Genomic DNA, 63646 nt, shown 5'->3' on the forward strand with positions numbered 1-63646 from the left:
CGCCCAGGCTGGAGTGCAGTGGTGTGATCATGGCTCAATGCAGCCTCGACCTCCTGGGCTCAAGCAATCCTCCCACCTCAGCCTCCTGAGTAGCTAGGGCTATAGGCACGCACCACCACACATGGCTTTTTTTTACTTTTTTATAGAGACGAGGACTCACTATGTGGCCTATTCCAGTCTTGAACTCCTGGCCTCAAGCCATCCTCCCACCTTGGCTCCCAAACCGCTGGGATTACAGGGGTAAGCCACTGCACATGGCCCAGGCCTATATTAAGAGTACAAGAACAGACCGGGCGCAGTGGCTCACACCTGTAATCCCAGCACTTTGGGAGGCCAAGGTGGGTAGATTACCTGAGGTCAGGAGTTGGAGACCAGCCTGGCCAACATGGTGAAGCCCCATCTCTACTAAAAATACAAAAACTAGCCAGGCGTGGTGGCACGCACCTGTAGCTCCAGCTACTCAAGGCTAAGGCAGGAGAATCTCTTGAACCTGGGAGGCGGAGGTTGCAGTGAGCCAAGATTGTGCCACTGCACTCCAGCCTGGGTGACACAGCAAGATTCTGTCTCAAAAAAAAAAAAAAAAAAAGTACAAGAACACTTCCTTCTCTCCATGTGAAATTTTATTGGGTGATTCAAAGCAAATCTGGAGATTCAGGAACTGAGGCTCAGAGAGGAAAAGTGACCACCCCAAGGCCACATGCCAGATCTGGGGCAGAGTGCGGGAATCCAGACCAGGCTGGTGTGACCTCAAAACCCAGCCTCTCCCTCCCTCATGATGCTGGTAGCCTCCCAGGTGGGTGACTTGCCCAAGGTCACACTGCAGCTTGGAGCAACTCAAGGCCTGTCCCAGGAGGAGGGAGCAGCCCCTGTGTGGGACTCTGGGGAGTGAAAAGCAGACAAGCCAGCAGGAGTGGCCACTTTCTGGAAAGTGTAAGAAAGATTCACTAAGATTTGGGCTGAAGTTCGCAGAGATGGATTGGGACAATCCTCCCAACTGTCCATTTGCCAGGAACTTGGCAGGAAATGGAGGTGGTTTGGTTTGTGTAAACCTTTGTGGCTGGGGATCCCAAAGGCATCCCTCACCTTTAATGATTTGCTAGAAAGACTCACAGAACTCAGTAATGTTATTATACTCATGGTTTACTGCAGTAAACAGATACAGATTAAAATCTGCAAAGGGCCAGCCACAGTGGCTTATGCCTATAATCCCAACACTTTAAGTGAGAGATGCACTCCTCCTTTGATACCCCCAACCTTCAATTATGCCTGTCCCACACTCAGGTGCCTTGTGGGACTGGGACTCTGCTGAGGCAGGAGGATCACTTGAAGCCAGAAGTTCGAGATCAGCCTGGGCAACATGGCCAGACCCTGTCTCTACAAAAAATTGTAAAAATTAGCCAGGCGTGGTGATGCACACCTGTAGTCCCAGCTACTTGGGAAGCTGAAGTCGGAGGATCACTCAGATCTAGGAGTTCAAGGTTGCAGTGAGCTAGAATTGCACAACTGCACTCCAGATGGGGCAACAGAGTAAACCCCCCCCTTTTTTTTTTTTGAGACAGCATCTAGCTCTGTCACCCAGGCTGGGATGCAGTGGTGTGATCACAGCTCACTGCAATTTCTGCCTCCTGGGCTCAAGTGATCCTCCCTCCTTGGCCTCCCAAAGCAACGGGATTACAGGTGTAAGCCACCACACCTGGCCCCCATTAAAAAAAAAAAAAATCTGCAAAGGTAAAAGGCAGATAGAGCAGCATCTAGGAGACACCAGGCATGAGCTTCCAGCTGTTCCCTCCCAGTGGAGTTGTACAGACATAGACAATGCTGAATTCTCACAGCCACAATGTGTAACAACAGGTGCAGAGTGTTGCTAACCAAGGAGCTGACCCAAACCTGGGTTGTTTTTGTTTGTTTGGTTTTTGTTTTTGTTTTTTTGAAACGGGGTCTCTCTCTGTCACACAGGCTGGAGTGCAGTGGTGCAATCTCGGCTCACTGAAACCTCTGCCTCCAGGGTTCAAGCAATTCTCTGCCTCAGCCTCCTGAGGAGCTGGGATTATAGGCACCCACCACCATGCCCCGCTAATTTTTTGTATTTTTAGTAGAGATGGGGTTTCACCATCTTGGCCAGGCTGGTCTTGAACTCCTGACCTCGTGATCCACCTGCCTCGGCCTCCCAAAGTGCTGGGAGGTGTTCTGGGTTCTTATTGGAGGTTGGCCACTGTATTACAATAGTTCCCGCTTCTTCATGAGGTTTCAGTTACCTGCTGTCAACAGCAGTCCAAAAATACTAAATGAAAAATTTGAGAAATAAACACTTTGGGCTGGGCATGGTGGTTCACGCCTGTAATACCAGCACTTTGGGAGGCCGAGGCAGGAGGATCACGAGGTCAGGAGATTGAGACCATCCTGGCTAACATGGTGAAACCCCATCTCTACTAAAAATACAAAAAAAATAGCTGGGTGTGGTGGCAGGCGCCTGTAGTCCCAGCTACTCAGGAGGCTGAGACAGGAGAATGGCGTGAACCCGGGAGGCAGAGCTTGCAGTGAGCCAAAATCACACCACTGCACTCCAGCCTGGGCAACAGAGTGAGACTCCATCTCAAAAAAAAAAAGAAAGAAAAAGAGAGAGAGAAAAAAATAAACAATTAGTAAGTTTTTTGTGGGTACATAGTAGGTGTATATATTTATGAATTACATGTCATATTTTGATACAGGCATGTACACATCAGGGTAAAATGGGTATCCATCCCCTCAAGCATTTATCTTTTGTTTTACAAACAATCTGATTATGCTCTGTAAGTTATTTTCAAATGTACAATTAAATTATTTTTGACTACAGTCACCCTGTTGTGCTAGCAATTCATACGTTTTTGGTTTTGGGTTTTGAGACAGTCTCACTCCGTCACCCAGGCTGGAGTGCAGTGGCACAATCTTGGCTCACTGCAACCTCCACCTCCTGCGTTCAAGCAATTGTCCTGCCTCAGCCTCCCGAGCAGCTGGGACTACAGGTGCCCGCCACCACACCCAGCTAATTTTTTTGCATTTTTAGTAGAGATGGGGTTTCACCATGTTGGTCAGGCTGGTCTCAAACTCCTGACCTCAAGTGATTTGCCCACCTCAGCCTCCCAAAGTGCTGGGATTACAGGCATGAGCCACTGCGCCCAGCCACAACTCATACGTTTTAAATTGCGTGCCATTCTGAGTAGTGTGATGAAATCTTGCACCATTCCACTCCATCCCAGCTGGGATGTCAATCCTCCCTTTGTTTGGCACATCTGCACTGTAAATACCCCACCCATCAGTCCCTTACTAGCCATGGCAGTTATGAGATCGACAAAACACAGTATAGCTAGGGTTCTGCACTGAAACCCATGGTTTCAGGAATCTACCGGGCATCTTGGAACATGTTCCCTGCAGATAATGGAGGATCACTAGTGTCCTGGGACTACCATAACAAAATACCACAGCCTGGGAGGCTTAAACAACAGAAATTTATTTTCTCATAGTTCTGGAGGCTGGAAGTTCAAGGTCAAGTTACGTTCGTAGGGTTGTTCCGTGGCTTCTCTCCAGGCCTTGTAAGTGGCTGGCTGTTCCCTGAGACTTCACATTGTCTTCCTTCTATGCGTGCACACATCTGTATCCAAATTTCCTCTTCTCGTAAGGCACTAGTCCTACTGGATTAGGACTCACCCTAAAGACGTCATTTTAACGTAATTACCTCTGTCTCTAGCTCCGGGGTATTTCTCCGCCAACTCACTATGACTGCCACAGAAGTGCTGAGCTCTGCCCAAACCTGACCGGTCCCTCCACCTGCATTTGGTCTTTCAACGAATGGGTCTGTATGTGCCTGCGGGTGGTTAACCCACCAGGTACCAAAAGCACAGCGTATCAGGCCTGCAGCCAACGAGAAAGAAAATTGGAGGAAGAAAAATACATACATGTGGGGCTGGGTGTGGCGGCTCATGCCTGTAATCCCAGCACTTTGGGAGGCCAAGGTCGGGGGATCACTTGAGGTCAGGAGTTCAAGACCAGCCTGGCCAATATAGTGAAACCCTGTCTCTACTACAAATACAAAAATTAGCTGGGCGTGGTGGCACAGGCCTGTAAGATCGCACCACTGCACTCCAGCCTGGGCGACAGAGAGAGACCCTGAAAAAAAAAATAGAAAAAAAAAAAGAAAGGGAAGGGAAAGGGAAAGGGAAGGGAAGGGAAGGGAAGGGAAAGGGAAAGGGGAAGGGGAAGGGGAAAGGGAAAGGGAAAGGGAAAGGGAAGGAAAGGAAGGGAAGAAAGAAAGAAGGAAAGAAGAAAGAAAGAAGGAAAGAAAGAAAGAGAAAGAAAGGGGAAGGAAGGAAGTAGAGAGAGAGAAAGAAAGAAGGAAGGAGAGAAAGAAAGAAAGAAAAGGAAGGAAGGAGAAAGAAAGGAAGGAGGGAAGGAAGGAAGGAAGGAAGGAAGGAAGGAAGGAAGGAAGGAAGGAAGGAAGGAAGGAAGAAAATACATACATGGCCAGGAGCAGTGGCTCACACCTGTAATCCCAGCACTTTGGGAGACCAAAGAGGAAGAGAAGACTCTATCTCCAAATACAGTCGCATTCTAAGGGACCGGGAGTTAAGACTTCAACATAGGAATTTGGCAAGGGACTGAAGGGGACATAATTTGGCCCATGGGTGTCCAATCTTTTCATTTCCCTGGACCACATTGGAAGAAGAATTGTCTTGGGCCACACATAAAATACACTAACACTAACAGATAGCTGATGAGCTAAAAATCGCAAAAAAAAATCTCATAGTGTTTGAAAGTTTACGAATTTGTGTTGGGTCACATTCAAAGCCTTCCTGGGCCACATGCAGCCTGTGGGTGGCGGGTTAAACAAGCTTGATTTAGCCCATAACAGCCACATAGTATGGCTGACCATTTGTGTGACTGACCTTAGCTACTCAGCCTCAAGCCCCTCGAGAGGTCAAACTGATACAGTGAGGCCCAAGGCCTCCACCATAAAACACGTTTTTGGCATAAACTCTCTGGCGTGACCTCCAGTTATACAAAGAGACTCTCATCACACAGGATACTCCACCAGCTTGAAGGCAACTCTTCAGGAGCCAGACAAGGGCTAGACTTTACTTTGGAATGTGCAGGAGAGCCCAGAAGCATGGGAGGAAGGAGGCAGGAGCTAAGCCTGATGTGGGATCTCTGTCAAAGCCCTGCCCACCCAGCCACCTGTCCTCACCTGATCAGCCACCTCTCTGCAGGCTGCTCCTGCTTCCTCTGGTACACCCAGCCTGCAGAGTCTAGGGGGTCCACACCAGCACACCAGGTCTGGGAGCTGGACATCAGATAAGCTTTGTTTAAGAGACAGGGCCTCAGCTGGGCACGGTGGCTCACACCTGTAATCCCAGCACTTTGGGAGGCCAAGGAGGGCAGATAACTTAAGGTCAGGAGTTCTACTAAAAAATACAAAATCTAGCCAGGCATGGTGGTGGGCGCCTGTAATCTCAGCTACTCAGGAGGCTGAGGCAGGAGAATCGCTTGAATCTGGGAGGCGGAGGTTTCAGTGAGCCGAGATTGCGCCACTGCACTTCAGCCTGGGCAACAAGAGTGAAAACCCTGTCTCAAGAAAAAAAAAAAAGAGAGAGAGAGACGGGGAGAGACAGGGTCTCGCTCTGTTGCCCAGGCTAGAGGCAGTGGTGTACTCATAGCTCACTGAAGCCTCAAACTCCTGGGCTCAAGTGATCCTCCTGCCTCAGTCTCCGGAATAGCTGAGACTACAGGTGTGAACCACCATGTCCAGCTTGGAGAGCTCTTGGCATGGCTGCAGTGGCCAGTTGCTGAGTCTATCCCTGAGGCTGTGCAGGGGCCTAGCCAGCAGGAAAGCTCCACAGCCTTGCAGCTGATAAACAGAGACCACTCTGGAGGTGGCATGGAGCAACTATGGACCCCTCCTGCACCTCAGTTTCAGCTCTATAGCTGTCTGGCCAGATTTTTCCAAGGGTCAATGGGAGGCTCTGGTCAAGCAATGCTGTACCACTGACTGTCACCCAGGTGAGACTGTGCCCTGTCTCAGGAAGCTGCTTTATGCTAACAGAATTCATAACCATTTCATTATATACAATCATCCCCTCTCCCTCCAGCTCCTGAATGCTACTGTGATGGATATCTCTGGGCAGCCACCCCTTTGCTGGTTCCTCTGAGGTCTGACTTCCAGCCAGGGAGGCCTAGGCAGGCTGAGGTATTCACCTTCTTCTCCTGGAAGATGCCAGATAGACGCAAGCCTCAGGTGTGGAAACAAATGGGAATGACCACAGCGGGTGGAGGAAGCTTGGGTCCTGCTCCCCAAAACCTTCTCTATCTCCCATCCCCCAGGAACTGAGCACCCCAGGGAGCTGGTAGAATGGAGATGTAGCCCCACAGAACCACGCCCCATGCCCATAGCCTTGAAAACAGCCTAATTTATTATTCCCTTTGCACATGAAACAGAGGCCTAGACAGAATGTCTGTGTTTGGAGTACACCAGAAGCCAACCTTGAGACAAGGATTCAAGTATTTAGGAAATAAACAGGAAATACTGTAAGTGGGGTGGATATGTGGGAGAGGGAAGGGAAGGAAGTCAGCAAAGAGTGTATTGATAAGCAGGTTTCTACAGTGGACAGCTGGAGCTCAATCCCGTGGGTGAACACTAGGGGTCAGTGTAGAACATGAACCTCAATCATCCAACACAAGGGTGAGGGAGCTGGGGTATTTATCCATCAACTCCCCTTGACTACCACAGAGGTGCTGAGCTCTGCCCAAACCTGACAGGAAATGGTCTTTTGGTCTTTCAACTAATTGGTCTATATGTGTCTGGGGCTGGTTAATCCACCAGGTACCAAAAGCACAGCACATCAGACCTGCAGCCAATGAGAACATTTAGGGGAAAGAAAACACACACGTGGCCAGGTGCAGTGGCTCACACCTGTAATCCCAGCACTTTGAGAGGCCAAGGAAGAAGGATCGCTTGAGGTCAGGAGTTTGAGACCAGCCTGGGCAACATAGCAAGATCCTGTCTCTACAAAAAAAATTTAAAAGCTAGCTGGGTACGGCAGTGCATGCCTATAGGCCTAGCCACTCAGGAGGCTGAGGCAAGAGGATTGCTTGAACCCAGAAGTTCAAGTCTGCAGTGAGCTATGATCACACCAATGCACACCAGCTTGGGTGACAGAGGGAGATTATGTCTCTAAAAATAATAAGGCCAAGCACGGTGGCTCACACCTGTAATCCCAGCCACTTGGGAGGCCAAAGTGGGAAGATCACTTGAGCCCAGAAGTTTGAGAACAGTCTAGGCAACATGATGAGACCCTATCTCCACAAAAAAATAGAAAAATCAGCCTGTGGCATGGTGGCACATGCCTGCAGTTCCAGTTGCTTGGGAGGCTGAGGCAGGAACATCACTTGAGCCTAGGAGGTTGAGGGTGCAGTGAGTTGTGGTAGTGCCACTGCACTACAGCCTGAGCAACAGAGCAAGAAAAATAAATAAAATAATAATAATAAAGTAAATAAAAATAACATGAAAATAATTTTTAAAAAATTTGAGACAGAGTCTTACTCAGTCACCCAGGCTGGAGTGCAGTGGCACGATCTTGGCTCACTCCAACCTCTACCCTCTGGGTTCAAGCGATTCCCCTGCCTCAGCCTCCCAAGTAGCTGGGATTACAGGTGCCTGCTACCATGCCTAGCTAATTTTTATATTTTTAGTAGAAACGGGGTTTCACCATCTTGGCCAGGCTAGTCTTGAACTCCTGACCTCGTGATCCACCCGCCTCGGCCTCCCAAAGTGCTGGGATTACAGGCATGAGCCACAGTGCCTGGCCATGAAAATAAATTTTTTTAAAAGAAAAGAAAATGGGCCAGGCACGGTGGCTGACCCCTGTAATCTCAGCTCTTTGGGAGGCCAAGGTGGATGGATCACAAGGTCAGGAAATCGAGACCATCCTGGCCAACATGGTGAAACCTCATCTCTACTAAAAATATAAAAATTAGCTGCACGTGGTGGTGTGTGCCTGTAATCCCAGCTACTCAGGAGGCTGAGGCAGCAGCATCGCTTAAACCAGGGAGTCACAGGTTGCAGTAAGCCAAGATCGTGCCACTGCACTCCAGCCTGGGCAACAAAGCAAGACTATGTCTCTATAAAAGAAAAGAAAAGAAAAGAAAATGTACACATACAGGCTCTAAAATCTGTACAGCAACTAGCAAAATCCACAGGAATAAGCATACAAACATCATTATGAAACTTAGAATTCATAACCATTTCATTACATACAATTTGCAGATAATCTGTTCTCACTTATGGAAATTTCTGATTGCTAAGAAAGAATCAGAGCCAATGGTGAATTAAATAGGCTACATGCAGGCAAATAAAGACAACAGGAAAAGTACAAAAACTCAAAAAGATTTACAAAAAATAATAATAATAAATATTTATGTGGTATGTGGGTGTCATATGGGTGGGGCTAAGGGTTGCTCTCACTCCCATGTCAGACCCCAGCTCCTCTGAGACTCTGAAATACCCCATTGGGACCTTAGTCCTGCAGCCTCTACCCTCAACTTGTAAACAGGTATTGTCTTGACCCCTGACTTCTTTCCCCATTGTCAATAGCTGCCTCAAAGACATCCGCGCAGGGATCTCATAGGGAGGAGGGTGCACTCCACCCTTTTACAGACTGATGCCCCCCAAACACACACATCCAAGAAAAGTGAACAGCACCTAGGAGAACTGTATATCAACAGTTGTATGATGAGTATACCAATATATGCATAATGAGAGTCCCAGAAGGAGAGAAGTGAAAGGAGCAGAAAGAATATTTGATGAGGCCGGGTATGGTGGTTCATGCCTATAATCCCAGCACTTTGGGAGGCCAAGGTGGGCAGATCACTTAAGGTCAGAAACTTGAGACCGGCCTGGCCAACATGACGAAAACCCATCTCTACTAAAAATACAAAAATTAGCCGGGCATAGTGACAGACACCTGTAACCCCACCTACTTGAGAGGTTGAGGCAGGAGAATCACTTGAACCCAGAAAGCAGAGGTTGCAGTGAGCCAAGACCACGCCTCTGCACTCCAGCCTGGGCAACAGAGTGAGACTCCATCTCAAAAAATAATAATAATAATATTTGATGAAATAATGGCCAAAAATCTTCCCAGAAGCCCAGAATTGATGAAAGACATGAATCTACATATCCACAAAGCTCAACAAACTCCAAGTACGATAAACACAGAGAACCACACGAAGACACATTAAAACCAAACACACACAGCCTCCTCGTCCAGACCTCTTGGACACCCCCTCCTATACAGACCTCCATCACCTGACACCTGATCTCCTACCTTAATATTCAGCAGTGAACAACATAGACAAGCATCACTTGATCACTTGGTGGAGACCCAGTCTGGACAAGGAGGCAGATAAACTAGAACAAACCACTGGGACTGTTAAATTCAAGTTGTGGCAAGTGTTAGAAGAAAGGAAACTGAGTGATGTGATACTGACTAGACAGAGGTGGTGGACAGAAAGGGTCTCCCTAGAAGGTGCCATCGGACCTAAAGGATGAGAGAGAGGTGGCCTCAGAAGAACCAGGGCTTCCCAGGCAGAAGGAACCGTGTGTGCAAAGGACCTGAGGCAGAAATAGCTTGATATGAAGGAGAACCAGAAAGGAGGCCATGGTGAGTGAATGGGACAGCCAAAGAGATGAGGCTGGAAGTCTTGTGAGACCATGCTGGGAATCTGAATTTTATTCTAGGTGAGGTGAGCAGTCATAGGAACACTATTCAGCAGGATGGTGCCATAATCTGATTTCAGTTTTAAGTCCACTGTGGGTAATATATGGAGAATGAAATGTAGGGCTAAGACAGGTTATATTTTCCCAGATGGCCACAATATCTCCCACCCTACATCCACTTGTACAATGTCACCTTGACATGCCTCCCATGTAGAGAGGTATAATCTGTGCCCCCTTTCCTTGAATCTGGTGGCAGAAGTGACACAGCATGACACTCAAGGCTGGGTCAGAAGAGATGCAACTTCTTCCTTGTTCACTTTTAGAGGGCTGGGTGGCTGTCTAAGAAGCCTGACTACCCCAAGACCACCATGCTGGAAGGAAACCCGAACCACACGGAGAGGCCTGTGTAGCTACCCTGGTCCACAGCCCCAGCAACAGCTGACATCAATTGCAAGACCTCTGAGTGAAGACACCTCCAGATGATTCAGGACCCTGCCATTTTTTAGTCACCCCCTAGCCTAAGTCTCCCCTGTCCAAACTGAACCACAGCATCTGTGAGCATCATGTAAACCAAAAGGTATCTCAGATAAGTCTCAATAAATTTAGAAAGCTTATTTTGCCAAGGTTAAGGACATGCCTGTGACACAGACTTAGAAGCTCCTGACAACATAAACTAGGGTAGTCAGGGCCACTACCTTGATTCACGTCTGTAATCCTAGCTACTTGGTAGGCCAAGGCGGGCAGATCACTTGAGACCAGGAGGGTTTTTTGTTTTGTTTTGTTTTGTTTTTTTGTTTTTTTGAGACGGAATTTCACTCTTGTTGCCCAGGCTGGAATGCAATGACACAATATTGGCTCCCTGCAACCTCCGCCTCCCGGGTTCAAGAGATTCTCCTGCCTCAGCCTCCCGAGTAGCTGGGATTATAGGCATGCACCACCACCCCCAGCTAATTTTGTGTTTTTAGTAGAGAAGGGGTTTCCCCATGCTGGTCAGGCTGGTCTCGAACTCCCAACCTCAGGTGATCCGCCCGCCTTGGCCTCCCACAGTGCTGGGATTAGAGGCGTGAGCCACCGCACCCAGCCGAGCCCAGGAGTTTGAGACCAGTCTGGGCAACATGATGAGACTCTATCTCTACAAAAAGTAGGGAAATTAGCCAGGTATGGTGACACATGCCTGTAGTCCCACTTGCTCGGGAGGCTGAGGCAGGAGCATCACTTGAGCCCAAGAGGATGAGACTGCAGTGAGCTGTGGTGGTACCACTGCACTCCAGCTTGGTCTAGTTTTATATATTTTAGGGAGACATGAGACAGCAATCAATATATGTAAGATGCACATGGGTTTGGTCTGGGAAGGCAGGACAACTCAAAAGTAGGGAGAAGGCTTCCAGGTTATAGGTAGATAGGAGAGAAACAATTGCATTCTTTCGAGTTTCTGACTAGCCTTTCTGAATATGCAATTTACAGAGATAGTCACTTATGCCTTAGTCTGGCTTAGTGAAACAAATAGGTAAGGAAGCGATCAGATATGTGTTTGTCTCATGTGAGCAGAGGGACAATTTTGAGTTCTGCCTGTCCTTCATCCATAAGGAATTTCCTTGTAGGCAAATTGTGGGGGAGGTATGTAGCTTTTTTTTTTCTTTTCTTTTCTTCTTCTTTTTTTTAGATGGCATCTTGCTCTGATGACCAGGCTAGAGTGCAGTGGCACAATTTTGATTCACTGCAACCTCCACCTCCCGTGTTCAAGCAATTTTCCTGCCTCAGCCTCCCAAATAGCTGGGATTACCAGTGCCCACCCACCATGCCTGGCCAATTTTTTTTTTCTTTTTCATATTTTTAGTAGAGATGGAGTTTCACCATGTTGGCCAGCCTGGTTTCGAACTCCTGACCTCAAGTGATCCATCGCCTCAGCCTCCCAAAGTGCTAGGATTACAGGAGTGAGCCACCGCGCCCAGCTAGCTTTTTTAACCTTGTAGCTATCTTACTTAGGAATAGAATGGGAGGCAGGTTTGTCCTACACAGTTACCAGTTTGACTTCTTCCTTTTGGCTCAGTGATTTGGAGGTCTCAAGATTTATTTTCCTTTCACAATCACGACATGGTTGTTTTACATCATTACGTTTGGGGATGGTTTGTCAAACAGCAGTAGTAATTGGAATTTGGAGGTGAGAGAATTGAGTGGGGAAAGAGTGGCATGGGGAGACCAAGGAAGAAGCTTGGGGTGGGGTGGGTAGTGGGGACGGTCATTGAAACGAATGACACTACGGCTTGCACCAGGTTGAAGCAGTACCTGGCAAGGAGAGAGGGGATACGTGGAGGCTGCGATTTGGAGACAGACCCAAGAGAACTTCCTGGATGCCATCACCCAGAGTCCCATCCAGGGAGGGTGGGTGAGGTGGAAGACAAGGGATCGGGCCTGCGCCACGATCGTCGCGTCCCATCGAAGCTGGAGCGGATCCGGGCACCCGGAGCCCCCATTCCAACCCCTCCCGGCCCCAGGCAACTACATCTCCCAGCATCGCCCGCTCGGGCCGCGGGAAAGGGGAAAAAAAAAAAAAAAAAGTTTGGGCCAAGCATTCCCGGAATGTACTTCCTGCTGGCGCGGGGCGGGGGGCGGGCGGGGAGGCCCGGGCGGGGCGGGGAGGGCGCGGGGCGGCGCGGCCGGAGCCCGGGGCGCGCACTCGGCTCGGCCCGGCCCGGGCCGCAGCATGGCCGAGCCGCTACTCAGGAAAACCTTCTCCCGCCTGCGGGGCCGGGAGAAACTTCCCCGGAAAAAGTCGGACGCCAAGGAGCGCGGTAAGCGGAGATCGGTGGGGAAGAGGGGGCGCCAAGCCCCACCCGGCCTGGGAGCGGGGTCCCAGGGCCCCGAGGACAGACGGTAGGGGGGATCAGGGGGAGCCCCCCGCACCCCGCTGCAGACTGGGGTGCCTCCAGCCAGGGGAGGGTAGGGGTCCTGGAAGGAAGGGGCTGGGAGGGAGGGGGGCGCGGACCGTTATGTGCAGCTGGCCGGGGATGCCAGCGCTGCGGGCTCCTTGGGAGGCCCGGGAGGGGGCCTCGCCCACGACAGGAAATGGGGCCGCGACTGAGGGCCTGGAGGGTGGAGGGGAGGAGGGGCTGGGAGGCCGGGACACTGGGGCCCAGTCGGGCTGGGCAAGGGGCATCGGGAGCCCTGGAGGCGCAGGATGGGAGATGGGAGGCGTACTCCTGCAAAGGAAAGAGAGGGGCGGCCCGTCAATCAGAGTAGCTGCCCCCTCCGCCTCCCACCTACTAACAGTGACGGCAACTGCGCCTGCCTTAGCCCCAGGAAACTGTCCCTTTTATACAGATGGGGAAACTGAGGCACGGAGCAATTGGGTCATGTGCCCAGGGCCAGTGACTTAAACAGCTCTTTGGACTATGCTACAAACAGAGACCCTAGAGGGTGGACATCGGAGGTGGCCAGAGGAGGAGTTCAGCAGGGTAGCAAGTAAAAACCTTAGAGAAACAGCTGCGTGGGATAGGGGGACCCAGGAAGGAAGGAGTTAAAGGAGGAAGACCAGACCATTCCATGGACGTACCCCTTCCCCCCAGGCCTTCCCAAAGATTCCCAATGTTCCCAGGGAAGGGAGAAGGGACAGAGATGCCCAAACACAAACACACACAGGAAACAGCCCAGGACATGAGAGACAGGAGAGGAGGGAGGGAAGGGGAAGTCCCAAGGCATTGAGCGTGGGGGGTCTGGCCTGGGCTGAGGGACAAGGGCCCATCCCAGGATGGCGACAGAGTTTGGAAGACAGGAGGGAGGGTAAAAGGGGCAGGGGACTGGGAGTGACTGTGCTGCAGGGAATAGAGAACCCAGCTCCTCACTCCTGAGCACGTAGTGCCTGCTGTGGGCTGTATACTTTTCCAAAAGGCTCCTGGAAGCCTCCCTGGACATGGAAATCACATCCCCCCATTTCACAGGAGGATACTGAGCCTCAGAGAGGGAAGCGACTTGCCCAAGGCCACACAGGTGCAAAGCTCCATGCCACGGTTATTGAGAGGGGAGAGGAAGTGGAGACTGGAACGCAGTACCTACGGGCCCCAGGAAGCCTGACTTAGAACCCTGAGGCTGCAGGGATGGAGTCCCCTTTTGGGATGCCAGGGACTGAGTAGGGGGTGCTCTAAGCTGATAACCGAGATCACTAGCCTGTGGCTGCCTATTCCAAACAAAACAGCAGGATCCAAGGAACCATGACTTATCAGGGGCCGGCCAGGGCCGTACACAGCATCCCACCCACTGATCAATTGCACAGGGCTGCTCTGCAGGCAGTGAGGGGCTGGGTGGGTCTCACTCCCCTTGCTCTCCGCCAGGCCGCCCAGCCCAGCGCCCAGAGCCCAGCCCTCCAGAGCCAGAGCCCCAGGCTCCCGAAGGGTCCCAGGCCGGAGCAGAGGGGCCCTCCAGCCCCGAGGCATCAAGGAGCCCTGCACGGGGAGCCTACCTGCAAAGCCTGGAGCCCAGTAGCCGCCGATGGGTGCTGGGTGGGGCCAAGCCAGCTGAGGACACCTCTTTAGGGCCTGGGGTACCTGGCACTGGGGAGCCCGCCGGCGAGATCTGGTACAACCCCATCCCTGAGGAAGACCCCAGACCTCCAGCACCTGAGCCCCCGGGGCCACAGCCTGGCTCAGCTGAGTCAGAGGGCCTGGCCCCCCAAGGTAAGAACAAGCTTCACATCCCCTTCCCCAAGGTGAGCACCAGCCCCACATCCCTTCCCTTCAGGGTAGCACCAGCCTCACACTCCCTCCTCCCAGAGGAGCACCAACCTCACACTCCTTCCCTTCAGGGGAGCACCAGCCTCACATCCCCACCCCGTCAGGGGAGCATCAGCCTCACACCCTCCTCCCCCCCAGGGGAACACCAGCCTCACACTCCTTCCCTTCAGGGGAGCACCAGCCTCACCCCCCTCCCCTAAGCCCAGGTTCCTGGACCCTGAAATCTGCTCTCCACACAGGTGCAGCCCCCGCCAGCCCCCCAACCAAAGCCTCCCGCACCAAGTCCCCGGGCCCCGCCAGGCGCCTCTCCATAAAGATGAAGAAGCTGCCGGAACTGCGGCGCCGCCTGAGCCTGCGAGGCCCCCGGGCTGGCAGGGAGCGCGAGAGGGCTGCCCCTGCGGGCTCCGTCATCAGCCGCTACCACCTGGACAGCAGCGTGGGGGGCCCCGGGCCGGCAGCAGGGCCTGGGGGCACCCGGAGCCTGAGGGCCGGTTACCTCAGCGACGGGGACTCACCGGAGCGCCCAGCTGGGCCCCCGTCACCCACCTCCTTCCGGCCCTACGAGGTGGGTCCCACAGCCCGGGCACCCCCGGCCGCACTCTGGGGCCGCCTCAGCCTGCACCTGTACGGTCTCGGGGGGCTGCGGCCAGCGCCTGGGGCCACCCCCAGGGACCTCTGCTGCCTACTGCAAGTGGATGGGGAGGCCAGGGCCCGAACAGGGCCACTGCGAGGGGGGCCGGACTTCCTGCGGCTGGACCACACCTTCCACCTGGAGCTGGAGGCCGCCAGGCTCCTGCGCGCCCTGGTGCTTGCGTGGGACCCTGGCGTGAGAAGGCACCGGCCCTGTGCCCAGGGCACCGTGCTGCTGCCCACGGTCTTCCGAGGTAGGACATGCGGCTGCAGGGGAGGAGGGGCAGGGACCCCCAAACCCCACCGCCACCCCCCGCAGAGTGCCTAGGGGGCTGGGCTCCGGGCGGAAGGTGTGGCCTGGAGCAGGGAGGCCAGGGTACACGAAGCTTCAGAGCACACCCGGCTCAGGCCCCTTTGTGTCCTCAGGGTGCCAGGCCCAACAGCTGGCCGTGCGCCTGGAGCCTCAGGGGCTGCTGTATGCCAAGCTGACCCTGTCGGAGCAGCAGGAAGCCCCTGCCACAGCTGAGCCCCGCGTCTTCGGGCTGCCCCTGCCACTGCTGGTGGAGCGGGAGCGGCCCCCCGGCCAGGTGCCCCTCATCATCCAGAAGTGCGTTGGGCAGATCGAGCGCCGAGGGCTGCGGGTGAGCACCCACCCCACCCCAACCCTCTGGCCCCCAGACCTCAGACCACTCTTCAGGACACCCTATGTACAGATGCCAGACCCCTACCCCCAGGCCTGAGCCACTCCTAGCTCCAATCCCAACCTAGACAAGGGCAGAAGGTGCCCCCTTGACTGTAGCACCCTGGGCAGAACCCATGGGTCATCCATTGATTTAAAAACAGGATCCGAGCCCTCCTGGGGCTCAGAGTCTGATGGGGGAAAAGATACGACTCTAGTCATTCACAAATGTAAAACTATAACTGGGACTGGAGTTGGGGTGGGGTGTACCTAGGGTCTGGGAGAGCTTAAAACAAAACCTGGGGGTAGTCATGGAAAGCCTCCTCAAAGAAGTGTCAGTTTCCTAAGTCAAAGGAGATGGCAGCCAAGACAAGTAGTCCAAGCAGAGGGTTTACAAGGCCAGGTTGTCAAGGTAGTTCCAACCTCCCAGCCCACAATGCCCATTGCTGCCTGGCCCAGAATTCCAGTGCTCACCCCACTGGGCCCTGATTAGTCTGTGGCCCCAGCAAGAAGACATTCACTCTCTCTTCCCACCCCTAGGTAGTGGGACTGTACCGTCTTTGTGGCTCAGCGGCAGTGAAGAAAGAGCTTCGGGATGCCTTTGAGCAGGACAGTGCAGCGGTCTGCCTATCTGAGGACCTGTACCCCGATATCAATGTCATCACTGGTCAGCATGGCCCCCTCTCCCCTGCCTGCTCACCCCCATTCAATGCCTCACTTCAAGGCCTTGGGGCTCCTCTGGGACCTCAGTCCTCCTATCTGACCTTGCTTTCACCCACCTCCTCTTCCCCCTTAGCTGTGCCCTCCTTGGCCTTAGAAGCCAGTGGTGCCCTGACCAGAGGGGGCCCTGTGTTCACAGGCATCCTCAAGGATTATCTTCGAGAGTTGCCCACCCCACTCATCACCCAGCCCCTGTATAAGGTAGTACTGGAGGCCATGGCCCGGGACCCCCCAAACAGAGTTCCCCCCACCACTGAGGGCACCCGAGGGCTCCTCAGCTGCCTGCCAGATGTGGAAAGGGTGAGTTGGGCCTGGTGGGAGTGATGGGACTTGAGAGTGGGCTGATACCAATAGAATGTTTCACCCATGCCTGGGCCTGAGATGGGCATGAGCTGGCAGCATCATCATATCCCCAAGAAATAGGTGCTATTAGCATCCCACTTCATAGATTTGGAAACTGAGGCCCAAAGCAGGTGACAGTTGCCCAAGGTCACACAGCCAGGATGTGTCAAAAATGCAGGCTGAACGCTGATCTTTCAACCTACAAGGGAGGTTCCTGGCTGAGGGAACCTAGACAAGTCCCATCCCTCTCTGTGCTTCAATACCTTCATCTGTAAAATGAGATTCATGGCAGCTCTGCTTTTCCAAAGCTTAGTTGCCTTTGGCTTCAGTCTTCCCTCCAACAAAATAGACTCATAATACTAACATCTAATGATTAATAGTCTTAACCCGACCACATCCCAGCTATGAGACTGTGAACCTGCTTCCCTACTCTAGCCACCTTAGTCTCTTGCAGGTAGGTGCCACAGGGGCCTGACTTTGTCTGACTTACATCCTCTCAACCCTCTCCCAGGCCACGCTGACACTTCTCCTGGACCACCTGCGCCTCGTCTCCTCCTTCCATGCCTACAACCGCATGACCCCACAGAACTTGGCCGTGTGCTTCGGGCCTGTGCTGCTGCCGGCACGCCAGGCGCCCACAAGGCCTCGTGCCCGCAGCTCCGGCCCAGGCCTTGCCAGTGCAGTGGACTTCAAGCACCACATCGAGGTGCTGCACTACCTGCTGCAGTCTTGGCCAGGTGAGTTCATGCCCAGGGCCTGCACCACCAATCTGAGCCAGGCTGCTACAGTGATGCCACCTTAAGGGACCAATCAGTGTCTTGGGCTTGAAGCTACGCCCCCTCATGGAGTAAACTGGTACCTGGTTGCCTCAGCAACCAGTTCAGATCCAACCAATCTGTCTGTTTTGTCTTTTTTTTATTTTCATTTTTTTGTAAAGACAGGGTTTCTCTATATTGCCCAAGCTGGTCTCAAACGCATGATCTCAAGCCATCCTGCCGCCTCAGCCTCCCAAAGTACTGGGATTATAAACCAAATCACCTTGCCCCACGGAGCTGATTCATCTTTTTATTTTATTTTTTTTTTTGAGATGGAGTCTTGCTCTGTAGCCCAGGCTGGGGTGTGGTGGCATGATCTCAGCTCACTGCAACCTCTGTCTCCCAGGTTCAAGGGATTCTCCCACCTCAGCCTCCCAAGTAGCTGGGATTATAGGCACGCACCACCAGTCCTGGTTAATTTTTATATTTTAAGTAGAGCAGGGTTTCACTGTGTTGGCCAGGCTGGTCTTGAACTCCTGACCTCAAGTGATCCACCCATTTCAGGCCTCTCAAAGTGCTGGGATTACAGGCATGCACTACCAATCCTAGCTAATTTTTGTATTTTTAGTGGAGATGGGGCTTCACGGTGTTGGCCAGGCTGGTCTTGAACTCCTGACCTCAAGTGATCCGCCTGCCTCAGGCCTCCCAAAGTGCTGGGATTACAGGCATGATCCAGGGCACCTGCCCCTACCCATCTTTGATGCAGTCAGAGGCCCTGCCTCTTGACATGCCAATCAGAGGCCTAGTTGCCTAAGCAACCAGTCCTAGCTCTGCCAGTGAAACCCTGAAACGGTCGAAGGCCTCTTTCCACAGGCCAATCAGGAGCCTAGTTCCCTAAGCAGCCAATCAGAGGTCGGCTGTCGCCTCTTTCTATGACCTACCCTGTCTCCCTTCAGATCCCCGCCTGCCCCGACAATCTCCAGATGTCGCGCCTTACTTGCGACCCAAACGACAGCCACCTCTGCACTTGCCGCTGGCAGACCCCGAAGTGGTGACTCGGCCCCGCGGTCGAGGAGGCCCCGAGAGCCCCCCGAGCAACCGCTACGCCGGCGACTGGAGCGTTTGCGGGCGGGACTTCCTGCCCTGTGGGCGGGATTTCCTGTCCGGGCCAGACTACGACCACGTGACGGGCAGTGACAGCGAGGACGAGGACGAGGAGGTCGGGGAGCCGAGGGTCGCCGGTGACTTCGAAGACGACTTCGATGCGCCCTTCAACCCGCACCTGAATCTCAAAGACTTCGACGCCCTCATCCTGGATCTGGAGAGAGAGCTCTCCAAGCAAATCAACGTGTGCCTCTGAGCCAGAGGACGGGGTGGGACCCCGGTTAGTAAGGACCGGGCGCCCAGTGGCTAAGGTGGTGCCCTGGTGACCAAGGAGAGCCAGACCTGTTGCTCAGGCCGAGCTCCTGGTTGCCAGCGAGTTACCACGGGACCAGTCGCGTGTATGGCTGAGACTCATTCCCAGTTTCCAGGGCCCAGTATTTGGACACTAGTTGCGAAGTCTGGGGACTGGGGATTTTAGGGACCAGCGGTTGTGACCATCTTTCCTGAGCACCAAGGGCTTCCCCTTTTGTTGCCAAAAAGGCAGTTCTCGCGCTTGCTAGGCTGGCCTCTCTTGCCTCCCCTTGGCCGGGGCAACACCAGTTACTGTGAGCATCACCCTGGTGTGGTGAGTCACCTCTAGTCGGCCCTCTTGCTGCTGCCAACCAAATCAGTATTAGCTTTGAGCACTGCACTGTTTCTCCCTCCCTTGGACGACACAAAGACTAGCATGAGGCACTGTTTGTGGGGGGCAGCCCCTATCCTGGGTTCCAGCATGGACACAGGGGTAGCCTGGGGCTTATAGAGAAACAGCTGGTTTCCCCTACCCTTTTCCGGGGAAGACCCCACGATTGGCCTCTAGTCAGCAAATGGAGATAACAGAGTCTGGCCTTTCCAATCCCCATCTCCTTGCCCCCTCCCCTGCCCCCCCCCCGAAAAAAATTGAGCACTTAAACCCCTCCCTTTTGGAGGGGGCCCCCCGAAGCGTCAGGCTGGGGGCAGTCTGGTACGGAACATATTTATTGCCTCCATGCATGTGTGTGTGTGTCTGTGAGGACTGGTGTGCGTGGACACGTCTGAAGCAGGCGTGTGGGGCTCTTTCAGGGACCACAGAGGAGGGAGCAGTTTGCAGTGCCCAGCCACCCTGAAATCCCCAATAATGGTGCCTCAGTGGGCCCCAGAGTTCCAATGGGAGAGTACGGTTCCCTCCTGTCTCCCTCTTCTTTTCCGCACCTCCATCTTTGTGGATAATAAATAAATATGCACAGGTTCTGAGACTGAATACTTGGGCCTACATGGGCCAGAGGTGGTTTATTCAGTCTCCATAAGAGAGGGGACAAACGGCACAGTTGGGTCCGTGAAGAGGAGGGTCCAAGAGCTCACAAGAGAGCCTCTCTGAGATGTGACCCCTCCATCCCCTCCTCAGGGAGGTTGTGGAGTCATTGGGCCTCATGGGATAGGCCCAGGGCAAGCAATGATGAGACTCCAAACCAGCTGGACACAGTCCAGGGGCAGGAAGGCAGCCAAGCGTCCTGACCCACAAGGCCCTATACAGCAATGGAGCCATCGCGGAAGTCCGTCCTCCCAATGAGGATGTTGACCACAACCGGGTGGCCGTCTCGGCACTGCTGCTGGGCATCGTGCAAAACCTTGACCACCTGATCCTCGTTCTCCCGTGAGAGCAGCAAGCCCCGGGCCCCCAGACCCATGGCTGCCTTGTGATAATCTAAAAGAAGAGATTAAGTCGGATAGTGGCAAGGACTCAGCCCACCGCACATGCAGCCAGCCCAGGAGAGGAACACAAGCCCAGCTGGGACTGAAACAGCCTCCTGTCCTCCCAACCTCGCTGAGGCCCCCTCACCAGTGTAGGCCAGGCCACAGGCCACGTTGCTGCCCAGAGAGGGCACCTGCTCCCGAGAAATCTGTGTCCAGCCAGCATCATTCCCTACCAAGGCCATCACTGGGATCTACAGGAAGAAGATGAAGGCAGGCCGCAGCCTTCAGCCCCATGGCTTGGCCAGCCAGAGGACAGAGACAGGGATAGGGCCTCTGCCAGAGAGGAGGCTCCCTCCCCACCTCAGCCCACCCCTGGTGACATCTCCCAGAACCCCAGGCCCTAAGCTTCCCTCAGGCCAGCCCAGTCACCTTGTGTCTGACGAATGTATCAAATTCGATGAGGCTGTAGCCAAAAGCTCCGTCCCCAAACAGGCACCAGACCTAGTCGGGAGGGGACCCAGGATGGTTAGGGTGGATCAGGGCCTAGAGAGCAGCAAGTCTCCCAACTCCAGTGCCTCACCTCAGCATCTGGCCGGCACAGCTTGGCCCCAAGTGCAAATCCTGCACCAACTCCCAGAGTCCCAAAGGCCCCTAAGAGGACCAAGAGCAGGTGGGTGTGAAGGCGTCCTGATGGATGGTGCCCACTGCCCCAGGCGGGGGCCCTTCCTTACCAGGATCGAGCCAGCGCAGGGGGCCGCGGGGCTGTACCAGATGGGCAGCAGTGCCCACGAAGTCCCCGCCATCCGCCACCAGAATTGAGTTGTCAGGTAGCGTTTCCTCCACCAGCTGCAGCACCTGCACTGGGTTCAGGTGCTGGGCCACAGGCATCGCTGCCTTCTCCCTGCGACAGGACAGCGAAGGTCACCAGGGTTGGCAGCAGGGTCTGCCAGGAACCCCCTTCCCACATCCACTCCACCCAGGCCACACCGAAAGGTCTGCTCCTTCTGCCGGTCGGCTTCCCGCAGCTCCTCCACCCAGTCTGGGGCCCAGGTCTGGCCCTGAAGGCCCTCCACTAACTTCAGCACGAAGGAACCCACATCTCCTGGGGAAGGAAGAGGACACAGCTGTGGGGAGCTGGCTTCCTCCTGTTCTTCCAGCATCAGAGGCCTCAAAACAGCAGGAAGCCAGCAGCAGCATCCGAGCAGGCAGACGGGAAGCAGGCCAGGGGTGCTCCTAGAAAAAAAACAGGTGAAACACCCCAGAACCTGCCAGAACCAGGGGAGGGCAGCCCAGGTGAAAAGGGAAGACAAGGCCCAAGAAACAAGGGTTAAGGAGCACAAGGCAGGTGACAAACCCAAGCTGGCCTCGTCCCCTCCCTCTACCTCCTTCTGCCTGGGAAACACTCAATGAAAAGAGCTACATCCACCAAGCACATCTCTCAAATCCAGGCACGTGGAAGCGCACAGCGAACGTTACTGAAGTGAACTAACAAACAGCCCCGTGATGTATTTTTCACCACCCCATTTTTCAAATGATCAAATGGAGGCTCTGAGAAGGTGAGGCTCTCCCGCTGTTCATCTCCAGTTCAGGCCTCCTCGCTTCTGTCCTGGCCATTTTTAGCAGCCCCCCTGGCCTCCACCCAGCCCCCTTCCGGCCTGCCGTCCATGGCTGCTGAGTGGACCTTCGCAACACAGATGCAACGGTGCTACTTCTCTGCTTAATACAAGAGTGTCCTGTCGCCTAGGCTGCAGGGGAGTCAACATCCTCAGAATGATGAACCAAGTTCAAGTCCAAGGGGACTAAAATAAGGGGAGGGGAGAGATACGGCAGGAAGACAGGCTAAGGGGCCAACGAGTGTGCTCTCTGTCCTGAGGGCAGTGGGCAGTGTGGGAGGGAACGTGATCACATGCACGTTTTCAAGCCTCCCTCTCTGTCCACCCCACCATTTGTTCCTACAGAAGCATGTATCAGGCCGGGCGCAGTAGCTCTGGTCTGTAATCCCAGCACTTTTGAGAGGCCGAGGCAGGAGGATCACTTGAGGCCAGGAGTTCCACACCAACCTGAACAACACAGTGAGATGCTGATTCCACAAAAAAAAATTAACAAATTAGCCTGGCATGGTGGTGCACACTTGTAGTCCCAGCTACTCAGGAGGCTGAGGTGGGAGGATTGCTTTGAGCCTGGGAGTTTGAGGGTGCAGTGAGCTGTGATTGCACTACTGCATTCCAGCCTGGGTGACAGAGCGAGACCTCATCTCTAAAAAATAAAAATAAAAAAAATTTAAAGAAAGAAGCATTCATCAGTTTGAGGGCCAACTATTTGTCTCTGGTTGACTGGCTACCCCTAGGGCAAGGTCTGGGCCTCAGTCACTGTACCAGGCTCAAGCCAGCTGCAGCAGAAACCAGGCGGAGAGGGACTGGGAGGAGCACATATGTGTACGGGGGGATTAAGGGGCTCACCCTGCACAGCCTCCTGGGGCTTCCAGAAGATGTCTGAGTTGAGCAACATCTCTTCCCGATTACGATTGACGATGATGATCTTGCTGCTGTGGCTGAGGACACGGCCATAGGATAGGCGGAAGTCGCACACAGTTCCTGGTGTGGGGGACAGGAATGCAGTAGGCAGAGGCCCCATGTCGTCTACCTTACTTGATCCACTGTGGTGGACTGGATGCAAATGAGTCCCTGTTCCTCACCGAGTCTCCCTGCACCTGTGCCACCTACAGTGACCTTGCAGCTCCCCACACCCCTTGAATCTGGACTGGCCTCATGACATGCTTTGCCCAACAGGATAGGGCAGAGGCAGGTTATATTTTCCCAGATGGCCATAATATCTCCCACCCTACATCCATTTGTAAAGGTCACCTTGACATGCCTCCCATGGAGAGAGGTGCAGCCTAGGTCCCCTTTCCTTGAAAGTGACACACCATGACACCCAACAAGGAAGATATGCAGTTTCTTCCTTGTTCACTTTTAGAGGCCTGGGTGGGGCCAAGGAATGTGCTCTCTGTCTAAGAAGTCTGACTACCCTGAGGCCATCATGCTGGGAGGAAACCCGAGCCACACATAGAGACCTGTGTAGTTGCCCTAGTCCACAGCCCCTCCAACAGCTGGCGTCAATTGCAAGACCTCTGAGTGAAGACACCACCAGATGATTCAGGACCCCCATCCCCTATTCCTGCAGACTCTACTTCAAGAAGCCACACAGCCTCCACTCACTTTCTTGAATAACCGCACTCTCCTAGCCCCATGGTTTTCTCATCCTTCACCAAGTCGGCCAGCCCAGGCTAGCCTACTGGAGGATGAGAAACAAGGGGGCCATGGAGACAGGGGTGAAGAACTCTATGACCCCAGCTGAGGCCATCCCAGACAAGCTGCAGGGCCAGCCAATCCCCATACAGGTGAGCAAGCCCAGCCTGGATCAGCACAGCTGCCTTCCTGCCTAACCCAAGTGCAGACTCATGAATGAGCCCAGCCAAAACCACAGCTACCACCTACCTTATAGGTGGGTCTTGAGAAATCAGAAATGCATTTTTAGCCATTGAGTTTGGGGATGGTTGTTACAGGGCAGTAGCTATCTGATACACCTATTATGCGTCTGGTTGGGTTCAAAGCGCTTTATGTGAAAATGTGTATCAAGTACAATAGGTGCCCACTAGACGTTCCTCCTCCTTCTTGTGAAGCTGGGTAACAGGGTGAAGGGGTTCCTGGGAGAAGGAGGGAAAGGAAGAGGCTCAGGCCCACCTGCTAGGACAATGACATCCGCCTTCTTCAGGGCCGCACTGCGGTTCTCCCGGATGTGGAGGGGGTGGTTGCGGCCTAACAGCCCCCGTGCCATCCCTCCAAGGAAGCAGGGAACACCCAAGGTCTCCACGGCAGCCCTGGGAGTTGAGGCAGAGCAGAGGTCAGTGTGGCCGGGGCCTCCTGCCTCCCCAAGAGCACCCGAGGACCGGGGACTGGGAACGTGAAAACAAGGGCAGGGCTGGGGCTTCTCACCGAAGCTTGTCGGCGGACGTTGGGGTGAGCAGGGCCTGACTCCCCAGCACCATCAGAGGCCTCTTGGCCCGGCTCAGGATCTCCACACAGCGCTGAACCTGGAGCAAGAGGTGGGGATCAAAGGGCTGTCTTTTTATTTATTTATTTTTTTGAGACACAGTTTCACTCTGTTGCCCAGGATAGAGTGTAATGACATGATCTCAGCTCACTGCAGCCTCCACCTCCCAGGTTCAAACGATTCTCCCGCCTCAGCCTCCAGAGTAGCTGGGATTACAGGCGCGTGCCACCATGCCTGGCTAACTTTTGTATTTTCAGTAGAGACAGGGTTTCACCATGTTGGCCAGGCTAGTCTTGAACTCCTGGCCTCAAGTGATCCGCCTGCCTCGGCCTCCCTAAGTGTTGGGATTGCTGCTGTGAGCCACCGCGTCCAGCCAAAGGGCCGCCCTTGAGTCACCATGAGCACCCAAGATTAAGGCCCCAGTACTGACTAAGGGAGAGGGTCAGGGGGCCCTACAAGGTAGGGTCCTCAGACACAAAAGAGAGGCAATTCACCTGCTGCGGGGAAGCCTGGGGGATGTCTAGGGGCAGTGGTCCCTCGGGCTGAGGCTCCCAGGCTCCTGCAAAGAGGTTGGCCAGGTAATTCTCTAAATACCTGCAAAAGGGAGGGGAAAAAACCAAGTTGCCAGAATTAACTAACTACAAGGATTCCAGGATCTGAGCGAGGAAAGGGGCCGGGAGAAAAGCCAGGAGCAAAGTGGCATGGGGACAGGGTGGATGAGTGACACCTCAGGGACAGACGAACCCTAGTGGCCAGGTCTTCAACTGCCTGTTTGCCTTCGGTAGCCTCTGGGGTCCACCCCAACTCCACGTAGCCCCCCAGAAGCAAGGAACGCAGGCTCAGCATGCCAGGATTAAGCCTGTGGGTCCAACAGATGTGAGCTCAAGTCCTGGCTCTGTCACTTCCTAGCTGTGCAACTTAGGGCAAGTGACTTCACCCTTCTGAGCTTCCACCTCTGTCAATGTAAATATGAACCTCCCTCCCCAGGTTCAAGGATCTGTCCATTTAGGACATGAGGCGCTTTGCATGGGAGTTCTGAACACTGTCCTCTCCTGCTTCAAACAGGGTCTTCTCGGTCTCCTTGCTCACTGGGCCCCAGGGCCCCAACTTTCCTGAAGGACCTGTGCAGGGCCCTGGAGACACAAAGATAGATCCTGCCCAGCCCTCCCCTCAGGGGGCGCTCTATCCAGCGAAAGACAGACACATGGGCATTGGCAGGAAACAGTCGGAGCTCAGAGTCAGAAGCCTCTGCTTTCACCGTTAAGGACAGGCCAAGACAGCACAGAGGCAGCCAAGGATGGAACCGTGGGAAGCCCCGCAAGTAAAGAAAAGGCAAGGGAGGCTGAGGCAGGAGGATTGCTCGAGGCCAGGAGTTCAAGGCTGTGGTGAGCTATGATCGTACCACTGCACTCCAGCCTGGGTGATAGAGTGAGGCCCTGTCTCAAAACAAAACAAAACAAAAAAGGCAAGATAAGAGATAGCCTTGTGAGAGGTAGCCCAAGAGAGAGGGGCAAGGAGAACAAGGGGAGGGACTGACTGGGAAGCCAGGGGGCAAAGTGCATTAAGAATGAGGCTATATGACCAAAATGGTGAAACCTCATCTCTACTAAAAATACAAAAATTAGCTGGGTATGGCGGACTGCACCTGTATTCCCAGCTACTCCAGGGGGCTGAGGCAGGAGAATCACTTGAACCCGGGAGGTGGAGGTTGCAGTGAGCCAAGATCGCACTACTGCGCTCCAACCTGGGGGACAAAGCGAGACTCCGTCTCAAAAAAATAAAGAGGCCATAGAACAAAATCACTACTGCCTGAGCTGACCCTCAGGCGCTTCACACACATCCGGAGTACAGGAGCCTGACTACCTTGTCCACTGATGATGCCCCGTGCCTGTCCTGGAACCTGGCACATGGCTGCCGCTCGCTAAATGTATGGAAAGGAAGGGCCAAGGACAGGCAAAGGGAAGGGACTGAGGGGAAGGGAGAGAAGGAGGAAGAAGAGGAAGAGGAGGAGGAGAAGAAAGGAAAGGAAGAAGAAGAAGAGAAGAGGCCAGGCGCAGTGGCTCATGTCTGTAATGTTTGAGAGGCCGAGGAGGGTGGATCACTTGAGGTTAAGAGTTCAAGACCAGCCTGGCCAACATGATGAAACCTCGTCTCTACTAAAAATACAAGTATTAGCCAGGTGTGGTGGCGGGCGCCTGCAGTCCCAGCTACTCAGGAGGCTGAGGCAGGAGAATCACTTGAACCCAGGAGGAGGCGGAGGTTGCAGTGAGCCGAGATCACGCCACTGCACTCAAGCCTAGGCAACAGAACGAAGAATCTGTTTCAAAAAAAAAAAAAAAAAAAGAAAGAAAAGGACAAAGATGTGAGGGAAGGAAAGGAAGAGGAAGGAGAGGGCTCGAGTCTGGGCTCTGCCACTTTTTTTTTTTTTTTGAGACGGAGTCTTGCTCTGTCACCCAGGCTGGAGTGCAGTAGCACGATCTTGGCTCACTGCAAGCTCCGCCTCCTGGGTTCACGCCATTCTCCTGCCTCAGCCTCCCGAGTAGCTGGGACTACAGGCGCCCACCACCACGCCCGGCTAAATTTTTTTTTTGTATTTTTAGTAGAGATGGGGTTTCACCATGTTAGCCAGGATGGTCTTGATCTCCTGACCTCGTGATCTGCCCACCTCGGCCTCCCAATGTGCTGGGATTACAAGTGAGAGCCACCACACCCGGCCTGGGCTCTGCCACTTCTTAGCTGTGTGACTTTGGGCAAGTGACTTCACCTTTCTGAGCTTCCCTCTCTGTAAATGTAAGAATGAACCTCCCTTCCGAGGTTCAAGGATCATCCTTTAGGAGGAGGAAAACGGAGAGGACGACGGGAAAGGTGGTGGGGGAAAGGGAGGAGAAGAGGAAGGAAGAGGGAGGAGGAAGAGGAGGAAGAAGAGATGATGGAGGAGGAGAAGAAAGGGAAAAGGAGGAGGAGGAGGGCTGTCCTGAGCCTCTCCCCTTTGCTGCCTCCACGAGGGCCACCTTGCTTTCCCCACCCACCCAATTCATTCCTGCCTCAGGACCTTTGCACATGCTGTTCCTTCTACCTGGAATGCTCTCCCCCCAGCTGTCTCCTCCCAGTCCACATGTGAATCAAAGGAGGATGGGTGTGGGCTGGAAGCTGCAGGAGAGGACGGGGGATAGAGGAGGGAATGGCAGGGGTGGGGCTATTCACCAGGAGACCACTCGGCCCACGAGGCCCTTGGGTGGCTTGGCTGGCACCATCTCCTTCTGGACCATGAAGTAGGGGTACAGCACGTCAATGGGCAGCTCCACAAACACCGGACCTGCAGGGACAGGGAGGACGCTGAGTCCACAACATGTCCCCAGCCCCTCAGCCCCAGCACTGCTCAGCATCACCATCCTCCACCTACCTGGGGTGCCCGACTGGGCGGCAGCCATCGCGGCCCTCAGGGTGGGCACAATGTCCCGCACCCTCCGCACAGACGCACAGAACTTACAGAGTGGCCGGAAAAGGGATAGCTGATCAACGGCCTGGAGCGCACCCCGGTTCTGGCAAAGACAGAGGTGTGGCAGGGTTATCGCATGAGCCCTTCAAGCCCCCCTAGGCCCCCACTGGCCCCCAAGGACTGGGTACCTGCAGCAGAGTGCTGGCGGCCCCACCCAGAAGCAGGATTGGGGACTGAGCCATCTGAGCATTCTTCACCGCAGTCACCGTGTTGGTGAGGCCAGGGCCTGCTGTCACTGCCGCCACGCCCACCGTCCCTGGAACACAGAGCCCATCACAGCCATGCCCACTCTCCTGGCCATTCTCCCACCTCTGAAAAACCCCTACCCTCACAGACACTCTAGCCCACAGTCCAACCAGTCCCCAGCCCTCTCTGCAATGCCCTCACCGGACAGGCGGGCCATAGCATCAGCAGCAAAGACAGCCGTGACCTCATGGCGTGTGTCCACCACACGGATGCCCAGTTTCTCACAGGCCACCAGCAGCGGGGAAATGTGCCCGCCGACCAGCGTGAAGATGAACCGCACACCATGGGCCCTCAGCACAGCGGCCACGTTCTCTCCGCCATGCCGGACGCTTGCCTTGTCCACCTGGGCCCAAGGACAGGTGGAGCAATAAAGTTAAAGGCCAGGGCAGAGGGCAGCTGGGAAAGGGGGCAATCCCCCTGCCCCAGGTAAGGGGGCAGGAGCAGGGTGAGAGGTCAAGAGAAGCTTGGTCTTGGTTAGGCATATATTATACTACATGCCAGGCTCAAACCAAGGCATAACATCTTATCAGATCCTCTTGTCATTACATCTCTCTTACAGCTGAGGATATCAAGACTTGCCCAAGTAAGACTAAAAGTTCAATAGAACCCACGCTCTTAAGTGCCCCACTGTTACACTGCCTGTCTCCAGGATGGCAGGGCAATCAGGGAGAGAGGAGAGGGTTATATAACCCAGGGGGTTTGGCCAGGGGCACAACGCACGCAGAGCAGATGGCAGGGAGCCATCTGCTGTGACTCCTCCCTGCCCTCCAGTATCCCTGCAGAGCCTGGCAGCTGGGCTCCTGATCCCAGCCTCCCTGATGCCCTCCTGATGGACGCTAAACAGGCCCAGGGCTTAGTTGACAGGCTGCCAGCCACCATGTGCCTGGCACGGGAGTGAGCTGCTGGCACAGACTGTGCCGAGGCCTCCCAACTCTAGCTGCCTCACAGCCCTACACATCCAAGGCTTGCTTTAAATCTCCTAAGTCCTGAAGGTCAGTGGCATCACTCCTGGCTAGCAGAGGAAGCAGTAGAGAAGGGTTTGGGGAGGGAGAGGTCAAGCTTGGTCCCTGCTAGGAGAGAAAGGGTTGAGGAGGGGGTCTGGGGAAGGGGTAAATTTCAAACAGAGCTGCAAGGAGTTTAGGGGGAGGCCTGTGGGGTCAGCTCTCTCCAAACATGTCACCTAGGGCAAACCACCACACAATCTCTCTGAGCCTCAGCTTCCTCTTGCAGAAAATGAAGACAGAAAGAACAGCACCTACTTTCAAGGAAAAGGTAAGGGGTAGGTAAGAAAGTCTACAGTACTGAGCTCAGCAGAGGGCAACTGTTATGAAACCGTCACTGCCACCCCCTCGCTGGAGCCTGCCCTCTGCCCCATTTATCCCATCCAGGTTAGGGAGCACAGAGTGCTGTCCATCTGTTCTGTGAAAAGAGTCACTGGGGAAGGAGGTAGGTGGGGTGCGAGTGCCCCGGCAGCGGCAGCTTCCGTGTTCTCTCTTACTAGTGGCAAAGTCCAGGCCTCCATACACAGCGTGGCAATGGAGACAGGGCCCTGGACAGAACCTCTCACCAGTCCCTCTGGACTAGTCGGGGCTCGCTTTCCCACCCTGCACAATGAGTGAGCTGGAAGCAGCACCACGAGGCCCCTCCCTCTTTGACTGCCCCCAGCCCACCTCCCATTCTGTGCCCCGCACCTTGTGCAGCAGCTGATAGAAGAGCCCCAGGCGGTGAGCGGCGCCCAGCAAGGCGGCCACCAGTGTCCCGCAGGCCAGGAGCAGGAAGGAGGGGAATAAGCTCCTGGCGGGGGCGGCGGCCGCGGGGGTCTCCATGAGGTGGTACCTAAGAGAGAAAGGGCACTTCCCAGACTTGGGCGCGACAGGGAACCCCTCCGGAAGAAATCGCGCCCCTTCCCGAAGCAGGATCCAGGGCCACGCCCCTTGCCACCAGTTTCTGTGCGGCCACGCCCCCAACCCTGCCAGACCACGCCCTTTGTGCGCCTAGGCTCGGGGTGAAGCCATGCCTCGCTGTGACAAGGTCACGCCCCTCGCGGGGCTAGCCCCAGTCCTTTACATCACCACCACTCCCACCCAAACTAGCCACCACAAGTCAAGGTGGCGACGACAGCACCACACAGTTATCTTCCACTTACCTACTTGTCAATGGACAGGCGGAAGCCCCGCCTCTCTTTCCACAACCGGACCCCAAATCTCAGCCCCAGTAGTGAGCCCGCCCCATGTTACGTCACCAAGAGGCACGAGGTCACGCCCCCGGGTTAGCGGGCGCGACCCTCCACGCAACCCACGCCTCTCCCTTAAAGAGCGCACGGGCCCGAGCCTGATCCCCGACCCCGGGCCAGGCTGGGTCGAGGTCACATCGCATCAGGATGTGGTTCTCCCACACCAGCTCGACCCCCGAGGCTATTCACCTTCACCTCCAGGATATGGCGTTGCCTCCAGCAGAATTCGGCCTCCTCCGTGTCACGTGACCCGGGAGCGTGGCCGTGCCCGGGTGGCTCACTTGGCTCAGCGGCGCCCCGTAGTCCGGCCCGATGCGCATGCGCACAGTCGGAGCCACGCTCCCGGGCCACCCGAAAGAGCCTTGCCTCTACTGGCCACCTCCCTCATAGACCCCGCCTCCCCTTGCCTTTCATTGGCTCGCACTGCAGGCCTCACACCCATTTAATTGTTTTAAAACCAGGAGGCCACGCCCCTCAGCGGCTTCAGGAGCCCAGACCTTTGGGGGCCCACCTTCCGCAGCTTTCCATTGGCCCCACGGTGCAAGCCCGTAGGTTCAGGCCCTCCGAACACAGCTCGCTTTCCACACCAGCGGGGCCGTACCAGAGCAAGACCATGTCTCACAAAATAATAATACTACTTAAAAAATGGTAAATTTTATGTTATGTATATTTTCCACACTATAAATAAATATTTGTGCATGTAAATATATATATGTGTATATTTTTTGTATAATAGGTATAGTAGCAAGCAAAGGAAATTCAAATTGAGTCACATTCTACAAAATGCCTAACCAGACCTCTCCAAAACTGTCAAGGTCATGAAAAACGAAGACTGAGGCACTGCCACAGACTAGAGGAGGGAAAGGAGCTGTGACAACTAAATTCAATATAGTACCCTGGACTGGATCCAGGAATCAAAAAAAGGACAAATTTGTGGATAAAGTTGGTGAAATCCAAATAAAGTCTGGAGTTGAGTTAGTAGTAATGAACCAGTGTTAATCTTTTTGTTTCAGTAAATGTATTATGGTTATATAAGATGTTAGCATTCAGGGAAGCTGGATAAAGAGTAGACAAAAATTATCTTGCTATCTTTGCAGCTTTTCTGTAAAGCTAAAAAAGAAAAAAAAAAAAGTCTTAATAACAAGGATACAATTTTCCAGAGAGAGAGAGAAAGATGTTGTAATAGATGTAAATTCTTTCTTGGGAGACAAAGCTTTAACATGCTCCAAGACTAATTATCTGACCAATGTCTCCCCAGATAAAGAAAGATTGTCACTAGGCAAATGTCCGAAAAGCTTCTCAGCCGAAAGCTGGATTATTCAACAGTCCCTGAAACAAATACACACAGAGGACAAGTGATTTTTTTAAAAAGGGAAACAAGCCTGGCATGGTGGTCCATGTGTGTAATCCTAGCACTTTGGGAGGCCAAGACAGGAGGATCGCTTGAGGCCAGGAATTTGAGACCAACCGGGGTCAAAAAGTGAGACCCAGTCTCTCAAAAAAACAAACAAACAAACAAACTTAGCCAGGAGAATCGCTTGAACCCAGGAGGTGGAGGTTGCGGTGAGCTGAGATCACGCCATTGCACTCCAGCCTGGGCAACAGAGCAAGGCTCTGTCTAAAAAATTTTTTTTTAAAAAGAAAAAAAAATTAGCTGAGTATGGTGGCACGTGCTTGTTATCCCTGTTGCTTGGGAGGTTGAGAAGGGAGAATTGCTTGAACCCAAGAGGTTGTGGCTACAGTGAGCTGTGATCGTGCCACTGCACTCCAGCTGGGGCAACAGAGCAAGACCCTGTCTCTAAAAATAAAGGGGTGGGTGTGGGGCAGGGGAGGAAAAAAATACCATGTATCTAAATTGATTGATATTTAAAGAGAAGTGCAACAAATTATTGAGTTAGAGGGATACAGTAAGGGCCTCTCTTAGGACGAGCAGAAGGACTCTCTAAGGAGGTGACAGTTGAGCAGAGAGACCAGGAGGAAGTGAGGACATGGGCCCCACAAGGATCTGGAGAAAGAGTAATCCAGGTAGAGGAGATGGCACATGCAAAGGCCCTGAGGTGTTCTATTAATTTCCTTTGATGGCCATAACACATTACCACAAATTGGGTGGCTTGAAACAACAGGAATTAATTCTCTTACACTTCTGGAGGCCAGAAATTCAGCGTGGAGGCATCAGCGGGGCCATACACTCTCTCGAGATCTTTGGGGAGGATTCTTACCTTCTCCAACTTCAAGAGGCTCCAGGCATTCTTTGGCTTATGGCTGCGTCACTCCAATTTCTGCGTGTATCTTCAGATGGCCTTATTCCCTGTGCCTGCATCTCCTTCTGTATCTTTTTTTTTTATTTTTTATTTTTTTTGAGACGGAGTCTCTTTCGCCCAGGCTGGAGTGCAGTGGCGCAATCTTGGCTCACTGCAACCTCCACCTCCTAGGTTCAGGCAATTCTCCTGCCTCAGCCTCCTGAGTAGCTGGGATTACAGGCACACGCCACAACACCCGGCTAAATTTTTTTGTATTTTTAGTAGAGATGGGGTTTCACCATATTCACCAGAGTGGTCTCGAACTCCTGACCTCAGGCAATCCGCCTGCCTCGGCCTCCCAAAGTGCTGGGATTACAGGCATGAGCCATCAGGCCCGGCCCTCCTCCTCTATGTCTTATAAGGATACTTGTCATTGCATTTAGGGACCACCCTCATCCAGGATAGGCTCATCTTGAGACCCCTCATTTAACTACTTCTGCAAAAACACATTTTCCAAGTTAGGTCACATTTGCAGGTTCTGAATGTACATTTTAGGGTCTGCCATTCAACTCATTACAAATGGGATGGGCTTTGCATGTGCAGAGAAAGTCAGGAAAGCCAGGATAGCTAGAAGGAAGAGAGCAGAGGAGGCAGGGAGGAGACGCTATCAAAGGCTGGACAAAGGCCAGACAGGTATGATTTTACAGACTGCATGAGGACTGCAAATTTTATTCTAAGTGAATTGGAAAGCCAGAGAGGATTTTGAACAATATGCAACCACACACAATCTGCACGTGATTATTCATAGGCGCTTTAGTTGCAATAGCTGAAAACTGGAAAAAATAACAAAAAACAAAAAAACAAAATATCCCTTAAGAGAGGAATGGTTAAACTGTGATTCACCCATACCATGAAACACTGCTCAGCAATAAATAGGGCAAAGTACTAAAACACGACAGGCCAGGTGCAGTGGCTCACGCTTGTAATCCCAGCACTTTGGGAGGCTGAGGCGGGTGGATCACCTGAGGTCAGGTGTTCAAGACCAGCCAGACCAACATGGTGAAACCCCGCTCTACTAAAAATATTAAAAACTTGCTGGGCATGGTGGTGGGTGCCTGTAATCCCAGCTACTCAGGAGGCTGAGGCAGGAGAATCGCTTGAACCCAGGAGGCAGAGATTGCAGTGAGCTGAGATCGTGGCATTGTACTCCAGCCTGGGTAATAAAGCGAGACTCCATCTAAAAAAAAAATATATATATATATATAGTCAGGCATGGTGGCATGCAGCTGTAGTCCCAGATACTGGAGGCTGAAGCAGGAAGATCTCTTGAGCCCAGGAGTTTGAGGCTGCAGTGAGCCATGATTGTGCAACTGCACTCCAGTCTGGGAGACAGAGCAAGACCCTCGGTCTTGCTAAAAACATAAAATACAACAAAACAGAAAAGCAAAGAAGCACACAACACTTTGGATGAATCTCAAAATAAGTAGCCTGATTGAAAGAAGCCAATCTTGGCCGGGCGTGGGGTTCATGCCTGTAATCCCAGCACTTTGGAAGGCGGAGGCGGGTGGATGACCTGAGGTCAGGAGTTCGAGACCACCCTGACCAACATGGTGAAACCCCATCTCTACAAAAAATATAAAAAATTAGCCAGGTGTAGTGGTGGGCGCCTATAATCCCAGCTACTCAGGAGGCTGGGGCAGGAGGATCACTTGAACCCAGGAGACAGAGTTTGCAGTGAGCCAAGATTGTGCCATTGCACTCCAGCCTGAGCAACAAGAGCAAAACTCCATCTCAAAACAAAAAGAAAGCAGCCAATTTCAAAGGTACCATTAATATGATCCATTTATATCATATTCTCCAAAAGTGACAAAACCATACTATGGGAGGAAAGATCAGTGTTGCCAGGGGTTAGGGAAGGGTGTTAGAATAAAGGGGGTAGCATAGAAGGTTTTGGGGGTGATAGAACTGTTTTGTATTATGGTGGCTGCATGTGTTAAAATTCTAATTATGATAGTGGTTACCTATGTTAAAATTTTTATTGAACTGAACTCTAAAAATTTCAATTTTACTGCATGATCCTTTAAAAACTAAAATTACATACATATAATTTTATACATATAAGTGTAAATAAATAGATAATTATATGCACACACACACCGTCCATAAATAAATAGAATTGTTTAAAGACACACTGGCACCAAACCAAAGTGATCCCTTGAAGTAACCAGAAGATTTGAAAGAGAACTGGAAAAGGGACTCAATTTCTGCCTGTGCAATTCAAAGGTGTCTTTGATGTTACTCGCAGGAAACGCTGCTGTTAAGTGTTTCAAGTCTGGGGAAGCAATGCACTTACCACACCCTCATATCCTTGTCAATGCTTATTTTTATGAGTTTCGAAGTAAGTATAGAGTCTGGAAATGTCACAGAGGGAAGCGATCATCAATGTCAAGTCCTCTCTTTGATGACTTGTGAGACACAGAGCGGGGTGATCTCTGCAAGTCTCAGCAAGTGGTTCAGAACTAAACTGATTCCCAGATTTCCTGACTTCCCAGTGCGCATGAAATCCCTGTGTTTCTAAACGCTCCTACAGCCTTCGAGAAGGCTCCTAAGGCACTTAGAGCTCCTTCTAAACTGATGCAGGCCCCTAATCCTGGCTTTCATCTCCTTGAGCCAAGGACAGCATCACGTAGGCTTCCAGCCATCGTCATGAGGTGTGAGTCATACCGGCCTCCACACCTGTAGGAGGTAATGCCTAACAGGGAGTGATGGAACCGGTATTTCCATCCACTCAAGCAAATAAATGAAAACCAACAAGCTTTCACCACTGGGGAAAATTAACGATCCACAGAAACCACGAAAACATTACTAAAGGAGTTGTTAGTAATTTATAAATGAACAGATTCCCAAAATTTAAAAAGAAAAATGGAGTCATCCTACACAACTTTCAATGTGCTTAACATGCCCCTTAAAATTGAAAATGAGGCTGGGTGCTCATGCCTGTAATCCCAACACTTTGGCGGAGCCAAGGTGGGAGGATCACTTAAGAGTTTGAGACCAGCCTGAGCAACTTAGAAAGATTCCGTTTCTACAAAAAAAATTTTAAATTAGCCAGGTGTGGTGGTGCACACCTGTAGTCCCAGCTACTTGGGAGGCTGAGATGTTGCTTGAGCCCAGGAGTTTGAGGCTGTGGTGAACTATGATCACACCACTGCACTCCAGCCTGGGCAACAGAGCAAGACCTTTTCTCAAAAAAAGAAATATTGAGGCCAGGCACAGGGGTTCACGCCTGTAATCCCAGCACTTTGGAAACCCGAGGCAGGCAGATCACTTGAAGTTAGGAGTTCGACACCAGCCTGACCAACATGGTGAAACCCTGTCTCTACCAAAAATACAAAACTTAGCCAGGCCTGGTGGCACGCGCCTGTAATCCCAGCAACTCAAGAGGCTGGAGCAGGAGATTCGCTTAAACCTGGGAGGCAGAGGTTGCAATGAACTGAGATCACGCCACTGCACTCCAGCCTGGGCGACAGAGCAAGTCTCTGTCTCGAAAAAAGAAAAATTGAAATTGAAATCCAACATCCTGGGATGAGCTGACCCACAGAAGCTTTTTGATAATAGCCAAAAACTGGAAAAACCAAAATACTCCTCGAGAAGTGAATGGTTAAATGTCCTACGGCACATCCATTCCATGGAATACTACTCAGCAATGTAATAAGCATTTATTCGATATTATACTTTATGTGTTATAAAAAGAAAGGCAATTATCATTGGCAGAGAAGAGAGTCATCCTCCAAAATATGGACCTCTTTAGTCATGCCTAATGGAACACAGTATAAGAATTATTATTCCCTTAATAATTATTATTTCCTTCCTAGAGAGAAAGTTATCATATTAGCTAATCATAAATACACAGAATCTAGAAATTGTTCTAAAACTTTATTTTTCTCAGTGGGGTGCAGTGGCTCACGCCTGTAATCCCAGCACTTTAGGAGGCTGAGGCGGGTGGATCGCCTGAGGTCAGGAGTTCGAGACCAGCCTGGCCAACATAGTGAAACCCCGTCTCTACTAAAAAATACAAAAAATTAGCTGACTGTGGTGGCGGGTGCCTACAATCCCAGCTACTCAGGAAGCTGAGGCAGCAGAATCGCTTGAACCTGGGAGGCGGAGGTAGCAATGAGCTGAGATTGCGCCATTGCACTCCACGGCAACAAGAGTGAAACTCCGTCTCAAAAACAAAACAAACAAACAAAAAAACCTTTATTTTTCTCTTGAGGCTCCCATCAGACTACCTGGGAAGGAGATCTTCGCTCCTGTCTCCCTTTCCTTTCCTTTCTCTTATCCCTCATTTCCTTTGGGTTTGGTTTTTTTTTTTTTTTTTTAGTACTAACTGCAGGATCTTGGCTCCCAGTGAATTGGCTAAGATTGTGAAGAGTATTGACAACTTGGGGCTGAATCCTAGTTTTGCCTTTCAGTTGCGTTTGATATTAGACACATTTCTTTTCTTTTCTTTTCTTTTTTACTTCCCACGCTGCACTGATGTAACTTTTTTTTTTTTTTTTTTAGTTTCTAATTTTTGTGAGTACATAGTAGGTGTATATATTTATGGGGAACACAAGATTTTTTTTTGTATCCATTAACCATCCCCACTTCCGCCCCACCCCCCACCACCCTTCCCAGCCTCTGGTAACCATCCTTCTACTCTCTATCTCCAAGAGTTCAATTGTTTTAATTTTAGCTCCCACAAATAAGTGAGAATATGCCAGTTCCATCTAAATTGTTGCAAATGACAGGATCTCATTTTTTATGGCTAAATAGTACTCCATTGGGTATAATAAGTACCCCAAAGTCCACTATGTCATACTTTTTTTTTTTTTTTAAGGTGGAGTTTCACTCTTGTCACCCAGGCTGGAGTGCAATGGCACAATCTTGGCTCACTACAACATCTGCCTTCTGGGTTCAAGTAATTACCCTGCCTCAGCCTCCTGAGTAGCTGGGATTACAGGCGCCCACAACCATGTCTGGCTAGTTTTTGTATTTTTAGTAGAGACAGGGTTTCGCCATGTTGGCCAGGCTCGTCTTGAACTCCTGACCTCAGGCGATCCACCCACCTTGGCCTCCCAAAGGGCTGGGATTACAGGCATGAGCCACCACACTCAGCCCATCGTGCCCTTTAAAGGAAATGTATATGTTCCTTTGAGCCTTTAAGTTTCTCCTATAGCCTGGGATAAAAATGTATGGTTGGGCTGGGCGCAGTGGCTCACAACTGTAATCCCAGCACTTTGGGAGGCCGAGGTGAGTGGATCACTTGAGGCCAGGAGTTCAAGATCAGCCTGGCCAACATGGAGAAACCCTATCTCTACTAAAAATACAAAAATTAGCCAGTCATGGTGGCGTGCGCCTGTAGTCCCAGCTACTCAGGAGACTGAGGCACGAGAATCACTTGAACCTGGGAGGCGGAGGTTAAAGTGAGCTGAGATCATGCCACTGCACTCCAGCCTGAGCGACACAGCAAGACCCTTGTCTCAAAAAAAAGTATGGTTGGAGCTAAAGAAGCAACTTTGGACTCAGACATGGAAGCTATGATTTAAGGAAAGCACTTTACCAGCCCTAAACTACCCACCTCCAGACCTGTACATGAGCAAGATATAACTTCTATCCAGGTTAAACTACTCTATTTTAGGTTCTCATTGTTACAGCAGCTCATACTGTACAATAATTTAAAATAAAAGTTAGCATCAAGAGTGGGGTTTTGCCCTAATAAGTACCAGATGTGGGGTTTTGCCCTACTAAGAACCAGAACTGGGGTTCTGCTGTAGTAAAAACCTGAACTATAAGGCATTAACTTGACCATCAGACAGCAGGTCATGAAGACACAGATACAAGGTGAGGATCTGGTGATCTATGTTACATTATGGCAGACCACTAGGTAAAACTGTGATGTCTTGAATGACAGAGCAGGCACCGATGGAGTCTCCAAGCTTTGGAGATGTCATTGGAAGAACCCAGACTATTTGTGTGTGTGTGTGTGTGTGTGTGTGTGTGTGTGTGTGTGTGTGTGTGTGTGTTGACTACTTCTGGCTATTAATAAAGAGAGAGATGTACTGTAGAAGTGGAGATGGAAAGGAATAGAATTGTATCAGTGAGGCCGGGTGTGGTGTCTCACGCCTGTAATCCCAGCACTTTGGGAGGCCAAGGTGGGCGGATTGCCTGAGCTCAGGAGTTCGAGACCAGCCTAGGAAACACTGTGAAACACTGTCTCTACTAAAATACAAAAAATTAGCCAGGCATGGCAGTGGGCGCCTGTAGTGCCAGCTACTCAGGAGGCTGAGGCAGGAGAATCGCTTGAACCTGGGAGGCGGAAGTTGCAGTGAGCTGAGATTGCGCCACTGCACTCCAGCCTGGGCGACAGAGCGAGACTCTGTCTCCAAAAAAAAAAAAAAAAAAGAATTATATCAAGGGAGGCTCTTTCTCCATGCAGGCTACAGTTGAAATGAACTGACTGTGGTGATTCAGGGCCTCACAGGGCTTCAAAGCAAAACACCTCCTGTACCCATAAAATGAAGCATCCATGCAAGATGGCTCTGATGAGGCAACGGGTTCTCAGCAGCTTCCCACTTGGAAGTCTCTTCTAGACTGTGAGTCAGCCCAGGAGCAAGAGTACTGCCTCCCCTCTCAACTCTGCCTTTCAAAAAGCTAAGAGTAGCTGTCACTAACATGAGAGAATATCCCCGGGCACGGTGGCTCACGCCTGTAATCCCAGCACTTTGGGAGGCCGAAGCGGGCGGATCATGAGGTCAGGAGATCAAGACCATCCTGGCCAACATGGTGAAACCCCGTCTCTACTAAAAATACAAAAATTAGCTGGGCGTGGTGGCACGTGCCTGTAATCCTAGCTACTCGGGAGGCTGAGGCAAGAGAATGGCTTGAACCTGGGTGGTGAAGATTGCGGTGAGCCGAGATCATGCCATTGCACTCCAGCCTGGGCAACAAAAGCGAAACTCCATCTCAAAAAAAAAAAAAGAAAGAAAGAAAGAAAATAAAAAAAGATAAGAGAGTACCAAGGTCCAGGCATAGAGGCTAGGAAATAAAGGAGGACAGAGTTAAGGTTCAAGAACTATGCCAGAGAAGATATTGATAATTGGCTCTCACTCCTTGCATATGGGCCTGCCTGGAGACAAGAGGATGGAAAATCTACTAAATTTTTGAGATCTGCATTGTCAAAGAAACTATAAGTCTGGACTGCTTTGGCACAGTCTTTTGACTGTGATTATTTGACATTAAAAAAAAAATCTTGGTGGGGAGCAATGGCTCATGCCTGTAATCCTAGCACTTTGGGAGGCTGAGGCGGGTGGATTACTTGAGATCAGGAGTTCAAGACCAGCCTGGCCGAGTAGTGAAAACCCATCTCTGCTAAAAATACAAAAACTAGCCTGGCGTGATGGCGCATGCCTATAATCCCAGCTACTTGGGAGGCTGAGGCAGGAGAATCACTTGAACCCGGAAGGCAGAGATTGTGGTGAGCCGCGATTGTGCCCCTGCACTCCAGCCTGGGTTACAGATGGAGACTCTATCTCAGAAAAATAAAATAAAATTAAATTAAATTAAATTAAATTAAATTAAAAAAAAAAACAATCTTGGCCAGGAGCAATGGCTCATGCCTGTAATCCCAGCACTTTTGGAAGCCAAGGCAGGGGAATCAATTGAGCCCAGGAGTTTGAGAACTGGCCTAGGCAAAAAAGTGAGACCCAATCTCTGCAAAAAATTTAAAAAATTAGCCGAGCATGGGGTTGCATGCCTGTGGTCCCAGATACATGGGAGCCTGAGGTAGGAGGATCCCTTGAGCCCACAAGGTTGAGGCTGCAGTGAGCCATATTCACATCACTGCAGTCCAGCCTAAGTGACAGAGAAAGACCGTGTCTCAAAAAAAAAAAAATCCCCCAAATTTGTATCATGAACCCCCTCAAAATTGTACCAGCAAGAAATGAGAAAGCTTCAGAAATGGCTTTGGGGCATAGAAGACAATGAAGGGCCCCACTAGGGGGCAAAACCAAGGACCATGGAGGACAATGGACAAAGAACTTACTTTCTGGCAAGGCTGCCCTTCAAGGAGTCTTCACAATTTCTGCCTAATAAAATTTGCATTTGTTTTGTTTTGTTTTTTACAGACTGGGTCTTTCTCTGTCGCCCAGGCTGGAGTACAGTGGCAAGATCATAGCTCACTGCAGTCTCGATCTCCTGGGCCCAAGCAATCCTCCCATCTCAGCCTTCTGAGTAGCTGGGACCACAGGCACATGCCACCACACACAGATAATGTTTTGTTTTTTTGTAGAGATGGGGTCTCACTATGTTGCCCAGGCTGGTCTCAAACTCGTGGCCTCAAGCAATCCTCCAACCTCGGTTTCCCAGAGTGCTGGGATTACAAGCATGAACCACTGCACACCTAGTTAATTTCTACATAATGAAAATTTCATATTGCGGTTCATTGACTTTTGTGTGTTTCCCACGCTTCCATTGAAGTGGAGGTTTTTTATTGTTTAGGAAATTGGGGGCAGAGGTGTTTGTTTGTTTGTTTGTTTGTTTGTTTGTTTGTTTGTTTTACTATGGTTTTACCACTTATACTGCATGTAGACTAGAGGGAGCTTTTTAAGTTTGTAGGCCACCAGACCATGAGAAACCATACCAGAGCTCAATGGAGGAATGTTATATTTCAAACCAGACCAGCGAGTGGATGAGTCATTAGGCTATGTCTCTTGGATAGGGATGGTCTGTGTATGAGAAGAAGGAGGTGCATGTACATTGTATGCAGTGGCACCAGTTAATCTAGCTCTGCCTGTTTAGGGAGGTGATTTAGATATTTCAGAACCAAGATATCTACAAGACAAATAAACTCGTCTCTTGCCAACTCAATGTTGCTAACTGGCTGCATTTCATTGCATATCTCTTTTAACTTAATTTCTATTTTTAATTGTGGCAAAATACACACAACATAAACACTACCAGTAGAGTCATTTTTAAGTCTACAGCTCAATGGCATTACGTACATTCACACTGTTGTGTAACCATGACCACCACTCATTATCAGGACTTTTCCATCTTGCAAAAGTGAAACTCCATACCCATTAAACACTCACTCTCCATTCTCATCTCCCTTAGGCCATGACAGCTAGTGTTCTACTTTCTGTCTCTATGAATTTGAATGCTCTGTGTACCTCACAGAAGTTGAATTATCTGGGTACCTCATAGAAGTAGAATTATACAGTACTTCTTATTTTGTTATTGGCTTATCTCACTTAGCATACTATCCTCCAGGCTCATCCATGTTGTGTCAGAATTTCCTTCTTCTTAAGAATGAATAATATTCTGTTGTATGGTGGTATGTGCTATACCACGTTTTGTTTATTCATCCATCCACTGAAGGGCACTTGTGTTGCTTCCAACTTTTTTGGCTATTGTGAATAATGTTGCTCTGAATACGGGTGTGCAAATATCTCTTCAAGATCTTGCTTTCAGGTTTTTTGGATTACACCCAGAAGTAGAATTGCTAGATCATATGCTAAATCTATTTTTAACTTTTTGAGGAACCACCTGTATTAGTCCGTTCTCACACTATTAATAAAGATATACCTGAGACTGGGAAGAAAAAGAGCATTAATTGGACTTACAGTTCCAATGGCTGGGGAGGTCTCAGAATCACGACAGGAGGCAAAAGGCACTTCTTACATGGCAGCGGCAAGAGAAAATGAGGAAGACACAAAAGTAGAAACCCCTGATAAAACCCCGTTTTTACTAAAAATACAAAAATTATCTAGGTGTGGCGGTACACACCTGTAATCCCAGCTACTCGGGAGGCTGAGGCAGGAGAATCACTTGAACCAGGAGGTGGTGGTTGCAGTGAGCCGAGATTGCGGCACTGCACTCCAACATGAGTGACATAGTGAGACTCCATTAAAAAAAAAAACCCACACAGGTTTATTATCTCAAAGTGTCTATAGATCAGGAATCTTAGTTGGGGCACAGCTACTCACAGGCTGCAATCAAAAGGTTGGCCAGAGCTGCGGTCTTATCTGAAGGCGTAAGTGAGTAAGGACCCTTTTTCTAGTTTATTTATGTGGTTTTAGCATGAATTCAGTTACTTGAAAACTGTTGGACTAAGGGCCACTGTTGCTCACTGGATGTTGGCTGTAGGCTACGCTCAGTTTCTTGCCTCTCCAAATAGGCTGTTGGCTTCATCAAAGCCAGCAAGAGAGAGATTTTGCTGCCAAGAAGGATGCCAGGATCTTTGTAACACAATCATGGAAATGGCATCCACTCAACATTTTGATATTCTGTTGGTCAGAAGCAAGTTACTCAAGAGGAGGAAATTATATGAGGTCACGAGTACCAGGAGGTGGGATCATTGGGAGCCATCTTAGAGGTTCCCTGCCATACTGTCTCCTCTTCTGTATTTTAGGGCTCCAGTGCCTGACCACTTGCTTCCCCAACTTCTAGCATCACCTTCTCTCCTTCTAATACTAGAAAGGCATTCTCCTCCCATCTTATCCTTATAGTAAGCTTTACTCTCTCTTTCCATGTGACCATGATGACAGAATCATTTCAGCGGAACGTGATTTATGGGAAAGTGGCAAGGATTTCAACAAACACATCTGTTTAGGCTGGGTGCAGTGGCACATCCCTGTAATCCCAGTGCTTTGGGAGGCCAAGGCAGGAGAATTACTTGAGCTCAAGAGTTCCAGATCAGCCTGGGCAACGTAGTGAGATGCCATCTCTTTTTTAAAAGAAATTATCCAGGTGTTGTGTTGTGTGCCTGTAGTCCCAACTAACTACCCAGGAAGCTGAAGCAGGAGGAGTCCTTCAACCCAGAAGTTTGAAGCTGCAGCAAGCTATGAATGCACCACTGTACTCCAGCCTGGGTGACAGAGTGAGACCCTGTCTCTTAAAAAAAAAAAAATCTGTTTAGAATTTTCAAAATGGTATCCTTGTGAGTCATATAATCATGTATACATTTAAATACACAGAATGAGCAGCAGAAATGGAAAACAGAGATGCAAGGAGAAGCATTGAAAAGGCAAGGCACAGATGTCTACATGAAAAGTTAGAGTTATATGAGATAATGACTCAGTTTCCCCAGCATGACCAGAAGAGTATTCATGGGGAGAGTTTCCCTTAGGCCTGGCCTATTTTCTTCTTAGGCAATTCTACTTGTAAGTGTATCAACTGGATTCAACAGGAAATGGAAGACACATCGCTTCTGGGTAATTTAGGGGAAGTTTTTCAAAGGATCTGTTTGTAATGATGTGGGCAGAGTTAAGGGCTGGTGTGGCATCCCAGAGCTAGCAACACTGGGGAGCTGTTAACACTTATTAATGCCTGATGGTGCAAGGAAGAGAATGCTTACAGATGACCAGAAAAAGTGGCTGTGTGGAAGGGCCTATGGCCCCTAATAAAGAGAGCAGCCAACTACAGCAACCAGGCATCTGATATCTTTATAGTCTCCCTGACATTTCTTTCCTTCTGACCTCCATCTCCTGACAATGCCTCCAATTGGCCAAACCCAACCAGAAACCAGAGGGTGCCAAGCCCAACAGTGTGGTCCATATAGGTTGGTCTCCCAAGACAACAAGCAAAGTAGACATTTTGGGACAAATAGAAAACACAGCACATAAAGCACAGCCCATATCATATTTTCTTGGAGAATTTTATGGTGTCAGCTTCATCACCAGTGTTCAGCAAACTTCCCTTTTCCTAATTCCACAAAGTATAAAGGTAGGTTATTGATTTAGGATGTTTCTTCTTTTTCAATGTAAGCATTCGCAGCTATGAATTGCCCTCTGAGCCCTGCTTTTGCTGCATCCTATAAGTTTTAGTGTGTTTTGTTTTCATTTTCATTCATCTCAATGTACTTTCCAATCTAACATAATTTCTTCTTTGACCTCCTGGTTAAGAGCATGTTGCTTAATGTCTGCATATTTGTAAAGTTTTCTTCTGTCACTGATTTCTTACTTTATTCCATTGTAGCCAAAGATACTTTGGATTATTTCAATCCAACACCAGCATCTAATTAAACAAAAGTTAACTACTAAAGCACAGTGAGACACCACTTTACATCTATTAGGATTGATATGATTTTTAAAAACACAAAATAGGCCAGGCACGGTGGTTCACGCCTATAATCCCAGCACTTTGGGAGGCCAAGATGGCCAGATCATGAGGTCAGGAGTTCGAGATGATCCTTGCCAACACAGTGAAACCCCGTCTCTACTAAAAATACAAAAATTAGCTGGGCATGGTGGCACGTGCCTGTAGTCTTGCTACTCAGGAGGCTGAGGCAGGAAAATCATTTGAGGTGGACCCTGCAGTGAGCCAAGATTGCACCACTGCACTCCAGCCTGGGCAACAAAGCGAGACTCTGTCTCAAAGAAAAAAAAACATTAAAAAAAAACTACTTCTTAGTGTGACAAAATAAAAGAATGCTGAGGACGGTGTCAGTCCAGATCAATGCTACTAGACACAACCTTCCACAGCCTACCCTCAAGGGGCTGCCTTAATGGCACCCTCCACTGGTGCACATCAGACACTGCAGACCACCATGCATCGCAGCCAAGTCCAGGAAATGAAGACGAAGGAAAAAGCATCCATTCCTGAGCTTATGCCAAGTCTCAGGCACTATTAGTTGACAAAGCCTATCTCATTTAAGGCATGGGAGTGAACCCTGTTTACCAGATGGGACAACTGAGTCTGTGGAGGTGCACATGCTAATAAAAACCCTAGAGTGGCTGGGCTCAGTGGCTCACATCTGTAATCCCAGCATTTAGGGAAGCCAAGACCGAAGGCTCACTTGGGGCCAAGAGTCTGAGATCAGCCTGGGCAACAGAGTGAGACCCTATCTGTACAAAATCAGAATTGTAAAAATTAATTGGGCACGGTGGTGAACATCTGTAGTCCCAGCCATGTGGGAGGCTGAGGACGGAGGATCACTTAAGCCCAAGAGTCGGAGGCTGCAGTCAGCCATCATTGCACCACTGCACTCCAGCCTTGGCAACAGAGCAAGACCCTGTCTCCGAAAGGAAAAAAAAAAAAAAAAAAAAACTAGAATAGCATGAAACGTAGAGCAGGTTTTTGTTTGTTTGTTTGTTTGTTTCTGTTTTGTTTTGAGATGGAGTTTCGCTCTTGTCTCCCAGGCTGGAGTGCAATGGGGCGATCTCGGCTCACTGCAACCTCCACCTCCTGAGTTCAAGCAATTCTCCTGCCTCAGCCTCCGCAGTAGCTGGAATTGCAGGCCTGCATCATCACGCCCGGCCAATTTTTGTATTTTTATTAGAGACGGTGTTTCACCACATTTGCCAGGTTGGTCTCCAACTCCTGACCTCAGGTAATCTGCCCGCCTTGGCCTCCCAAAGTGCTGGGATTACAGGTGTGAGCCACCGTGCCCAGCCAAGCAGGTTCTTATTTAAAAACCCCACGGCTCCACGCCAGGGTCCTCCTCAGAGCCACTCTCACCTCCTTGTTCCACAGAGTGCACACCACAGGGTTCAGCAGTGGCGTCACTACCGTGTAGAACACAGCCACCAAGCGGTCCTGGTCGGGGTTGGCCCCGGACTCCGGACGCAAGTAGATGATGGAGGCGCAGTCAAAATGTACTATGACCACGGTGACGTGGGCCACACAGGTGGAGAAGGCCTTGCGCCGGCCGGCTGCCGAGGAAATCCTCACGATGGCAGCCACGAAGAAGGCATAGGAGAGGAGGATCGGGACGAAGGACATCAGCACCACCAGGACGCTCAGGAAAAAGATGCCCAGCGCCTTGCTGGCACTCTTGGCGCAGCTGAGCTTCAGCACCGGGGCGATGTCACAGAAGAAGTGCTCCACGTGGTCTCCGCTGCAAAAGGGCGATGAGAAGATCATGCTGGTCTTGATCAAGGCCACCGAGAACCCAGAGCAGAAAACCAGGGCTCCCAGGCAGAGGCAAACGGTGGGTCTCATGACCATAGAGTAGCGCAGGGGGTGGCAGATGGCCACATAGCGGTCATAACCCATCAGGGTAAGGAGGAAGCAGTGGCTGCATCCCAGACCCAGGAAGACAAACATCTGAGCCTGACAGCCAGGGATGGAGATGGCCTGGTCTCCATCAGCAGATGAGCCAGCATGCTGGGGATGGTGACCAGCGTGTATAGCAGGTCTCCAAGAGGGACAGCACCGCCAGGAAGTGGTACATGGGAGTGTGGCGGGACCTATCCGCATGGGTGATGGTGATGATGGTGACGTTGCCACCGAGGGTGACCAGGTAGGTAAGGAAGAACAGGGTGAAGAGTGTGTTCCTCAGGTGTGGGAGGTTGGAGAATCCCATCATCAGGAATTCTGTCACCAGACAGGTCCCATTTTCCTGCTGCTTGTAAAGAGACAGAGAGGAGACAACAGAATAGGTAAAACAGAGTGATTAATAAGGGTCTGCGATGCATCTGGTAGCAGTGCGGAAAGAAAATCATTTCTGGCCAGGCGCGGTGGCACACGCCTGTAATCCCAGCACTGTGGGAGGCCAAAGCGGGTGGATCACCCGAGGTCAGTTATTCGAGACCAGCCTGGCCAACAAGGCGGAACCCCATCTCTACTAAAAATACAAAAAATGTAGCTGGGCGTATTGGTATGCATCTGTAATCCCAGCTACTTGGGAGGTTGAGGCGGGAGAATCACTCAAACCCAGGAGGCGGAGGTTGTAGTGAGCTGAGATCACGCCACTGCACTCCAGCCTGGGGGACTGAGTGAAACTCCATCTCAGAAAAATAATAATAATAATTCCTGTTTTGCAAAAACTGAAAGGGGTACTCAGAAACAATAAGCCCTTTGTTTTCCTAAGAGTCACACAACTAGCAAGTGACTCTTCCACAGATAAGAAAATCAGAGGAATGTATGAGAAAATGATATTTGGTGTGTGGAAGGAAGATGGTAAGTTTGAATTTCTCTAGAAACAGATGCTTGATAAGGATTCAAGAGAAATATTTTATATAAAAGATGATTTCAAGTGACATACATAGGGAAGTAGGACGTGAAACAAGGAAGGTAGATAACCAATACAATGTACATCACCAAGGAAGGTACTGCTGTGGGCCACTGGAATTTAATCTTATGTGCAGAACCCTGGGACGTGTCCAAGAATATACACGTCTGTGTTTTTTTACCCAAGGTATGAGGGAGCTTGGGGATATATCCACTCAGTCCCATTAGCCACTGGTTGAAGATTTCTCTCAGGAGGCATTAAAGTGCCAGCACATGCCGCTTGCCATGTGTACAGAAAATTCAAAGTCCGGCTGCTGAGCAAGAAAAATAGGAGCAACGGGGATGTAGGTGAGAATTTTACAGGGTCTGCTATAGTCCAGTGAAAAAGAATATCTGGCCAGACACAGTGGCTCACGCTTGTAATCCTAACACTTTGGGAAGCCAAGGCAGGTGGATCACTTGAGGCCAGGAGTTCGAGACCAGCCCGACCAACATGGTAAAACCCTGTCTCTACTAAAAATACAAAAATTAGCCAGGTGTGGTTGTGTGCACCTGTAATCCCAGCTACTCAGGAGGCTGAGGCAAGAGTATTGCTTGAACCCAGGAGGTGGAGGTTGCAGTGAGCCAGGATCATGCCACTACACTCCAGCTTGGACGACAAAGCAAGACTCTGTCTCAAAAAAACCAAAAACCTTAGGAAGGCAAAGGCAAAGACTGCAAAATTGATACCTGAAATAAACCAAATAACACTTTCAGGAGAATGAGGTCAGCAAGATTGTGGAATAGAAGTTTTCTGCCTTTACTTCCTTCAGCTACTGGAAATTGCTGGCAACTGTTCAAAGTGAAGAATGCTATCATTAATATCAAGACCTTAGGAGTGAGGCTGAGATGCCCTCTTGGACTGAAGAATAAAAAAAAAAAAAATTCATGGTGAAACAGTAAGAGGAATGGTTCTCTCTGACTACACTGTCCCTCCCTGAGGCCAGCAGGACACCATATGCTGAGAGTTCTCCTGGACCCATGGTTTTTGCAGTGGAAGGGATGAGTTGGAAGTGAACATTCAGCTTCTCCATCATTCTGGGATTCTTCACGGGTAGCTTGCTCCTATCTCGTCCCACTTGAAATGTTGAGAATGCCGGCATGGCTGGACACCAGGGGTCAGTTGGGTCAAAGAACAGCGGACGAGGGGCTCACAGGAACCAGTTCACAGGTTTTGGTACTTGCTCTGCATCCCCACCAGCAGAAGTGCCGATATGGTTAGGATATTTGTCCCCACCCAAATCTCATGTTGAATTATAATCCCTAATGTTGGAGGTGGGGCTTAGTGGGGGGTGTTTGGGTCATGGAGGCAGATTCCTCATGGCTTGGTGCTGTCCTCACAATAGTGAGTGAGTTCTTGCAAGATCTGGTCATTTAAAAGTGTGGAGCTATTCCACCCCACTCTCTCTCTCTTGCTCCCGCTTTTGTTATGGGAATTGCCTGCTCCCATTTTGCCTTTCATCATGAGTAATGCTTCCTGAGGCCTCCCCAGAAGCAAAGCAGATGACACCATGAAGCATGCTGGCACCATGCTTCCTGTACAGCCTGCAGCACTCTTAGCCAATTAAACCTCCTTTCCTCATGAATTACTGTCTCAGGTATTTCTTTATAGCAATGCCAAGAATGGCTTGCTACACTTGCCACACCATAGAAACTAGCAAACAGCATCATGTGCAAGAAACATGGTGCATGTTATTTTTCCTAACAACTTTACCACCCAGCCAGGGAAAACAGCATCCAACCATGCCTGATCAGAGACAATTGCAGAGCCCAGCCAGCAGCCCCACATGATGGCAGAGTCCAGCCAGGTGCCCTTACCAGACTGTGGAACACATTCAGAAATACCACTCAACCTCAGAGAACAGGAAGCAACTCAGCCCAGTTAGAGAACCCCACAGCAAAGTCTGCCTGTCTGGAGTTTCAACCAGCCAGCCTACCCAGAATTCCAAACTAAACTAAATAATAAAGGTCTATCACAACCAAATTACACCTGCAAAGGCTGGAAAGGATGGCTGTCTCCTCAAATGTAAAAGCAACTACATAGGACACAGGTTTATGTTTTAAAAAACAAACAAAAAAATAAAAAAACAAGGAAACATAACACTACTAGAAAAAAATAATAAAGCTCCAGTAACAGACCCAGAAGAAAAGGTAATCTATAAAATGACTGAAAATGAATTCACAATGATTCTCTAAAAGTTCAGGAGCCTAAAAGAAAATACAGGTAGAAAATTAAATGAAATTTGAAAAAACTTTATAAACAAAATTAGTTTGGCAAAGAAGTAGAAACAATTAAAAGCACAAATAGAAATCCTAGGAAGAAAAAAACATAATAACCTAAATGAAAAGTTTGATACAAAGTAGGATTAAGAGTGTAGAGATACTTTATTTCTGTGATCAAAGTTAAGTGGTTATCATCTTAAAATAATCTTTTAACACTATAAGATGTATTTTGCAAGCCTCACGGCAAGCACAAAGCAAAGGCCTATAATAGATACACAACAAATGAAAAGGAAGGAGTCAGTGTTCCCTTTGGCAGCACATATACTAGAAATGGAATGATACAGGGATGATCGTGGTCCCTGCACAAAGATGACATGCACATTCGTGAAGCATCCCAACATCAAACTTATTTTAAAAGGAAGAAATCAAAACATATCACTAGAAGAAAGCATTTAAGCACTAAGAAAAAAAAGTAAATGAGGAAGAAACAAAAAGAATACATAAAATAACTAGAAAATAATCAGCAAAATGGCAATAGTAAGTCCTCACCTGTCAACAATTACCTTGAATGGACACGAATTACATTCTCCATCAAAAAACATGGGGTGAAGGAATAGATAGAAAGAGGCACCCAATCATGTGCTGCCTAAAAGAGACTTAATTCACCTGTAAGAAACACAGAATGAAAGAGATGGCATGGAAAAAGATATTCTAGGGCTGGGCATGGTGGCTTACACCTGTAATCCTATGCTTTGGGAGGCCGAGGTGAGCAGATCACTTGAGGTAGGCATTCGAGACCAGCCTGGCCAACATGGTGGAACCCCACCTCTACTAAAAGTACAAAAATTAGCCAGATGTGGTGGTGTGTGCCTGTAATCCCAGCTACTAAGGAGGCTGAGGCAGGAGAATCACTTGAACCCAGAGGCGGAGGTTGCAGTGAGTTGAGATCGCGCCACTGCACTCCAGCCTGGGCAACAAAGCAAGATTCCATCTCAAAAAAGAAAAGAAAGAAAAATATAATCCACTCAAAGGGAAGCCAAAAAAGAGCAGGGATTACAATCCTTATGTCAGGAAAAGAAAATAAACTTTAAATAAAAAACTATAAAGAAACAAAGAAAAACATTATATAATCATAAAGGGATCAATTCAGTAACAGGATAAAACAATTTTAAATATATATGCAACCAACAATGGAAAACATAAATGTATAAAACACATATTCCCTGAGGGATTCATGCCATGAAAAAGTACAAGGCCTTACTTCAAATCTTCAGAAACTGAAGTAAAATGAAACCCCAAGCCAAGAAATTCAGACTCTACTTAAGAAATCCAGATCTAGGCCCGGCACGATGGCTCATGCCTGTAACCCCAGCACTTTGGAAGGCCAAGGCAGGCAGATCACAAGGTCAGGAGTTTGAGGCCAGCCTGGCCAATATGGTGAAACCCCATCTCTACTAAAAATAGCCAGGTGTGGTGGCGCACGCCTGTAGTTCCAGCTACTCGGGAAGCTGAGACAAAAGAATTACTTGAACCCAGGAGGCAAAGATTGCAGTGAGCTGAGATCAAGCCATTGCACTTCAGCCTGGGCAACAGAGCAAGACTCCATCTCAAAAGAAAAGAAAAGAAAAAAAAATCCAGATCTAATAAAAAGCATACTGGCAGACATGCCCTAAATATGTCTGAAACAGGCCTTTTTATGGTGAAGTAAACAACATCAAAGAGAACAGCAGAACCCTTTATAGAGACCGTGATAGAAACTCAATAACATGGAAGACTTCACAGTGAAAAAATAATGAGATATGACTATTTAAGAAGTATAATTACTTAACATGACAAAACATTGTTAAATTGAAACAAATTTATAGGCAAATCACGAACTAGAACAAAGCTGTGATAAATGTTTACCTCTTACAAATTAAGAAAAATGTGAGCCAGGCACAGTGACTCATGCCTGCAATCCCAACACTTTTGAGAGGCCGAGACAGGCAGATCTCTTGAGCCCAAGAGTTTGAGACCAGCCTGAGCAACATGGTGAAACTTCATCTCTACAAAAAAAAAAAAATTATATATATATATATGTGTGTGTGTGTATATATATTAGCCAGCCACAATAGCATGTGCTTGTAGTCCCAGCTACTCTGGAGGCTGAGAAGGGAGGATCACTTGAGACCAGGAGATCGAAACTATAGTAAGCCATGATTGCACCACTGCACTCCAGCCTAGGTGACAGAGAGCGACCCTGAGAAAGAAAGAAGAAAGAAAAAGAGAGAAAGGAAGGAAGGAAGGAAGGAAGGAAGGAAAGATGGGAGGGAGGGAGGGAAAGATGGGAGGGAGGGAGGGAAAGAAAGGAAGAAAGGGAAAGAAAGGAAGAAAGAGACAGAAAGGAAGAAAGACAAAGGAAGGAAGGGAAGGGAAGGGAAAATGTATAGGACCACTCCCCAACATTCATGGAGCTCAAATAAAGACCCATATACCATGTGACATTATTTAAAGTTAAAAGTAAAGCTAATAAACAGTTAAGTAAAATATGCTCTAACTCATCACACTGACAGCCTTCATAATGACATGAAAAAACAGAATTCAGTTTAGGATTTCTGGACTCTTTAGAGTTCCACTCCAGAATGTGATGCTGTGGAGAGCACCGTGTGCTAGTTTCTAGCCCATGTCCTATCCCCTTCTCTTCCCACCCCAGGTGCCACTTAGCACTGCGAGGGGCCTTGTATGTATGTGTACAGATATCCCAACCATGCACCTTCAAGATGCAGCAACACCCTCCTTAACTACACCACTGCTTAACCACACCTAAGGAAATACACGCCAGCAGTGTGGTTCATATCAGAAGAAAGAAGTCCTACTTTTGGCCCTGCTAGTGGCTTGGAGCCACCTGGGCAGGGAATTCTAGGGTCATGTAGAGCATCATCTACAATGAGGTGCAAGCTCAAGGTAAAGACATACTCTTGACTTTGTAAACTCTTCACCCCTTGGGATGGGGTAGAGTCGAGTCCTCAGATGCATCAGTGCCAGGGCAGAATCCCTCTTGCCCAAGGCTAACAGTAGTCCTCTAACACCCCAGTATAAAATCAGCAGATGACCTTGATTTCATTATGATATAATGTATACATGGATTGAAACATCAAACTGTACTCCATAAATACATAGAATTATTATGTGTCTGTCTAGATAATTTCACCTCTAGATTTTTCTCATTGAAAAATAACTGCACTTAGATATATAGGAATGTTCATAATTGCATTATTTAAATTTTTAAAGAGGACATGACCTAAAGTATTCTATAGTCGAAATGCCCTTACAAACAAGGGTAAAACAAAATACTGACATTCTAATTGAAAAAGATACAAAGCACAAAAATAATAAGACATTATTAAAGTCATATCTTTGAGAATGGATAATAACATGGGAAGAATTCTCATATATGGGTTGTGTGAGAGTGGGATACGAAACAGCAAAAATTCTGTGATGACATTCGCATACATTCTTTATACTTTTTTGAATTTCCCAAATATCCTACATCAATTGCTAATTTGTATCAATAGAAAAATAACATTTCTTAGAGGATATTTTTTCTCTTGATAAACTATTTTCCTGTTTAATCAATCTAGTTTGACAGAGGAAGCCAAGGGTTGAGATAAACAATGCAAAACATGCTAAAGCCATTTGTAACTAAAGTGTTTTGTTTTGTTTTGTTTTGTTTGAAATCGAGTCTCACTCTGTCGACCAGGCTGGACTGGAGTGCAGTGGCACAATCTCACCTCACTGAAACCTCTGCCTCCCGGATTCAAATGATTCTCCTGCCTCAGCCTCCCGAGTAGGTAGGATTACAGGCATCTACCTGCCATCAAGCCCGGCTGTCATTTGTAATTAAAGTTTTCAGAAAAAATCTGAAGAGCAAGTGCCTGTGGAAGAGACCCTTTAAGGTATTATCACAGGCTCCCTTCAGGTATAAGTCAGCACCCTCTTGGGCATCACATGGAAGGGAATTGGAAAGGAAACCCCCCTTGATATTTGCTCAGTGTAGGAGTGTCCTCTACCACAATTATCCTGCCTCCACTTGCTTGCCTCTAGTGATGAGAAGATCACTACCTGCAAAAAAATGCCCATTACCTAGAGCAGAAATTTCATGCTCAAGGACAGCCCCTCAGTGACCAGCAGCAATACCAAGTAGAGCTCTGTAATATCACAAGCCTAGATTTGAATGCTGGTGCCTTACCAGGAACAGGGTGACCTTGGTCAGCTAATTTTGCTCCTCTGAGCTTCATCTATGAAAGTGGAGATTGATCTTCTGAAGTCACGGGTAATAGGAAGATGCCCTGACAGTGTTAGGAATCTTTTGGTCTCTAACTACATTTTTTTTTTTTAGACTGAGTCTCGCTCTGTCACCCAGGCTGGAGTTCAGTGGTGCAGTCTCAGCTCACTGCAACCTCTGCCTCTGGGTTCAAGCAATTCTCCTGCCTCAGCCTCCCAAGTAACTGGGATTACAGGCGTCCACCATCACGCCCGGCTAAGTTTTTGTATTTTTAGTACAGACGGGGTTTCACCATGTTGGCCATGGGCCAGGCTGGTCTCGAACTCCTGACCTCAGGTGATCTGCCTGCCTTGGCCTCCAAAAGTGCTGGGATTACAGACATGAGCCACCACACTCGGCCAGTCTCTAACTTCTTATGAGGACGCCTGGGATTCTTATCCTCTGCTCTGCACTGCTTGAGAGGCAGAGTATAGCAGGTTTAGTTTGCCCACATTCTCAGTCCTGGCATCAGGATTGGAACCCAGGAGTCTGTCTCTGGAGGCTGTGCTTTCGGGACTGTGAGTTTCAGCGACTCACCTTTCATTACACACATCTTCATGAACAGCTCCTCTGTGACAGGTGCTTCTGAGGGCATGAGGACACAGCAGGGAACTAAATGGGCAGAGATCCCTGCCCTGGAGGAGCAGAAGGTACTAGGGGAGGCAGCCGCCCAATCAGCCACAAACAGGATAACTCAACAAGTGAGTTACGTCAGAGCTAAGTGCTAGAAACAGAAAAGAGGACCTAAAGGGAGAATTGAGAAATCAGGGGAGAGTTGCCATTGTTAATGGAATGGTCAGAAAAGTCCTTGTTGATGTTTAATCATGGTCAGCTCAGAATTTCTCCTTCCTCGACTGCCCCAATTTTCTGATCTCAGCTCTAGGCTAGAGATGGATCAGCGTGGCTTCTCCAGCCAGGCAAAGACCCCGAATTCACAATTGAAAAAGAATGAGGGAATGAGTCAAGACGGAGGAGAGCATTCCAGGTAGAGGCAACACCCTGTGGCTGCGCCATGCCTGGTACAGGAGCAGCAAGGAGGAATAGTGAGGGGGAGACAGTGAGGGAGAGGGAGCAGGTGAGGACAGGGCGGCGACAGAGGGATGTTGTGTAGGCCTTGTAGGTCAAGGGGAGGACTTGGCATTTACTCCTAATGAGGTGGGACTATGGAGGGTTCTAAGCAGAGGAGGGACATCCCCAGGCTCAGGTGTTCCCAGACGCCCTCTGGTGGCTATGGGAAAACAGTGTGCGTGAGGCATTGGACACACCAGGTTAAGAGGTGACTAGGCTGGTCCAGACCGATGATAATGGGACCAGTGTGGACCACGTGGGCCCATGGAAGTGGGCTGGCCATGGTGGGCACATGGAGGTGGTGAGGACTTGCCCATCTGGATGGGTTGTGAAGGTGAAGCCCAATGAATTTTTTGATGGGTTAGAAGTGAGTTTAGAGACAGGCCAGGCATGGTGACTCATGCCTGTAATCCCAGCACTTTGGGAGGCCAAGGCAGGCAGATCACTTGAGATCAGGTGTTCAAGACCAGCCTGGCCAACATGGTGAAACCCTGTCTCTACTAAAAATACAAAAATTAGCTGGGTGTGGTGGCACATGCCTGTAATCCCGGCTACTTGGGAGGCTAAGGCAGGAGAATTGCTTCAACCCGGGAGGCGGAGGTTGCGGTGAGCTGAGATTATGGCACTACACTCCAACCTGGACAAGAGAGTGAGATTCCGTCTCAAAAAAATTAAATAAATAAACAAATAAGTCAGGTGCAGTGGTGTGCTCCTGTGGTCCCCACTACTTTGGAGGCTGAGGTGGAAGAACTGCTTGAGCCTAGGAGGTTGAGGCTGCAGTGAGCTGTGATCATGCCACTACACTCCAGCCTGGGCAACACAGCGAGATCTTGTCTCAAAAGAAAAAAAAAAAACCTTAACCATTTCCATTCATTGATGTATTCATTGAACAAATATTTAAATATTTTTAATTAAAAAATTTTTTTGGCTGGGCATAGTGACTCACGCCTGTAATCCCAGCACTTTGGGAAGCCAAGGTGGGTGGATCACCTGAGGTCAGGAGTTCAAGACCAGCCTGGCCATCATAGTGGAACCCCGTCTCTACCAAAAATACAAAAATTAGCCGGGTGTGGTGGCACACACCTGTAATCCCAGCTACTTGGGAGGCTGAAGCAGGAGAATCACTTGAACCCAGGAGGAGGAGTTTGTAGTGAGCTGAGATCGCACCATTGCACTCCAGCCTGGGCAACAAGAGTGAGACTCTGTCTCAAAAAAAAAATTTTTTATTGTTTTAAAAACAGAAGTAGGTTCAAAGAAAGAGCTGGTGGAGGAGCTGGCAGAGTCACACTGGGGGATAGGGGCAGGGCCAGCCCAGCTGGAGTTCAGCGAGGACTCTGTCCATCTCAGGATTGCTGGGGGTGGGGACCCACAGTGTCTAGAGCTCTCAAACCGACAACCTGGCCCCTCTCCGCTCTCATCTTGGAGGTGGCGTCTGCCCCAACCCCCTGCACCCACCCCGGACAGAAGGAAGAAGAAAGGAGGAAATCCCAAATGTGGCTGAACATTAACTCTGCAACAGCTGAGGAGCTGTGACTGAGTTTGCTGCAATGTGTCCAGATTCCAGGCCTGACCCAAAAGGAGGTCAATTCACAGGAGTAGAATATTCCTTATTTGCCTACCTGGAACCCATGAAAATTGCACCCATTGAGAGCGCCCAGGCTGGTTGCTTGCTTAGTGAGAGAGTTACAGGGAACCAGTCGGTGCTGAGTTCAAGGACCAAGCCAATGCCACCTCCACAGTGCAGGGGAGAGGGGACCAGGTGACACTTCTGAGAGCTGTCTGGAGCCAGGAAGCTGAGGAATGCATGGGACTGGGGTCTGGAGTCTTTCCTTTTCCTCTTTCTTCTCATCAGGAAGACCCCCAAAGGCCCTTCTCCGCCCCTTTCAGCCCCACCCTAAATGACTCTGTGTGTGTGTGTGTGCGCGCGCACTCATGAGACTCTAGGGCACATGCGTGTCCACACCCCATATCTTCCCTGTCTGCTTGCACACCTGTTCACACCATGATGCAGTGTCTGCATGTGTGTGACTTTTCAAGGGTCTCTTTTGGTTCCCCCAGATGCGCCTCCTTGCCTTCCGGGGAAAATCTTATATTCTTCTCCAGCCCATGCTTTGTAGTCGGCAAAAAACAGATTGAACACCTTTCTGGGAAACTCCATTCAAGTGTGTCACTGCTCAGCCTTTTCTGGGTTAGCATAGTCCCTCTGCAGTTTCTCTCTCTCCCCACTTATTTGTAGATCTGAACCTTAAGGCCAGGGATGGGCCGGGGTGGCTCCTTCAGCCAGGAAAAGCCTCTGAATTCACACTCACCATTGCCAAGGGAGGCTCCTGCAGTGCCTGCTGGCATCGCTCTGTTCACCACCTAAAAAGGGAGGGGCTGAGGACACAGCTCCTGTTATGCTGAGGGTCCCCAGAGCTGCCATCCCACAGGCTCCCTGAACACTAAGAAGTCCCACGGAGCTCAGGCAGGTGGCACCCTGAGGGGATTTTCCCTCCAGGAAACTCAAGACCCCTGGGTCAGCTTCCTAAGCCCACAGACCCTGCATGCACAGAGCGGGAAAAGGACTAATTACCATTTCTTTTTGTGGATAACAAGCAGAAATTCATTAATGAATGGCAGAGCATTCATTAATGCTCCTAGTACCCACCTGCGCTAGGGAAGGCTGCTTCCTTAGGAAATGCACCCCCAGGCCCTGCCCTCAAGAGAGGGAGGAAGGAGTGGATCATTTGATGTTGTTCTACCAATGTTGCCCAGGTTTAACATCTCTTGGTGACCTCAGCCATCTCCATCCCTCCTTCCCTAGACCATTAATTACCAAATCAGCATTCTTCCTCTCAAAATTCTCTCTATCCCCTCACCTCCACCACAACTCAGGACTGCATTATTCTTACCTGTTGCAAGAACCTGCAGTGTCAACTCCCTCCAGTCTGACCTCTGCACTGACCCCAGGACAGAAAACTCAAGCTGTGCTCCTCCTCTACGCAAGCACCTTCCATGGCTCCCCATTGGTCTCAAAGTTTAAAATCCCTCCATCTTCACATCCAAGACTGTTGTGATATGACCCCTGCCACCTCCTCTACTTCTAAATACAGCCATTGCTCCACTCATAACAACACTCACTCCTACTTTTACTAAAAACACACCACCAGCATCACCTTCTCCAGGAAGCCTTCTGTAAGAACTCCCAAGCTAGTCATATGCAGTATCTGGGCTACCAGAAGTCCTGGGTTGTCTCTTCATATTGTCTGTGTTCCTCTGTGTCTCCTGTTAGCCTGTGAGCTGTCTTGGACCTGGCCTCATCTTATTCCTTTCTCCAGGAGCATTAAACTTAGATGATAAATCTGTTCCTTGCAATGCTCCTTTCTCTTTCTTTTCATGGTATATGCTTTTTCTCTGGCCACTCTTCCTTAGTCTCCTCCTCTTCTGACCCCTAATATGATAATTCCCCAGGGCTCAGTCCTAGACCTTCTTATCTCTCCCTAGCTGATGAATATAGACTCATGATTCTGTGTACCCAATCTATGCCAAAAAGCCTGCATAGTTTGGGTTTCCCCCAGACACAGACTCTGAGACAAGGATTCCAGTGGAAGTAAGTTTACTTGGGAGGTGATACCAGATCTGAAGAAGTGAAAGTAGGAACAAAAGGAAGTTTATAAAGCATGTCCTATCAAGTAACTTATCCCTGTAAGCAACTGGGGTCAATCCCACTGGAGACCTCTGGGTGGCAGGATAGAACATTCACTGCAGAGGGGTAAGGGAGCTGAGGTAGGTATACACCCACTCCAGTTGGTAATTGTTGAGGGTTGCTCCTGAGTGCATTAATTATCCAATACTCCTGTCCTGCTGTACATGTGGATGGAGTAAGCTTTAATGTCCAGAGAAAGCCCTCAGACAAATAGATGCAAGCACCAAGTGTTGGAAATCAGGCCAATATGCAGTGAAGTGGTCAGAGAAAGTGGATGCAGGCAGGGGACTGATACCATCTGCTGCATGTGGTTTGTCCACTTCATTTCTGACCATTCTTTGTCACTCTCTTTCTGTACTTTTACTGTTCTGATATTGAAGTAGCTCATGGCTTCAACCTTGACTCTCTTCTCTCTAACTGATTAGTACAATCATATGGTTTTAAATACCACTTCCTTACCAGTATTCCCCAAATCTACATCTTAGATCAGCCAACCACTCTGAGCTCCAGATGCATAATCCAACAATCAATCATCAACCAATGTGAGGTGGAATGTCAGAAAAAATGTCAGAGTAAGGACCTCCATAAATTATGTCCTCCATAAAGAATGAAAAAGCTAGAAAAAATCGTTAGACTAAATTTTTGGGAATTCTAGAAATTAACTAAAGGCTTGCAGCAACTCAGAGAAAATGTATTCAGAAAATTACTGAATATCAGTGAGAACAGCATACTCGGCATTTTAACATCTCTGGTCTTCTCCTCCACTCTCCAGCTCCATAGTCGTCTTGAAAAATACCAGCCCAAACAGTGGTGCAGCCTGGCATCCACCAGAGAGAGCAAAACAGAGCTAGAGGCCTTTCAAGCCTCATTCCCAAAGAATTGTCATTATTTTTTAAATTTTATTTATTTATTTATTTATTTATTTATTTATTTATTTATTGAGATGGAGTCTCTCTCTCTGTCGCCCAGGCTGGAGTGTGGTGGTGCAATCTCAGCTCACTGCAACCTCCGCCTCCCAGGTTCAAGCAATTCTCCTGCCTCAGCCTCCCAAGTAGCTGGAATTACAGGCATGCACCACCACACCTGGCTAATTTTTGTATTTTTAGTAGAGACAGGGTTTTACCATGTTGGCCAAGCTGGTCTCAAACTCCCGACCTCAAATGATCTGCCCACCTCGGCCTCCCGAAGTGCTGGGATTACAGGTGTGAGCCATCACACTCGGCCAAGAATTGTCATTATTTACCAAGCTAATGGTTCCCTGCAAGATCCCACTGGCAAACCTCTCTGTATTTGACCTGGCTCTGAGATAAACCATGCAAAAAGCCTTCACTCTGGGGGTCCTTTGTTGACAACAGCTACAGGAAGGTATTTTAGCTTCATGGATGCCTGAGGCAGTGAGTGACAGTTGAGACAAATAGACTAAACCAAAAGCTAGGGAAGGAGCTGTCTATAGAGGCTTTGAAAGGCTCAGATAAGGCTGGGCGCAGTGGCTTATGCCTGTAATCCCGGCACATTGGGAGGCCAAGGAGGGTGGATCACGAGGTCAGTAGTTCAAGACCAGCCTGCCAACATGGTGACCCGGTCTCTACTTAAAAATACAAAAATTAGGCCAGGCTCAGTGGCTCATGCCTGTAATCCCAGCACTTTGGGAGGCTGAGGCAGGCAGATCATCTGAGGTTGGGAGTTCGAGACCAGGCTGACCAACATGAAGAAACCCCATCTCTACTAAAAATACAAAAATTAGCCATACGTGGTGGTGCATGCCTGTAATCCCAGCTACTCAGGAGGTTAAGGCAGGAGAATTGCTTGAACCCAGGAAGCGGAGGTTGCGGTGAGCCAAGATCACGCCATTGCATTCCAGCCTGGGCAACAAGAGTGAAACTCCATCTCAAAAAAAAAAAAAAAAAGAGAGAGAAGAGGCCGGGCACAGTGGCTCACGCCTGTAATCCCAGCACTTTGGGAGGCCAAGGCGAGCAGATCACGAGGTCAGGAGATCGAGACCATCCTGGCTAACATGGTGAAACCCTGTCTCCACTAAAAATACAAAAAATTAGCCAGGCGCGGTGGTGGACGCCTGTAGTCCCAGCCACTTGGGAGGCTGAGGCAGGAGAATGGCGTGAACCCGGGAGGCAGAGTTTGCAGTGAGCCGAGATCTCGCCACTGCACTCCAGCCTGGGCAATAGAGCAAGACTCCGTCTCAAAAAAAAAAAAAAAAAGAATAAAGATTGGTAGATGGATAGAGAGAAAGATATATAAATGATAAATGATAGAAAAATAGAAAGATTCATAGATATAAATAGACAACAGAGGACAGAGAAGCATAAGATAGATATAGATGGATGAAAGATAAACGCTGGATGACAGACATAGATAATAAATAAATGATTGACATGCTAGACAGATGAGGCATGCGCAGAATGTAGGCAAGGAATGTTACTATACCTTGGGGCTCACAATGGTGGAGAGCCTTTATCGCTTCTAGGCCAAAAGGGCCAAGCAGAGGAAACAATAACCCAGACCCACAGAGGGTAGGTAGCTGGAGGGAGAGCACTGCAGGTACCCTGCAGGCAGGGAGCCAGGGAGACAAACACATTCCACCCTCTAATCCCTCACCTGTGTCTCTCATTGGCCAAACCCAAGTGGAAGCCAGAGAGTAAGGAAACCCATTGATGCCATCTACCTGGGTCATTCTCCCAGAGCACAGAGAAGAGTCGAGGAAGATGAGTGCAGATCTGGAGGCAAAAAGCAGACACTCAGCTGTTTTATCATTGTCCTTTCAGTCAAAAAACCAACTAGGATGTCAATTCCAAAGTCCCCAACCCTTCCCAACTTCAGCATGCCAATGAAATCACATACATATGAATCTTTGAATCTCATTAGTTAATTTTCCTCCATCACCAGTGCAGACTTCCTAGTCCTCAACCTAACATCCTTTCTGCAATCATTCCAGGGAGCTCCCAGTGCGGGTGAGTCTCACATGTGCTTACAAATAAGTCAGCTCCACCAGGTACGAAAGTGGGTTCCCGCTGTGGGACACTCTTCTTCAATATTCTGTTGACATGAAGCCAAGGTTGCATGATAGAGTGGACAAAATGGGTAGGGAGAATGACTTTCTCCTCATTTGTACAGCACTTGGGAAGAAGAATACCCAAACTTGCTTAAGCCCCAGTAGATATTTTATTTTTTATTCCCAAGAATCTACTCATGCATAAAGCTAAGATGGACTTCTCTTGGGCCAATGATTCAAGTGCAAGGAATTTATTCGCAAGATCATTCCAGAAAGCTCTAGTAGGAGTGAGGAAGAGTAGGTTGCTGCTGTGGGCAACTGGGGCTTAATCCCAAAGAGCATCCTTTGGGAGACTCTGTGGATCATATCCATGAATTCCCACAGAGAGTGGCGAGGAAGCTGGGGTATTTATCCACCATCTCTCATTCATCCCTCATATGTTGAGGGTTGCTCCTGCCCCACACAAGAGAAAGTTCCCAGGTGGAGAGTCTCAGATGTTCAGTCAGATGCTGTCAGCAAGCACTAGAATGGTAAGTTCCAAGGGGATACAGGGGTGCACCCCCCATACATCCCCCAACTAGCCTGAAATTCCATAAAAGCAGAGACTGGGCCTATATAATTCACCATTCTATTCTCAACAACTTGTCCGGGAGTTGGCACACAGTAGGTGCCCAATACAGGTTAGAGGGTAAGGGAATAAACATAAAATAAAGTTGAGACAAACCTAAAAGAGACTCTTTCATCTTCAAAGACTTAGCCTAAAGGGGGTGGGAGAGGAGTAAACATTTATTAGAAGCTTCCACAGAATTCATGCTTCTGCAAACCTGATTGCCCCTAAATTTAGCACACCAGTAGTTCCAAAGAAGAGACTTTAAGACGTGCTTTAAGACAACAACAGGTGTGAATCTGCCTCCCAGATGACAATTGGCAATGTCTGGAGACATGTTATATTGGTTGTCACAACTGGGAAAGGGGTGCTGCTGGTAGCTAATGGGTAGGGACCAGAGATGCTATTAAATATCCTACAATGCACAAGACAGCTCCCCACAGCAAAGAATGATTTGGCCCCAAATGTCAATAATGCCGAAATTAAGAAACCTTAGGTTAGAGGGTGGATACGTGAACCAATTGGAGTCAATAGAAAAACCAACCACAAGGTCGAGTGCGATGACTCATGCCTGTAATCCCAGCACTTTGGGAGGCCAAGGTGGATGGATCACCTGAGGTCAGGAGTTCGAGACCAGCCTGGCCAACATGGTGAAATCCTGTCTCTACTGAAAATACAAAAATTAGCCAGGCATGGAGGTGGACACCTGTAATCCCAGCTACTCGGGAGACTGAGGCAGGAGAATTGCTTGAACCCGGAGGCGGGGGATGCAGTGAGCCAAGATTGTGCCATTGCACTCCAGCCTGGGTGACAAGAACAAGACTCTATCTAAAGAAAAAAAAAAAAGGAAGAAAGTAAAAGAAAAATCAATCACAATACTAGAAGTTTCTCTCTTCCCTGGAAAGAGCAATATGGCACCTATTTTGATAACACAGAGAGAAGGCTGGAGCTGTGTGATGTAGGGAAGAGAGGTTCTACTGGGTGCCATGTGGAGCATGTAGATGAAACTGATGCCCAGAGAAAGCTGTAGAGATGAAGAG

At 49.7% G+C, this 63646-nt stretch overlaps 2 protein-coding genes and 1 non-coding gene across 7 annotated transcripts; 2 read left to right on the forward strand and 1 right to left on the reverse strand.

The window, feature by feature from the left end:
- Window positions 1–12377: 12377 nt before the first annotated feature.
- On the forward strand, window positions 12378–19978 carry SYDE1 (synapse defective Rho GTPase homolog 1). Of its 3 annotated transcripts, none has more exons than XM_008966113.5 (8): window positions 12378–12534; window positions 14071–14412; window positions 14709–15353; window positions 15526–15740; window positions 16319–16445; window positions 16638–16798; window positions 17352–17577; window positions 18552–19978. In XM_008966113.5, exons 1-8 carry the CDS (start codon window positions 12447–12449, stop codon window positions 18953–18955), a joined length of 2208 nt encoding a protein of 735 aa, XP_008964361.3. In that variant the 5' UTR covers window positions 12378–12446; the 3' UTR covers window positions 18956–19978. The 3 variants fall into 3 exon arrangements, with proteins under 3 accessions (XP_008964361.3, XP_054960159.2, XP_063456045.1); XM_055104184.2 differs by having other exon boundaries at window positions 12390–12534; window positions 16575–16798; XM_063599975.1 differs by lacking the exon at window positions 16638–16798 and having other exon boundaries at window positions 12390–12534.
- On the reverse strand, window positions 19979–30868 carry ILVBL (ilvB acetolactate synthase like). Of its 3 annotated transcripts, none has more exons than XM_003813587.5 (16): window positions 30633–30868; window positions 29902–30046; window positions 28352–28553; window positions 28093–28220; window positions 27869–28007; window positions 27670–27781; window positions 24960–25059; window positions 24408–24505; window positions 24156–24292; window positions 22872–23006; window positions 21400–21514; window positions 21144–21313; window positions 20993–21063; window positions 20842–20913; window positions 20558–20663; window positions 19979–20422 (listed from the first exon to the last, which is right to left on the reverse strand). In XM_003813587.5, exons 2-16 carry the CDS (start codon window positions 30034–30036, stop codon window positions 20244–20246), a joined length of 1899 nt encoding a protein of 632 aa, XP_003813635.2. In that variant the 5' UTR covers window positions 30037–30046; window positions 30633–30868; the 3' UTR covers window positions 19979–20243. The 3 variants fall into 3 exon arrangements, with proteins under 3 accessions (XP_003813635.2, XP_008964362.2, XP_063456046.1); XM_008966114.4 differs by having other exon boundaries at window positions 30357–30666; XM_063599976.1 differs by lacking the exons at window positions 19979–20422; window positions 20993–21063; window positions 30633–30868 and adding an exon at window positions 30357–30618 and having other exon boundaries at window positions 20552–20663.
- Window positions 30869–50236: 19368 nt separating this feature from the next.
- On the forward strand, window positions 50237–50340 carry LOC112437943 (U6 spliceosomal RNA). Its single transcript, XR_003026444.1, has one exon. It is a non-coding gene; the product is annotated as a U6 spliceosomal RNA (small nuclear RNA).
- The last annotated feature ends 13306 nt before the right edge of the window (window positions 50341–63646 follow it).

This window comes from Pan paniscus, chromosome 20, assembly GCF_029289425.2.
Source record: "Pan paniscus chromosome 20, NHGRI_mPanPan1-v2.0_pri, whole genome shotgun sequence".
Taxonomy (NCBI): Eukaryota; Metazoa; Chordata; class Mammalia; order Primates; family Hominidae; genus Pan; species Pan paniscus.

Bases quoted from the DNA above. Each gene is read 5' to 3' on its own strand.
- SYDE1 (XM_055104184.2), top strand. From the start codon at position 12,447: ATGGCCGAGCCGCTACTCAGGAAAACCTTCTCCCGCCTGCGGGGCCGG. The intron at 15,741-16,318 runs GTGAGCACCCAC...TCCCACCCCTAG, and splicing joins TCGAGCGCCGAGGGCTGCGG to GTAGTGGGACTGTACCGTCT. The intron at 16,799-17,351 runs GTGAGTTGGGCC...ACCCTCTCCCAG, and splicing joins GCCTGCCAGATGTGGAAAGG to GCCACGCTGACACTTCTCCT.
- ILVBL (XM_003813587.5), bottom strand. From the start codon at position 30,036: ATGGAGACCCCCGCGGCCGCCGCCCCCGCCAGGAGCTTATTCCCCTCC. The intron at 21,515-22,871 runs GTGAGCCCCTTA...TTCCTTCCCCAG, and splicing joins GCCCCAGGAGGCTGTGCAGG to GAGATGTGGGTTCCTTCGTG. The intron at 20,423-20,557 runs GTGAGGGGGCCT...CTCTTCTTTTAG, and splicing joins CTGTGGCCTGGCCTACACTG to ATTATCACAAGGCAGCCATG.